Source organism: Gossypium hirsutum, chromosome A04 (assembly GCF_007990345.1).
Source record: "Gossypium hirsutum isolate 1008001.06 chromosome A04, Gossypium_hirsutum_v2.1, whole genome shotgun sequence".
Classification (NCBI taxonomy): domain Eukaryota; kingdom Viridiplantae; phylum Streptophyta; class Magnoliopsida; order Malvales; family Malvaceae; genus Gossypium; species Gossypium hirsutum.
Genome location: NC_053427.1, coordinates 12669715 through 12741803, shown reverse-complemented (window position 1 = coordinate 12741803; position 72089 = coordinate 12669715). Strand labels below are relative to the sequence as shown.

General features: G+C 33.9%; 3 protein-coding genes, 2 long non-coding RNA genes and 1 pseudogene across 5 annotated transcripts; all 6 read right to left on the bottom strand.

Annotated features, from left to right (window-relative positions):
• Positions 1-17266: 17266 nt before the first annotated feature.
• Positions 17267-21998, bottom strand: LOC107947738 (putative disease resistance RPP13-like protein 1). The gene is made up of 5 exons (XM_041110951.1): positions 18225-21998; positions 18003-18130; positions 17745-17887; positions 17593-17663; positions 17267-17515 (listed from the first exon to the last, which is right to left on the bottom strand). The coding sequence occupies exon 1, from the start codon at positions 21996-21998 to the stop codon at positions 20025-20027; it is 1974 nt and encodes a 657-aa protein (XP_040966885.1). The 3' UTR covers positions 17267-17515; positions 17593-17663; positions 17745-17887; positions 18003-18130; positions 18225-20024.
• Positions 18278-19639, bottom strand: LOC121203411 (disease resistance protein RML1A). Its single transcript, XM_041111175.1, has one exon. The coding sequence runs from the start codon at positions 19637-19639 to the stop codon at positions 18278-18280; it is 1362 nt and encodes a 453-aa protein (XP_040967109.1).
• Positions 21999-22099: 101 nt separating the features above from the next.
• On the bottom strand, positions 22100-22531 carry LOC121227964 (putative disease resistance protein RGA4; annotated as a pseudogene).
• A 5665-nt stretch (positions 22532-28196) lies between these two features.
• On the bottom strand, positions 28197-32971 carry LOC107948125 (putative disease resistance RPP13-like protein 1). The gene is made up of 2 exons (XM_016882593.2): positions 28505-32971; positions 28197-28401 (listed from the first exon to the last, which is right to left on the bottom strand). Exon 1 carries the CDS (start codon positions 32797-32799, stop codon positions 28939-28941), a length of 3861 nt encoding a protein of 1286 aa, XP_016738082.2. The 5' UTR covers positions 32800-32971; the 3' UTR covers positions 28197-28401; positions 28505-28938.
• A 13637-nt stretch (positions 32972-46608) lies between these two features.
• On the bottom strand, positions 46609-47791 carry LOC107948126 (uncharacterized). The gene is made up of 2 exons (XR_001697247.2): positions 47370-47791; positions 46609-47021 (listed from the first exon to the last, which is right to left on the bottom strand). It is a non-coding gene; the product is annotated as an uncharacterized lncRNA (long non-coding RNA).
• Positions 47792-61575: 13784 nt separating this feature from the next.
• LOC121227963 (uncharacterized) lies at positions 61576-62460 on the bottom strand. Its single transcript, XR_005925477.1, has 2 exons — positions 62171-62460; positions 61576-61820 (listed from the first exon to the last, which is right to left on the bottom strand). It is a non-coding gene; the product is annotated as an uncharacterized lncRNA (long non-coding RNA).
• Positions 62461-72089: the final 9629 nt, after the last annotated feature.

Here is a 72089-nt window from a genome sequence, read left to right as displayed (position 1 = left end):
ACACAAAGTTCAATTCCCAGGGAAGAGAGGTGGATCACAAGGATCTCTTAAATACCAAGTCTTTCCTTAGTCAGAATATCCCTTCTATAGTAATTTAATAGCACAATTAAATACTACTATTATACCCTCAAATATTGAAAGAAAAATAGGACAAGAAAGAACACAAGAGTTTTAACGAGGTTCGGTAAATTATACCTACGTCCTCGGGCACTAACACCAGATGATAACTTTACTATCTCCAAAATATTACAAACAAATAGAATTCCTTAAGAATTCTCAAATGGGAGAAGAGAGAAAACTAAGAGAGAAAGATTGGTTGGGATGGTTGAAATGAAAAATGATTAGGCCTATTTATAGTTGAGGTTCAGGGACCAACTTGCAAATGGCCTAAAAAATTAAGGACCAAAATTGCAATTATCCCATTCAACTTTAAACAACTTGCCTATCACTTTTTCTTTCGGTGCCAATTGCACCTCCCATTTTTTACTTTTCAACACCCCCTTAATTGAGTTTTCAACAGTTACTTTCACCCTTACTGAAATGTTTTCATCTAATGTCTCAGATAAAAAATTTTGAATTATGGGCACATGTGAACAAGGTATGTAGACACAATTATTTCAACTCTTTGAAATGAATTTTCTTTTACATTTATTTTTCGTACAAGGAAGCAAAAGAAATATGGGATAATATGATTATCAAGTACACTACTAAATATGCTAGTAAGTTGAAATTTTTCATTGAAAAATACTATCAGTGGGAGATGTATGATGACAAGGATATAAAGGTACAAATTAACTTGTACCATAAGCTATTGAAATATCTAAAGTTCGAGAACATCATCTTGCCAAAACAGTTTGTTGTAGATCACTAAGGATTTTTCTCAATATTGGTATGACTACAAACAACTCAAACACAAGCACAAGCATCTTTCTCTCGTAGACCGTAGAGGACATCAACCGAAAAGAAGCTAGTGCCACCAAGAGAAAGGGGATTAATACTCTCACCAACTTGCTTGATGGTAAGCCTATGAGAGGTACAATTAAAATACATAACTATAAGCCCAAAGTACTATCGTAAAGAAAAAAAAGTAAATTCTTTATGGTAAATCGAGCCATTAAGCACATCAATGCGAACATCAAAAAGGGAGAAATGATAATCCTATTAAGAAAAATGTCATTTTGGTTGTATCATATGACATAATTAGAACATTCATTTCTCAAGTCAGCATTGTGATAAATGTAAAATAGTGGATTATAGACTTTGGTATCACTTGAAACATTTGTGGCAACTGAAATGTGTTTGCCTTTTACTCCTAAGTGGAGAAAGGATGAGAAACGTTTTATCTTGAGGACTCATCAACAACAAATGTGTTTGGGAACAACAAGGTCATGCTCAAAATTCTAGAAAAGTCCTTGCCTTAAATGATTTGCACATGTTCGTGATATTCGATCCAATTTGGTTTTTGTTAGGTTGTCAAGAAAGGTTGGGGTAAAAGTTTCGTTTGAGTCTAATATGGTTATAATAACAAAAAGAAATATGTTTGTAGGTAAGGATTATTATAATAATGAACTATTTATACTTAATGTTTGCAAAATAATAAATGAAAATGCTAGTTCTTTTGCTTACTTGGTTGACTTATAGATTTATGTCATGTTAAATTAGGATATGTGAATATTTTTTATGTTAAAAAAATAACTTGAATTAGTTTATAGTAATAATATTTGCATGTAAAAATGTGAAATGTTTGTTTAATCAAAACAAACTAAGAAAAATTGTTCATCAACTTTTAGAGAAATAAAACTTTTAACTTTAATTCATAAAAACTTAGGAGTCTTAAAACAAACCATGACCATAAGAGGTAAAACATATTATATGACCTTTATTGATTATTTTTCTAAATACACTAAGGTGTAATTAGAAATAAAGATGAAGAGTTTGATGGGTTTCTTAAGTATAAAGCCGAAGTAGAAAACTAGTTAAATAAAAAGATTAAAAGAGCTATCATATGGGAACGCTAGCTAATCATAACATTAGGCAGAGATATAGTTAGTATGGTTCAGTAATGATCGGCATTACTCTATTTTTTTCTTTGGCATTCTATTCAATTATGTTTCGGTAGAGTACTCGATGGCAAAATTCATATGTTGTTATTTTTCTACTTCAACTGGTTATTGTTCTGCTTTATGCATATGAAATTTATGTTGTTCATGTCATAGTTGGTTCCAGTGTCTCTGAGTGATATATTCTCTTTCTTTGGCTCACTTCTTCATTTACCATCTTTTCAAATAACTAGCGAGGTTAAGATTCAGATTCGACAATTGAAGGAGTATCACAGATCATTTTAAAAAAAACATGTTTTTAAACTTAATATTTATACTTTTTGTTATTTGGGACTATATAATATTTTATTCAGACTATGGCATGGGGCTTTTTTAGGTTTAATTTGGCATGCATGACATATAAGTTTTAAACTATCTAAACATGAAAATTGAATTAATTATGCAAACAATCTGATTTTTAATTAAAAATCAATCAAATATCACTTTTTCCACTGCAATATAGAAAATGAGTTTTGAAAAGTAAATAAGTCGAAAATCAACTAAGTTTTTATAAGTAATCAACCTTTGCAAAGTATATATATTTAATTAATTGTTTTGTGTTTGAAACTTGTACGTTCTAGCAAAACTAAGAGATTCACACGATTTTATATGAAAAGATAAGCAATGTAACCTTAAAAAACTAGTCAAAATGTTTTGTTCAAGTTTAGGAGATTACATTAGAGATATGCTACTGCAAAATATTCTTAAGTACAGGGCAATCACACCTCAAACGGTAAAATCACCCTTTAACTTTTATTTTCCGTCCAACATTTTACAAAAGATTCCCCGTACTTACCAACTATGACGGTGAAAAATGTCGAACCATTCAAGTTTCAACTTGACGTTAGATCTGCTCAGGCCTACTTGATATGAAAATTAGTTTATTTAGCTTTTATATAGGTCTATCCAATCCTACGGAGGTGACCCAATAAAACCTCTGGTTACTTGATTATTAACTTTTTTTTTTCTTTTTGTCGCTTAATTTTTTAAAATTAAATATTATAGTCACTTTTTTATTAATTGTTATTAGATGAGTGATAGAAAGTTTATACAAATTTTTTTTATTGGCCTAATAATAAATTTGGCCTTTCAGTATTTATATATTTTATCAATTTGATTTTAAATCTAAAAAATATAATAAATTTAGCTCTCAATTTTAACAAAATTTTTTGTTTTAGTTCGAATTGTAAATAATTCAATAAATTTATCCCTCAACATTTACAAAAATTTTAATTTAGTTGTAATTCTCAAATTTTCTAAAATGAAGAAAGTTATTTTAAAAACTTCATTTTTTTTAATATTCCTTTAATGTACCTCCAAAACCCGCTGAACACTAAGAGTATTTAATGTCATTTGTATTGTGTTCATTTTAAACTCATATCACCTTCATGAATATGATAAAAAAATCTTGTTGGCTTAAATCCAACTAAGTGTCACATTTTAGACCAATATCATATTATTTAATTAAATTCCTTTAAAAATTAACAATTTTTAAACTATTACAAAACAATTATTTTCAATTTTTTTATTTTAAAAATATAAAAAACATAATCTTCAAGTAGAGAAAATAATATAATGTGAAATCTATCTGACTTGAATTGAAGCAAGGGAGACAGTTTCATCAATTCCATGTCCATGGGGATGCCCAACTTCATCTCTCTTTAGTACCCATCAATCAATTTCTTGTTTAGTTCTTTTTGAATCCTTTGATATATCAGTTTTTAGTATTTTTTATTTTTAATACATATGTTTTATATATAATTTATTTATACTTTTTATATTTTTTTAATTCATTCTTATAATTCTTTATCCAAAAAATATTTTTTTAACTTTTTTTCCTTTTTTTGAAACTTTTAAAATTAAAACTAAATTGACAAATTTTGTAAAGGTAGAAAGATAAATTTATTGTTTTTTTAGAATTGGAATTAAAAGGATAAATTTTGTAAATATTAGAGGGATAAATTTGTTTAGGTCAATAAAAGAAGCACACATAAGTTTTCCATCACTTATCTAACAACAACTAATGAGAGAGTGACTAAAATATTTAATTTAAAAATTTGAGTGACTAAATTAAAAATTAATATTTTGCGACCAAAATAGAACCAAAGTCATAGGTGGGTTGACTATTCTTGTAGTTTACCCTTTAATTTTATAAATATTTTTATTTTTTAAAATTTATATTTTAAAATTTATAAATATTTATAACATATATTTTATGGGAAAATATTTGGGTACTTTGCTAGTGAAGTTTTTAGACTCCAAACGCAAGGTTAAAGGGGTCGACAAATGTCTTATATGGATATAATAAAATATTAAATAAATAAATATTTATAAAAAAAGGCACATGACGGTTTTTGAAAGTTGCTTGTGAAATAAAAATAATACACTACCTATATATCAAATATTAACCTATATTTTATTATGATAAATATTTTATTACGAGGAAAAAAAAAGCATCTCATCCAGCTTTATAGCCATCTCTATTTAGAAACCTTTATATATAGGAATATAAAGAGCAGATGAGATGAAACCTTCTGGTTAGAGCTGTGGTTGATTTGGATTGAAATTCAGTATGTACCGAACGGTATCCAAGTTAAGCAACTTTGGAAAGCATATTTTGATGCTATTTATAGTTGGAAAAGACAATGAAAGGCTTCGTTGTGGTCTTTTCCTTTTCTTTTCACTTATTTTTAACCAATTTTGGTGCTTTGCTTTCTTTTCATCAATTATGTCTCACTTCCCTCCTATATTAAATGTATATAAATAGTTAATAAAAAATGTATTTAGAAAAATAATATTAAATTTTTAAATCTCATTATTTAAAAAAATTGAAAAAGTATCCATTTTTTTATATATATATAACTGGAGATGGAGATGAGATTGTTTGAGATCAAAGCTAAATTCTCGTGCCTCACAACTTAATGCTCTTGCCACTAAGTTAAAACATTGTTGACAAAAAGTATCTAGATTTTAAGTTATCATCGATTTATTTTCACATTTTATATCGATAGAACTTATTCTCTATGGGTTGAATAAATCTAATTTAAAATATTAGTTAATAAATATATATGGTTACGGGTTAGGTTAGTTGTCCAATCTCAAAGGTCTGTTCGATATTTGAAAGAATTAAAACAAAAATACTAAGCTAGAAAAAATAGTTGAAGTAAAATATTAACTCTATTTAAAATATAGATCGTGTTTAGGTTTTAATATTTAAATCTAAAGCTTAACATGTAATTTTTTTTATATTATTGAATTTATATTATATGAAAATTAAATATGTAACTCCTTAACTTTTTTTTATTTCTATTTCTGTAAATATTTAACATATATGAGTATCTGCTTCAGTGGTTAAATATTTTGGGTGTGTGTAATGGGTTCCAAGTTCAAGTCCTACCTTTAGCAAATTTTGATTATTTTTAGATCCAAGCCTTACCCTTGTTGAGCGGGCTTATATAAAATTTTTTGCTAATCCATATTAGAAAGAGCCTGTTGGTTCAAGTGGTAAGGAGTTGGTGTGTGGGAGGTTTTGTGTTTGAATCCCTATGCGAGCGTGGGTATTACTTTTTGCTCAGTTGACTTATAGAGTCTCGGTTGACCTAAAGTCTAAGGAGGTTATGAGTTAATGGATTAGTGGGAGGAAAATCAAGGGATATGTATCATATCTTTGTTTTTTTTCAAAATTTCCAATTAGTTTCTCTTTCTTCCAAAATCAACTGACGTTAGTTCTCTGCTTTTCTGCCGTTTTCTTTTTTCATATTCTCTCATACGGCTCTGTTCCCTTTTTATTGGCCATCACACCTTTGTTCTCCTTATTTCTGTTTTCGTCACACGATTCTGGTAAGTAAGGCTTTGTTATTTTGTAACTTGTGTTTTTCCAAAACGCTAATTGGTGTTATATTGTTGTTTTGGCAACAACGAATCGAGAAGACCGTGACTCTACTCTTGCAGAATCGTAGTCAATCGTTTGGAGTGTTGGGGTAAGCGATGAATGCTTGATTTGAGCTATTTTTGGTTTCAAGTTTTCAGTTTAATCATGTTTTAAGACTGATTTTGAGCGTTGGTATGTTGACTCTTACGTTCTGGAGGGCTCGTGGTTGTTGTAACATCTTAAACGAACCAGGTGTGTTCTCGAAACGCAAAAAAACGAGTTTTGGCAAAAGTCAAAAATGGTCACTGTCGACGCCACATAGCCGTATGGTAGGCAAAGGCATGCTGCTACGTTCATTTGGTCGAGCAAGGTCTTCCCTTGTCTTCTATGTATGGCTGGCTTTCTTGATCTTGAGGTCATAGGCTAACTCGACCGTAGGGAGAGGGTTTCAAGATGCCCTCGTCTAAGTCTATCTATTTCTTTCTTTGCTTTAGGAGCTCGTAGGTCTCAAGGGTTGTTTTCCAACTCGACCGGGGGACTCTGTTGAGATGTCAACTGCTAAGGGAACGTCTTCCGGATCGATCGAAGAGGGAGGTGAAAAGAAGAAGTTGAGTATATCATAGCTGACCGCAGGTTGGATAATATCCGCTTGCCCTGTTGAAACCTCACCCTATGTCAACAGTGAAGTCTTGCTCGTCGAAGACGTAGAAATGAAACTGGCCACACAGGCATGTTACATGGGCATGTGGATTTTAGATCAGGGCCAAACGAGTAAGGCCAATCTGGGCGTGTAGGCCTACACGAGTAAGCCACATAGGCAAGGCCAATCTGGGCGTGTGGGCCTACATGGGTAAGCCACACGGGCATGTGGGCCCATATTTGAGAAATTTTCCCTAGGGTCGCACAGGTCATTCCGATCAACTGTGGGCCTACCGAAGGGTCGATAAGGGCTAACTAAACCCTAAAACTATGTGATTTGTTAGTTGGACATTCTGTTCTGAGTATGACATTTATATGCATGACTGATTAATCTATTAAGTATATACGTGTATTGGACATCTGTATATGAGCATGTTATGCATATTATTACTCTATTGTTTATTCTGTATCTGCGACTGGATTGGGATATGTATATGTGAAGGAAGTGTTCTGTATGGCATCTTTCACTTATATTCTGGCAGCTTGGCTGCACATTATCTGATATGTGTCGTAGTGACACGATATGGTGTATAGGGATGGGTGGGTGCTTTTAACCCCACATGGTGTGATGGGATGGACAGATTTTGTGTGTAGAGGATAGGGGTAAGATTTTTGCATACATGTTTCTGTAATCTGAATCTGAATCTGAGTCTGAGTCTGTATCTGTTTCTGACTGTGTATATGATTCTGTATGTTTGCATGCTTAATTCTGTTGGGTTACACGCTGATTTTATGTAAACTCACATTCGTTTGTCTGTTCTGTCAGGTAATCCACAGACTTAGACGGATTGGTGTGGCAGAGACTCAGCGGTGACCACTCGACCGTAAACTATTTAAATTTGGCAATTTATGGTTTTATTTATGATTTTGGTTTTCATTTGAGAGTTTGTAATTTCTAAGACTCTTTGGACTTTATGGTTTTAAACTGTTGATTTTTTTTTGTTGATAATTTACACTCTTTGATTAAATTATTTTATGAAATCGATGGTTTTTACGCAAAAAGAGGTTTTTCTAAAAATACGAATTGGATTTCTAAAATGTATTGATTTTGTTAGACTTCTGTTGTAAAATAAGTTTTGGCAAATAAACTAATTAATCAACATTTTCGAAAATGGATATAAAGTGCATGATTTCAATAACTGAAATGATTTTACATGTAACACCCTTTACCTGTATTCAACGCTGGAACAGGGCTCGAGGCATTACCGAACTTTCATCACAATCAATCATACAAATCGAGTCATAAATTTACATCCAAATTAAAACCATTCATATTCAGTAATGAAGTCCCTAATACGAGCCTGCTAGGCCCTAAACATGCTTTAGTATTGGTTCGAGACTAAACCGATAACTTTTAAAACATTTGGAACACTTAGAAAATTTTTCTTAAAACAGGGGACACAAGCCTGTGTGGCCAGGCCGTGTGTCTCACACGGCCACCAGACACGCCCGTGTCATAGGCTGTGTGAACATTCGATATGGAAGCATATGGTCGTATTCCAGCCCGTGTCCTACCCCGTGTCCAAATAAGTGAGTTTACTGACTTAGGTCACACGGTCAACCACATGCCCGTGTGTCTAGCTCGTGTACCCTTTGAAATGGCCACACACGCCCGTGTGTCAGGCCGTGTGCTAGGCCATGCCAAACCTGTAGGGTATACTAACTTATGCAACACGGCCAAGTCACACGCCCGTGTGCTAGGCCGTGTGCAAATTAGGGGGTATATTGAGTTATGCCACATGGCCGATCACACACCCGTGTGTGAGACCGTGTGGAGCATACTGACTTCATTTTAATTTCAACACCAGGGGACACACGGCTGTGTAACATGACTGTGTGTCACACATGGCTGAGACACAAGCTTGTGTGTCTGCCCGTGTGAACAAAAATAAGCTATTTACTAAGCCATTTTGCCACCCAATATTATGCACACCTACACAATTCAAATGGTACTCATTCATAGCATAAATGGACATCCAATTCAACCACAATCAAGACTAAAACATATCATTTCAATTCCAAAAACTAACATGCTTATTATCCCATATTTCACTCATTCAAATAATACCAACTTCACATATTCAAATCAACTAATTAAACCTTTCCAAACATGCATCATCATTCACTTATTCACAAGCACATAACTTCCCAATTATCAACCAATTGGCATTCAAATTACCTATTATCAATAAACATCATGAGTCCAACCTCAATCAACAACATAGATCATTTGTTTACATATAGACATAACCAAAAAAAACCAAAATAATCCAACTCACATGGCCAAATATACAAACCAAACCTTAGACATTTACAAGCCAATTCAAATGGCCAAAATCATAACCAAAACATAACCAACATGACCAAAGTCCCTACATATGCCATATATTCAAAATATAAACTCAAAAATATCAAATTGATAGTTGGATAGTGTGATGATATCACCGACAATCTCCGAATCTGAGCTAGCTTCGTAAGACTATAAAACATGGAAAAGTAAACAAAGTAAGCTATGAAGCTTACTAAGTTCGTAAGTAAAAATGAAATAATCTCATCATTCATTAGCATTTCAAAATAGATAACATAAATTGCATTTAAATCATCAAACAATGTTTTAACATAAAGTTTAATCACATATTAACTCATAAGTTGTCAACTTCTTTAACTTGTTACTCGAACAGTTTTCAGTACATACCTATACCGGTATGTATCTATTTCTCACCAATTCTCTTACCAAACCACTCCATCTTATAAGTGTTTACAATACGAGTACATCGATTTTCTGATGCCATAGTCCAACAATAGTCTTACACTTATATTACCATGGTCCTGCCGTGGTCTTACATTCACATGCCATAACCTAGTTATGGTCTTATTTTCTGATTGTCATAGCCCAGCTATGGTCTTATTTAGCAACTCGCTTTACTTAATTCGTAGATTTAATTCAAAATATTTCAAATTTAACCAATAAGATAAATATAATCACAAAACCATCCATCAATTAAATAAATACACATTTAAATTCAATTATGCGAACTTACCTCGTGTACGGAACGACGAAACGGACTGACTATACAATTACTTTGCTTTTTCCCCGATCTAAGTCTGAATTCCTCGTTTCTTGATCTATAAGTAATAAAAATTAACTTATTTATTCCTCTATTTATTCAATTCAATCCAAAATATGCATTTAGGCTATTTTACACATTAGCCCCTAAACTTTCACATTTTTACAATTTAGTCCTTATTACACAAAATCACAAATTCATGAAATTCAAGAATAACCCATGCTAGCCGAATTACCATTATACCCCTAGCAGTCCATATTTTTCATTTATTCACACATTTTCACATTTTCACACATAAATCCCTATTTTGCATTTTTACTCAAAATCACTTTACAAAACTTGTTTAACTATCAATAAACATTCAAAATCTATCATCAATATTCAAAACTCATACATATTCATCAATGGAAACATTCAAAATCCTTAACAGTTTTGCAAATTAGTCACTGGGCTAGCTAGTACTAGCTGCAACGATCTCAAAAACATAAAAATCATTAAAAACGGGACAAAATACATTCACCAATTGAGCTTTCAAAGTAGCCGAACCCTAGCTCATTCCCATCGCTTTATTTTCTTTCTCTATTTAGTTGAAGATGGTGAAAAGATGATGATAAATTGATTTTGTTTTATTCAATAAGCCTTAATAACCAAATTACAAAATTAACCTTATTATTAAACCATTAAAACACCTTAATAAATGTCCATATATGTCCACTCACATTTCAAATGGTTTAATTACCATTTGAGGACCCCCACTTTAAAAACCATAGCTAATAAACACTTTTAGCTTATAGAACTGTACTTTTACACTTTACGCGATTTAGTCCTTTTTATCAAATTAAGCATCTAAATGATAAAATTTCTTAACGAAAATTTTACACAAACATATTATCATGCCACAGACATTAAAATAATAATAAAATAATTATTTTAACTTCAGATTTGTGGTCCCGAAACTATTATTCCGATTTGACCAAAAACGGGTTGTTACATTACGTAAGTAAACCCATTTTCTGTGGCATCTTCGGATTTGGCCATAATGTCTAGGACGAATTTGGGGTGTTACAAAATATACTATATTTTACTGTAAATGTTAGAAAATATGTTAAGTTGTTTATCTTTTGAAATTTAATAAAATATATATAAACTTAAATAAGTTTAGATTAGATGATTAAAACTCATATTTTGAATTGAGATGAATTTAAACAAATACATATAATATTAATATTATGTATTCATCCAACTCAATTCAAATCATTGTTACTAAGTTCTATATTAGATTAAAAATTCTTAAAATTTTCTAATTATTGAAGTGAATGAAATAATATTAGTTTTCATATCATTAATTGCCAATATCTTGGGGCAAGTAATAACGGCCCAATTTCACAACACCACATAATAATACCACTAATAAGACCTCTTAATTATGTATGAAAGCCTAGAAATAAGTAAATCCAATAGGCCTGGCCCAGAATAAAATCTCATTCAATAATAGCTAAGGTTTTTAGGGTATGGGCGTGGTGAAGTTGTGATATGGACCATTAGACTTGTATATGAGTCGAGCCACCCACTCGAAAAATTAGAGGGTTTGGGTAAAAATATAGGCCTAAAATTGAGTCTGGGCAAAAAATAAGACTCATTTAAAAAATGGGCTAGACCTTGGGTAAAGTTTTTTTTGATCGGGCCCGAGTAGGTTCAAATATGCAAAAAAAAAATGTTGCTTTTTATGTTATTACCATTTCACTATTATGTTACTACTATTCTGTTGTTATTGTATAATTCTTCTTTTTATTGTTAATTTTGTTATTATTTTAGAGGTATTTGCTTGTTAAATTGCACCTATATTAGTGTTATTTAAGTATACATATTTTTTAAATAATTTATTTTCAATTTGTTGGGAAACATTTATTTTAATTTTTTTAGTATTTTTGATGTATTATACTTTTTAAAAAATATAAAAAAAAAATTAATATGGTCGAGCCGGGCCCAAGTTTTAATATTTTTATCCGGGTCAGACTTGGCCAAAACTTTAAGCCCAATTTTTAAGTCAGTCAGACCTGTGCCTAACAAATGGGCCTAAAATTTTGGTTGGGTCCAACCCGAACCCAATCCAGCCCGACTCATGGACACCTTTATGGACCATTAATAGTAATACAAGTCATTAGTTAAAACAATTTAGAATTACTATGATAAATTATGCAAAAAAAATGTAAAACGAAAACATAAAATTTAATCTAAATTAAATCATAATGATAAACTATACGAAATATAATATTAAAAATTATTATATGTTATCCAAATTATGTTATTCAGTCAATTGTTTAATTTTGAGCATAATATTTGTATTAGTTATATCGGTATAACTTATAAGACATCTGTAATAATTCAATTTTTAAGAACATAAATATAAATTAAAATCGAATCCTATGAAAATTTATACAAAATATAAGATGTATTGAACATGATACAAACACAACATGGTAAAAATAATTTGTACATGACATAACAGAAAAAAATTATATGAATATATATAAACGTATTAAAATTTATATAAAACAATTTATTAATTTTAAAATTTTGTAAATTTCTAATACTCAAAACAAGCAAAAAAAATTATCACAAATATAACACGTCACGTCATAAACACAAATATATTTAAATTGAATAACTAAAATAAACTATGAAGAATACGTAATAAATTTCAACACAACAATGCACAAAAGAAATTATAAAATAAATTAAAATTATACACGAAAAAAATATAGAAAATAATTAAATATGCAAGAAAATAATATTAATATAACATGAATATATAAATGATGCGTGGTATAGCTACGGTGGATATCGTTCACATGAAGACTAAAAGTACTAGTAATTACTGTCTTCCTATTATTTAACCGATAAATTCAAGTGATTGATTACAACTAAAATTAACTAAATTAATTAACTATGAATGCGACAAAGAACAAAACACTAAAATAATCGAGTAAAAACCAAGAAGCGAAACAATACCCAAGAAAGAATTTACCTAGATTTCATTTATTACTGTCAATCTAAATTACGCAATTTATTTACTTAGTAACTTGATCCGTAAAAATCCCCAAATTATGCTAATATCTCTTTCGAGAGTAAGAGAAACTGACTCTATGTTGATTAATTAAAATTTATTTCTTATTAAAACCTCTATTATTGCATTAACTCAAGTTATGGATTCCCCTATTAGATTTGACTCTTATACTGTAGATTTATGTCGTCTTATTTCTAGGATTGTATGCAACTCCACTCAATTACGCAATATTTACTTTTAAACAGGGTTTGTTCCTCTAATTTAAGCACACCAAATATGGATCAATAATCTAGAAATATTAAACCAAGAATTAAGCACACATAATTGAGAACAAGATCTAAGGGTTTATTTTGTAAAATAAAAATCAAACGACATAATTCATCATAAGGGTTCATCTCCCTTGGGTATTTAAAAAATTAGGTCATGCTTTCAATAAAAACATCCAAAATATAGTATAACTAAAAGAAATAAAGAAACTCATGATGGCTTCTTAAGAAATCAAATGCAATCTTCAATCTTGACGGAAATCTGCTTCAGAATCGACTTCAATGGTGTTTTTCGAGTTGTTTTCTTAAATATTCTATAATGACCCACTTCTATCTTCTTATTTTTGTCATATATACATATTAGAATGCTCGAAAAACCTAAAAAATGTGATTTCTCACAATTAGGGTGCAAATTCGTGAAATCGACACGGCCTACAACAAGGATGTGTGGAATGGGTCAACCTATGTTGCTCCTATAGCTTGCTTCGATTTTTGCTCATTTTATGCCATGTTTGCTCCCAAATACTCTATTAAGTATAAAAATATCAATTTAAAGGATTAGAAGAAAAAAATCCACTATTGACATCGAATAATCACTCAACAACGCATTAAAAATGAGGTTAAAATGTTACTTTTAATACTTATCAATAAACATGTAAAATTATATACATAAAATAAATTATTAACATATAAATTCACAAAAATAACATAATATATATTTTTTATTTTATAGCGAAATAAATGAACCCAAAACAATATATCATTTTCCCTTCACTATATTTTACCTCAACTTCCTTCAAATTAATTATCAAGCCCCTCAATCTCAAATTAAGCAATCCCTTTGCTTTTATAGTAGGTATAAATATATATTAAAAGTTATTTACCAATAATAGAAGAGTCAAAATAATACATAAATTATACATATTATATATTATATTACAAGGTTTCAAGCTCACAGATGATTGCCACGTGAGTTGTTTAATTTGATGACACATGAATTTCTTCTTCTTATTTAATTAAAATCTATAGCTTTTTGTTCAAAATAAATTTTAAATTCTTAATAAACATGATAAAGATGAAATAAATTAAATTTAAATATTAATAATTTCTAGTTTCTTAAATAGAATAAATAAATTTCAAGTAAAATTAATAAATTAACATATTTAATTTTATAATTAACATGAGATAGAATAACCATATAAATTTAATAAATCAAAATATTTTATCCTTTTATTAACATGATTAATATGAGATAGACTAAGTCTTAGTTAGGTTAGCATTAGCATTGTTGTCAATATAAAAATACGTGAGTTAGAGTGCGTTTATCTTTTTATTTAAGAGTAGAGAGATGTTATGAATAGTTCCAAACTCACTTCTCACCACCATTACCCTTTTATTATAATTAAAAATGATATGAACCCATGTGTTGGCTTGATGGTTAAGGCGCTTATTGCCCCAGGTGTAACCTGAGTTCGAGTCGTGTAAGTTGTATTGTTGTTAGGGCTTTACTCTCCTATTATATTTCACCAAACCAAAAAGAAAAGAAATTAAAGATGATATATTTGTGCCTGATAGAATGAAGATGGCTTATCATCACTCTAAATTAGTCATATATATTAATTTTTAATTTAATATTTCTTTTTTTTTCAGAAATCCATTGAAGGAATCTAAGTTTAACACTAAAGATGCAAATTTGATACAAGAAATATTTTAAGTTGGTCAAATTTTTAAATATTATTTTATTATTCTAATTTGATTTAATTTTTTTAATTAAAACGAGTGAAATAAAATTAGAGTCGATAATAAATATAAACACCATGACTAAGTCGGACCCAACCGATGCTCAACCGAATGTGAATCCTTAAACAGCTCTACGAAACAGTGAACCATGAGTGCAATGATTTAAGGTTCTACAGTTGAGCATCGGTTTAACGGATCAAACCTCATAAGCAAAAACCATAGATAATATTTGCCGCCTTGATTTGAATGCAATGTAAAATTTGGTTTTAACTTTCATTTGCTCCGCATATCATCCCTACCCAAATACAAATAAATATTTTAATATATTGATAGTAAACTAATTTTATGTATTTAATGTATCTAATTTTTCTCAATTTTTTAACAGAATACTACTTGTGATTTCTTACTTAAATTTTATCAAGGATGCAATTAAAGTGTCGAAGTTCAAAAACAAGCGAAATCGGGCTACATTGGAACAAAAAACAAGTTGTAGGGCTGAATTGAAAATTATAGAATTATTTTTGGGATGATAAAAAAATCAGACTTTTGACTTTGACAAATTCTATATTTAGAAAATCTGATATTGTGGTGGGTTGTTATGATTCTAGGAGCAAATCATGTGAAATTGGTTCTTTGAGGGGTGTTTTGGTTCTTTGAAAGATGTATATAAAGGATTGTAACTGTGGCATGAGAACATACACTTGAATTGAAAAGGCAATTTAGCACATTCTTAAGTCTATTGCATTTGAAACATTTTGCCATTTATTTCCCCTTTTTATACTTTGGTGTAGTTGCCCTTTTAGTCCTCTCTCATTCTTCACCTATTAACATGCATTAAAATTCACTCTTATAATCTAATCAGGAATGATTAATTTCAAGCTCAACTAATCTCCATTTATCTTTAGGCCAGTTATCATTCCGATCGAGAATCGTGAGAAATGAACTCGCGTTTAAAACCTTACAACACGATATTTATTATCTTTCAAAATATGGGATAGTCATAATCGTCTCTTAAAGTTAATTCAATTTCAATTCAAAAAGCGTGCGTTGGGTTGGAGTTGTTTAGCATACAGTTGGAAAAAAGAGTTGGTTGTTTGCCACATTCAAATTCCTGCAAACAAATTGCTTTGTTCAAGTGAGAAAGGGCTAGTTGGATTCCGTCAAGGGAGATAGTGATTAGATTTAAACGACTCATGCGGTTGATTACAATGAAACCAGTTAATCCAAATAGTTACTACTAATAATTAATAATAACATGTTATTACCAAATAATTAAATACTTTATATAATCAAAATTTAAATATTTTTCCCATAATAAAATATAAAAAAATAGAATAAAGGATAAAATGGATAAATAAAACAGATGCAATTATATACTCACTTCAAGTATATTATTACGTGGATATAAATAATTTGACCTAAAATATTATTTCAAATTGTAGTACTTCATCCCTATTAATTTTTTATTTAATTAAAAAATTATATATTTTTAATTTAATAGTTTTGTTTTATTACATTTTAAAACAGAGATAACCTATAAACAAGTGTTGGATATACAGTAGTAGAGAGAACATAATTTTGAACATTGAAGACGGTATTCTCAAAAGAATCAATCACGAACCCTAAAACTTGAATTATAAAACAAAAATGAAAAATAAAAAAATAGAGAATTTAAAATTTTTTGCTTTAAAATTTTACTCTATAATTTGATCCATATAAATAATTAATCCAATGTGAAACGTGATGTGGATATCATACTAAGTATATATATATATTACAAGGTCCTTAAATTCCAAATGTATTTACACTATAAAAATTTGGCATGTGGCATGAAAGTAAATAAAGCATTTATGGAGGGAAAAATTGCAACATAAATCCCTCCTCATTTTTTTATATAATTTTCAATAATGTTCTACAAATTATATTTCATAATAAATCTTTCCAATTTGTTTATATTTAATAATTCAAACTACAATTTTTGCTACCTTTTAAAAATTATTTAATAATAAGTCCTCCAATATGTTTTTTATATTTAAATTTTTTTCTTTCAGCTATATCACTTCTTTACAAACATTTAACTAAATATACCATTTAGAAAAAAAACACTTTTTTAATTAAAAATAGTGAACTTTTCACTTTTTTAGCTAAATATATATTTTAAAAATTAAAAATTTTAAAATAGTTTAATAAGAATATTTTAAAACAACTTTATTGTTTTTAAAATTTTATATAATTTTAAATAAAAGTTTAAAATATGTTACAATTTGTTAATTAATATGTATACAAATAAAACATATTTTTATTGTACTTTAATTAAAAGAAAATTCCATTTAAAATTTTATTAAAGTAAAATTTTAAATTTTTTAGTAATTTTTCAAACTTCATTTAAAATTATTAAATATATTTTATTTATACACACAAAACGTAAAAAAAATTTTAGAAAAAATCACGAGCACAAGAAAAAAATTTACTAATATTAAAAACAAATAATACAAAAATAATTTCGACTCTATCTATTTAAAAATTTTAAAAAAAATCCTATTAGTAGTTTTTTAACAAGTAAACAAGATTTGAGTCAGACAATTCTAATACTCTATAAATTATTAAAACACCACCCACCCTTTTACTAGCCCAAGGGACACGCACTGACAAATTCCAACCTTGATTAGCAGAGGACAACCGCTGAATCACAATATGGGAAATACCTGCCAATTACAAGACTGCATGTCATAGCATCTATCAATCATCCGAAGAGACTTCAAACAATACAAAATTAACTTACCACTCCTTTCCTTTAACCCCCCCAGCAATATTTGGCTCCATTTCTTTGTGTGAAGGATCCTTTGAAGTGGCCTATGTAGTTGGTTAATCATTAGAATTGAAGTTTAGAGTGAAGTATCTCAATAACAAGTTCTCCATATAACCTGTACATACCCTATCATAAACAAAGATCTTGCTAACATCACTGTAAATGGTAAAGGAGGGTGAAGCCTTTGAAGCAATTGAAGAAAGCCTTTTGTGACAGATTTAGCTTTGAAGCTTCTCATAGCCTGTCCTCAATTTAGCTTTCATCACCTCTAAAAATAAATAAATATATAAGAAAGATGAGAAATGATGGAAATAAGTAATGTTTCACATGCTTATATCATAAGTTTTAATTATAATTTCAAGCTCATATTATTAAAACTATACCAAATTCATCACATCTAAGATTCCAATATGAATAAATAACTTCTCTTCAATATCTTTTACTTTTCCTTCAAACGATCTTTCTCAAAGCCCACTTCCACACCAACTTAGCTTTCAATGCCTGCAAAAATCTATAAAAAAAATTGCTATTATCATCATGTTCCTAAGGAAAGTTAGATGTATCAAAATGAAAAGCTCTGAAATGTTTGAAATGATTTCTTGTACCTGTCCCATGACTGATGAAATCAATCACAGATTTTGTGACTGATTTTTCAATCTCATACCCTCGGGATGACACTTTTATAATCAATTTGAACGAGGGTTATGTGGGAAATCTTAGACCACTCTCGTCCTTTATCGCTTGAGCACTCTTCTTTCAGCAACGGGCAAAATAAAATATACAAATAACCAAGCGAGAGAAGCAACTCTTTTTCCGGAAGAGATGTTAGCTTGGGACATTTACAGATTTTCAATTCTTGAAGAAAGGCGAGGTCTTGAAAGCCCTCGGAGACCATGAATTCCAGGTTCTCGAAATCTGAAAGGCGGATAGAGGTGAGAGAAGGAGGCAGCATCATTCCAATCCCTTCTTCTGGGAACGACACCACGTTTGAGCATCCTCCACCTCCGATGGTCAATTCTTGAAGAGAGGTGAGTCTATGTAATCCCCGTTCCACAAGCGACCTATAAATTTTGGGTGCATTTGAGATATTAAGTGATGTGAGATTGGCAGGGAAACCCTCCGGTGGAAATGATATGTCAGCCGAACAGTTGCACACACATAATTTTCGAAGGGAGCTGATGCTGACCATGCATTTTGGAAGGGCTCCAAAATTTCCACAACCATCAACTGAGAAAGCTCTGAGGTTGGTGGTAACTGTAAGCAACCCACGTTCTTCAATAGAAACCAAATTTGAACACTCTGTCAATCGAATCTCCTGGATATGGATGAGCTTGTCTAGCCCTCGTGGCAGAGATTTAATTCCAGAATGTCCAATTAGAATAGATTCAAGACAAGCGGTTTCGTCAAACTCTTGGGCTATGCATTCCAACTTTGGACATCTATCAATTTTCAGAGACTTAAGCGTTGTGGGTAACTTGGTGTTTGAAAATAGGCAACTCAGCTTTGAGCAGTGGGTAATTTGGAGAAGTTGAAGCTGATTGCAAATATTTTTGTGCCCCTTCGATGACAAAGACATTAGAGATCGACAGTTATGGATATTCAAGTACTGAAGAAGACAGAGGGTACTATTGATACTCTTATTATCTTCTTTTTCATCAACCAAATACTCCAAATTCTCACAGTTCGTAATTCTCAGCTTTTTCAAATTAGGAGGTAAGTTATTCTCTGCAAAAGAAACCAAGCCTGGACAACCATAAATTTCCATCACTGTAAGGAATGTGAGCTCATGTAAGACTTTTGGCAGTAATAGCCTTTCACAGTCATATATCCAGAGAGATTCAACACGTGAGACCTTGTCAGGTTGCAATTCGGCTTCCTCAGTTTCCAAAGAGTGCAGTTGAGGGCAATGTGAAACTCTAATGAAACGATGTCCAACTAAACTTAACCCATGTTGCGATAAAGATTCCAACTCCTCCCAACCCTCAATTTCAAAATATCCTAAATTTCCAAACCTCAACATTACCCTATCTGCTGGAATATTAAACTTTGAAATGTTAGAAAGAAACAGAGTTTGCAAAGAGGAAACCTCCGTTACAGGAGAAGAGCAATCATCCACCACTTCCGCACACCCTTCTATACTTAACCCACACACTGATGGGAAACTTGATATTGAAACTACCAAACTCGTACATGTACGAATTTTAAGTTTCTGCAAGGAGGAAACATGGGTAGGCAACCTTCCCAACAATGGAGGACAATCAACAATTGAAAGTTCACGGAGGCTGGGGAATTTCAAAACCTTCTCGTCTCCTTCACAAGTGTCCCACTCCTTCCAGTTTAGAAGACTCTCAAAAGACAGAATCTCTAATGATGCAAATGGGTTCAATTCATTTTCTCCAAAGAACTCAAACACTAATCTTTTGTACCTCATCGAAACCAATAATTGAAAGATCTTTCAACAATGGCAACCTTCCAACTGATGGTAGTGATTTGCAATTTTTACAATTACGAAGCTTCAAAGACAACAAATTCTTGAAGGAAGAATCATCTATCCAAGACGAGAATTTTGCACCACCGTAATTCCCAATAATGAGTTGCTCAAGCTTTTTTTGAGGACAAAGAAAGTCCAACACCCGTTCTTCAACTTCTTTTTTCCTTGTATAGTTCTCTAAGTCTCTGCTCCAATGTAGTTCTAACCGATCAATCCCTGGCTTCTCATTTAACTTAACTTCCCTCGCATCTCGACCATTAACATTCTCCAACCCAGAAAGACAAAAATTACCTCTAAGGTTTGACAAATTTTTCAATTCTCTAATAACATGTCCATCACCTTTCCCTATAACAAAATTAGATAATGTTTGAAGCTTGGTTAGCTGATCAAATCCGGAGGGCATCCTTTCTATTGAATTCGCACCTCTAGTATCAAGAAAATGCAAACTGACAAGATTTCCGATCTTCGAGGGTAAATTTTTTAGCTTTGAACAATTTCTTAATATTAGAGGCTCCAAATGATAAAGACTACACAAAGAATCAGGTAAAGAATTGATTTTGGTGCTAGAAAAATTTAAGCAGCGTAGATGTTTTAAATTTTCAAAAAAGTCGGGCAAATCATAGATCTCATACCCACGCAAAGAAAGAACCCTTAAGTAGCTAAGTCTTGGCAACAAATCATCCAAGACAGCATTAGATAAATTGAGATACCAATATTCTGGAACCATTAAGGGTAAGGGTAAGAAAGTACGTAAAGAAGCCATTTGATAAAATGCTTCAAACTTCTTTACATTATGACACCAATCATTGCTAACATAAACCGAGTGACGAGAGCGATGCGAAAACTTTTGTTGCTTTTCACCCTCCAGTCTGCAACACATTTCTCCTGCAACTAATTGAGCTAAATCATTCATAAGATCATGCATCACGAAACGGGATCCATCTTTACTAGATATTTGGAAAAATGACCTTGACACTAGGTCTTGAAAATATTGGTTTCCAAGACCTTTGGCTTGACTTTTAGCTTTTGGTTGCAGGAAACCTTCTGCCCTCCATAACAAGATTATCTCTTCTTCTTTGAATTCATAATCTTTAGGAAATATGGAGCAGTATGCAAAGCATCGTTTCAGATGCGGAGGAAGATAATGATAGCTTAATCGCAAAGCAGGAATTATGCCACATGGATCTTCTGGTAGGTTCCATATCTCGCTCTCATATATTTTTTCCCATGCACTATGATCCTTAACTGAGCGTAATAAGCTTCCAATAGCTTTTGCTGCCAAAGGTAAGCCGTTGCACTTTTTCACCATGTTCTCTCCAACTTCTTTAAATTGGAGATGCCCATCAAAGTTTCTTGCTTTCAATGCATGCTGAACAAATATGAATAAACAATCAGGATGCCAGAGTTTATCCAAGTAAAAAGCTTTCACCGAATTCACATTAGATGAAACCTTTTGGAGTCGAGTTGTTACAATAATCTTGGTTCCTGCTCCAAATGGAGCCCGTAAGATCGTCCAATCAGTGGAACTCTCGTTCCAAATGTCATCTAAAACCAGCAAGAACCTTTTTCCTGACAACTTCTCCTTCAACTTGACTTGAAGTAAATTCAAGTCATTGTCAGCGCATGTCTCAGAAGTGATGGACTGTAAAATAGTCTTAGTTATATTAACTGCATCAAATTCATCAGAAACACATACCCAGGCCTTGTGATCAAAAGAGTCCTTAATGCTGGGATCGTTGTAAACAAGCTGAGCAAGAGTTGTTTTCCCCATCCCCCCCATGCCAACGATGGAAAGAACACAAACTCCATCGGAGTTGTTACTGTTGAGAAACTCAAGCATTTCTTGCTTCTCATTGGCTCTACCAACATATTCCACAGCTCCATCCATCAAGAAAGTTGGTCGCAGCCTGGGTTTCTTTCCCTTGGAAGTTGCGCCTTGAAAAATGATCTCACTCAACCCCAATCTACTTCTTCGAGTGTTCAAACTATTCAGTCTACGGTGATTTCTTTTATCTTTGAAATCATCTCAGTATTGAACTTAAAAGAGGTTGGAGAGAAATTAGCACCAGTACAGCAGGTAGGAATGAGTTTCTGTACCTTACTAGTGCTGGCTTGAGCTTGAGGTTTTTGGAGCTTAAGACGCAACTGTTGGTAAGCGAACTCGTCCAAGATGTCATCCACATCGTAAGCTAAGTCTTAGAGGTTGTCCAACCAATTCTTCACACCCTCGTCCTCGTCTTTGATCTGCTTCTCCTCTGCACGGTTCAACACTGCTTTGATCTCGGGTAATATGGATTGCCACTGCTCGAGTTGCTGGTGGACTTGCCTGTGATCGGCCACAGAGTTGAGTACAGAGTCAACCAACTTGCCAGACAACAGCTCCAAAAACGCAGAAAGGGCAGCCTCTCCAATGACAGACATGGTGGAATTAAGACAAAGAAATGAAAGAGAGAGATGAACAAGCAAAACAGAAATTCAGGGAAAGAAATGGAGATGGATTGTGTATAATTGGAGTTTAACAGGCAATGAGTTGAAGTGATTGAATAATGAGAAATGAGCATTGATGGGAAAACAGGAGGAAAGTGGAAAACAGGTCACGGTCTTTGAAATATACTTTAATCAAAGTAAGAATCTTTTGCTTTATGATTTTTCGCCACCTAAATATGCTTTAATCAAAAGATAATGTTATTAAAAAAAAGCAAATCATTTTTTTTTAAAAAGCAAATCATTTTCTAAAATGAGATAAACATAAATCAATTCAGTAAAGATATACTTGTAATTATTTAAGCCACATTATATTTTATAGGATAATTACAATAAATTCTATATACGTTGCTTTTTGAGTTAAGAAATAAAATTTATTACTTTTTTATTAGAGTTCTATTAATATTTTTAATTTAGAGTTTAAATTTATACTAATCATTCTTTTTTTTTTGATATTATAAATGTAATGATTATTTATTAAAATATGTATCTTCAAATGTTGTTTTAGAGATATCTCGATACTTATTAGTGTCGAGTTCAATGGATCGTCAATGTCGTGAATTTTTTTACACCTTGTTGAAATCAAAGTAATTATTAGACATGATTACAACACTCTGACACTTATAAATGTTAAGTTCATTGTGAAATATTTAAATTTTAATTTAATTTTAAAACGATGGAGTATAAAATTCAACCCTAAATTCAACATCTATTATGATTTTTTTTTAAATATCCTTAAAAACATATAGAGTCGCTGCCGATCTTTTTTATTTAAGTGCGATTGGCCTCAAAAAGTAAAAACATATCCCATTAATAAAATTTTAAATCAAATTAGAACTTATTAAAAAGATAAATTTTTTGTTTACAAAACTAAAATTGAGTTCCGGAGTAAAGTTCTGTGTGCGGAGGATATCTACACCCTCACGATATATGTTAACAAAATAGTACTATTAGTCATATATTATCAAGGGCGAAGTCAGTTTTGTTTTTTTAGGGATAGAATTAAAATATATATATTTATAATAATAAATTCACAATTTTAATAGCTTATATCTTTATAATTTTTAAAGGAGGTAGTAAATAAAAATATTTAAAAAATTCAATTTCACTAAATTTTATTTTGGAAATTTTTATTTTAAGAAATGAAATGAATTCTTTTTTTAAAAAAGAAAATAAATGATATTTATATATTTATTTAAAAAACAAATTAATTCATGGCATCCCAAGAACTTTAGAAAAACATTGAGAAAACGAAATAAAATATATTATATGACATAAATAAGTGTATGTTACGGGATTTTTACTATAATAATACTAAAAAAAGAAAAAAACTAAAATAGGATGCCTTGAAAATTATATACGAAAATAGGCTATTCTAATTGGTGTAGGGTGGTACATAGGTGGCACCACCCTCAAATTTCTGCCATTTCTGACATTTTGCAGGTGAAAAAAAAAACTATAGATAGAAAAAAATAATAAAATATAGGTTGAGGGTACCCCATAGGCCGCACCGATGGAGGGTACCCCATAGGCCGCACCGGTTGAGGGTGCTGCTGGCATGGAAGAAGAAGAAGAAGAAGAAGAGAAGGGTGGCAGGAAAGGAAAGAAAGAAAGAAAAAAAGAAAAAAGCGAGAGGGAAGGAAAGAGAAAAATAAGAAAAAAAAATTAAATGAAAGGAAAGTTTAGGGAATAGGGAAAAATAATTAAAGTTTTTAAAAGGTAATTTTTTTTATAAAATTTAATTTGTATATACAAACAATAAAGAAATATTATTATAGAAATATTATAAATTTATAAACTTAAATATTTACATATACAAATAATATAGAAATATTATTATCTGTAAATATTTAAGTTTATAAATTTGTAATATTTATTTTTATTTTTCTCTTAGTTTATTCAAAAGAAATATTATATGTATAATTGTATATATTTTTATTTTAAAAATAAATTATAAATCAATAAAAATATAAAATAAATGCAAATCTACCTTAATAACTCTTTTTAACTAAATAATACACTATAAAAATAAATTTAAAAATTAAATTTCAATTAAATTCCAATTAAATCAACAATAATAATTAAATTAAATTAAATTTTATAACAAAAAAATTATATTTTTAACACTTTAATTATTCTTGTAAAAAACCAGAAAAGGAAAAGAAATAATAATTACAGCAATTAAAGCATGTTAAATTATTCTTTCCTAAACCCTAAACTTTCCTCTCATTTAATTTTTTTTCCTTATTTTTCTCTTTCCTTCCCTCTCTCTTCTTTCTTTTTTTTTCTTTCTTTCCTTTCCCGCCGCCCTCTTCTTCTTCTTCTTCTTCTTCTTCTTCTCTTCTTCCATGGCAGCAGCACCGGTGCCGCCTATGAGGTACCCTTAACCTATATTTTATTATTTTTTTCGACCTATAGTTTTTTTTACCTGCAAAATGTCAGAAAATGGCAGAAATTTGAGGGTAGTGCCGCCTATGCACCACCCTCCACCACTTTGAATAGCCTATTTTCGTATATAATTTTCAGGGCATTCTATTTTAGTTTTTTTTTTTAGTATTATTATAGTAAAAATCCCGTATGCTACTTATCAAATACAAGTTCCTTACTTACGAGTTCAACCAATACAAAATTTTAGATACGAAAAATAAGTTTAAAATTTTGTTCAAGTTCGATTCAAATAAAAAATATTAAACTTGAGTTCAACCTGAATTATCAGTATTAAAATTTTTTATATTAATATTTATATAAAAACAAATTTTAAAAAAATTAATACGTCACATACATTAAAAACATTAAAATAAATATTTCTCAACAAACTGAAAATATATTAAAAAATATTTATATTTAAATAACACTAAAATAGTTTCAACTTAGTACGCAAATGTCTCTAAAATAATAATAAAAGTAACAATAAAATAAGAGTTATACAATATTCAAATAATAACAACAAAATGATAATAAAATGGCAACAAACAACAACTAGGAAAAAATTTTAAGTAAATTTGGGCCGGGCCAAAAAAACTTACCTTAGGCTTAGCCTGTTTAGAAAACAAGTTTTATTTTTTATCTAAAACTATTTTTCGAGCCTATATTCTTTATCAGACCCACCTATTTTTCAGTCAGACATTCGAGTCTAAGCGGGTGATTCGACCCATGGTCAAGTGTAGGTGAAAGAGAAAGGAAAAGAGAAAATAAAATATTATAAATTGAACAAGTTTAATTTAATCTAAAACCCATCTACCCCAAAAGATAAATTGACACCTTACCACTAAATCAACAAGTTCATCCTTATCACAACCAAACAAAGAAAATAATTTAAGCCCTCTTGCTCAAACTTAGCATAAAGTCAAAATTTAAGAGAAAAATTCAAAACAAAGAAATCAAACTCAAGACCTAAAGCAAACTTTGAAAGGACTTAACCAACACACTAAATAAAATTATTCAACAAGCATACACACTTACAGAACCAGAATTTTGGGGGTTACACTCACAACCTTTCCTACCAATTCTCCAATCTCCCAAAGGATTTTCCTGTTGTACAAATGATCCGACAAATCAGGGAAGCGAACCCAGGTCTTAACTATACTCGGGTAAGGTTTTGCACGATCGAAATTTGTTGACCAAAACTGAACTGTAAGGCACTGTCCAAATACAATCCAAGACCCTTGAGATAACTTTCTATCATAATCCTCTTTGCCCTGGAATTTGATCAAATAGTAGCCATTCTCAATGTCCATTAAATGAAAAGGCATTAAGGGTCTCCAGAGATTAAAAATTTTGTTTTGGAGTGAAATAAAACCAATATTTGGGCAAAGTAATTTGATCACGACCGTCAAAGCCATGTCTTTAACTAACAATTGATTAATCCCTCAAAAAAATCGATTGATTGTATTCCATTAAATATTTGATAGCCTTCTATATTTGTTTAATAATTTTTTTAAATATCAAATTTCAACTATCCACTTTTATCAATTATAAAGTATTTATTCCAATATCCATTCTTTGATTATCAAATATCTTGGACTAACATATATTAATAATTTTACATTTGAAATATTTATACTAATTATAAAATATAAATTATTTACATATATCCATATAATCTTGGATAATCTTATCATACAAAAAGTTTTATACCAACAAATATATACTGAAAACCAATTCCTCTTAAGCCATTTGAAATAAATAGGATTTTCATCTTTTAATTTTATTATTAATTCTCTATTTTTTTATTTTTAATATTCAATATGATATAATAACTTTTTATATAGCTATATATAAACCAATTCCTCTTAAGCCATTTAAATTAAACCCTTAAAGAAAGTATCGATATCTTTTACAGTGTATTCCCAAGGTACCGATACCCTTGCCATCGAAATGTTTACCAAATTGGCATCAGCAAGTTCTCGAACAGCTTCATCCACATTTTCTGCAGTGGCTTTGATCTGATATAAAAAGAGATGTTATTTTCAACGCATCAAATGAACTGATATTCAGTATACCTGAGACTTAGCACTTTGTTGCTGAGCTATCAGAGAGGCGACTTCTTAGAGGCATAATATGATCACTTCCATCAAGTTGGACACCAATGAAATATTGAAGCTCACCCTATAAAATAACAAGGAATTTATGAAAAAGGGTCGTCAAAAGGAGTATGTGCTGCAGGATACTCTCATGAAAATGTTAATTCTAAAGTACCTTTTGGGTTTCGCATAGGTTGCAAGTGAAATAAATTTCAGAATTTCTTGCCTGAAATTCATAATTTTGTAACAATTCAGTGAAAATAATGTTTCTGTCAGCATGCATATTCTTTCTTTTTGTCTTTTATTTCATAATTTACCAACCACTTTCTGCGTAGTGATTTCCCTCTGTTCAGTAATTGCTTCTCTTATCTTCGATACAGTTTCTTGATCAGTTTATGGTCCTTAAAGAAACCTGTCCAAAAAACAAAAAAGTTATGATCATCTGGAAAACCTCATAGAAAGTTGATTGAAGTAGTTAGATATTGAAATCATAAATAGAATCAGCAGATGCATTTTTAACAGTGTTATAATGTAACAGATACCATGATGGTCAATTGTGATGAATATTGATAGCAAAAATAACACAAACTGCAGAATAGCAGCCATAACTTGGAAATATGAAATAGTAAAATTTACATACCTACAGTTCCTTCCCAAGATTTCCTCGCTTGTATATTCAGTCAATTCAAGAAAGCTATCAGATGCAAATATCTTGGGTTTCGATGATGGTTATCCTATACCTTTTTAAAATTTTAGTTCCCTCAATCAATACCTTCGAGTTAACTTTGATAGTAATTGGTTTCGATGATACCAAACATGCTGTTAGTTTGTTTCTCTTCTTCAAGTTTGAAGTATAAGTTCATGGTTGTTATAGCTTGGCTTGTTAAATTTCTTAAGTTCATGTTGAGTCTGTATTCTGCTTAAGAAAAAAGAAAATTGTTGAGGTACTGTTTCAAGAGAGATTATAACTTGGATACAGTTAAGGTTCAGATGCGCAGAGAGAGTAAGATAATACTTGGGTTATGCTAACTATGATCTGAGTTTTGGTGGCCCTTTCGAGCTTGGGATTCTTGCCAGGGAAAAACCAATTAAAATAGATTTCAGCAACATTAAAATGGCATCCAACAAGACAGCAAAGTGGCCATTATGCGGTTGAAATGGCTAGAGCTTATATTAAAACAAATAAAATTTGCATGATTTCAACAATATACAGAGAAATAGCTGTATATTTAATCAAATACGCTAAAGCTGATCTGTTGAATATGTTTACTTTTCCTTCAATGCCTGCAACAATGAATAAAAAAATTGTTATTATTCTCTTGTTCCTAGGGAAAGTTAGATGTATGAAACTGAAAAGCTCTTAAATATTTGAAATGGTTTTTTGTACCTGTCCCATGACTGATGAAACCAATCAGATCTTTCAATTTGATTCCCTCGGGATGACATTTTTATAATCAACTCGAATGCGGGGTATGTGGGAAATCTTAGACCACTCGAGTCCTTTATCGCTTGAGCACTCTTCTTTCAGCAACGGACAATTGGAAATATTTAAAAGACTAAGCGAGAGAAGCATGTCTTTTTCCGGAAGAGATGTTAGCTTGGGACAATTATAAATGATCAAATTTCGAAGAGAGGCGAGGTCTTGAAAGCCCTCGGAGAACATGAATTCCAGGTTCTCGAAATCTGAAAGGCGGATAGAGGTGAGAAAAGGAGGCAGCATCATTCCAATCCCTTCTTCTGGGAACGACACCACGTTTGAGCATCCTCCACCTCCGATGGTCAATTCTTGAAGAGAGGTGAGTCTATGGAATCCCCATTCCACTAGCGACCTATAAATTTTGGGTGCATTTGAGATGTCAAGTGATGTGAGATTGGCAGGGAAACTCTCCGATGGAAATGATATGTCAGCTGAACAGTTGAACACACTAATTTTCTAAGGGAGGTGTTGCTAACCATGCACTTTGGAAGGGCTCCAAAATTTCCACAACCATCAACTGAGAAAGCTCTGAGGTTGGTGGTAACTGTAAGCAACCCACGTTCTTCAATAGAAACCAAATTTGAACACTCTCTCAATCGAATCTCCTGGAGATGGATGAGCTTGTCTAGCCCTCGTGGTAGAGATTTAATTCCAGAACATTCAATTAGCATAGATTCAAGGCAAGCGGTTTCGTCAAACTCTTGGGCTATGCATTCCAACTCTGGACATCTATCAATATTCAGAGACTTAAGCGGTGTGGGTAACTTGGTGTATGAAAATAGGCAACTCAGCTTTAAGCAGTCCCTAATTCGGAGAAGTTGAAGCTGATTGCAAATATTTTTGTGCCCCTTCGATGACAAAGACTTTAGACATGGACACATTTGTATTTCCAAGTCCTGAAGAAGACAGAGGGTACTATTCATACTCTTATTATCTTCTTTTTCATCAACCAAATACTCCAAATTCTTACAGTTTGTAATTTCTAGCTTTTTTAAATTAGGAGGTAAGATATTCTCTGCAAAAGAAACCAAGCCTGGACAGCCAGAAATGTTCATCACTGTAAGGAATGTGAGCTCATGTAAGACTTTTGGCATTCTATTGAGCCTTTCACAGCTATATATCCACAGAGATTCAACACGTGAAACCTTGTCAGGTTGCAATTCGGCTTCCTTAGTGTCCAAAGAGTGCAGTTGAGGACAACACCAAACTGCAATGGAACGATGTCCAATTAAACTTAACCCATGCTGCGATAAAGATTCCAACTCCTCCCAACCCTTAATTTCAAAATATCCTAAATTTCCAAACCTCAACTTTATCCTATCTGCTGGAATATTAAACTTTGAAATGTTAGAAAGAGAAAGAGTTTGCAAAGAGGAAACCTCCTTTGCAGGAGAAGAGCAATCATCCACCACTTCTGCACACCCTTTTATCCTTAATCCACACAGTGATGGGAAACTTGATATCGAAACTACCAAACTCGTACATGTAAGAATTTCAAGTTTCTGCAAGGAGGAAACATGGGTAGGCAACGTTCCCAACAATTGAGGACAATCTACGATTGAAATTTCACGGAGACTGGAGAATTTCAAAACCTTCTCGTCTCCTCCACAAGTGTCCCACTCCTTCCAGTTTGGAAGACTCTCAAAAGACAGAATCTCTAATGATGCAAATGGCTTCAATTCATTTTCTCCAAAGAACTCAACACCAATCTTTTGTACCTCATGGAAACCAATAATTGAAAGATCTTTTAACAATGGCAACCTTCCAACTGATGGTAGTGATTTGCAATTTTTACAATTGTAAAGCTTCAAAGACGACAAATTCTTGAAGGAAGAATCTGCTACCCAAGATGAGAATTTTGCACCACCGTAATTCTCAACAATGAGTTGCTCAAGCTTTTTCTGAGGACAAAGAAAGTCCAACACCCGCTCTTCAACTTCTTTTTTCCTTGTATAATTCTCCAAGTATGTACTCCAATGTAGTTCTAACCCCTCAATCCTTGGCTTCTCATTTAACTTAACTTCCCTCGCATCTCGACCATTAACATTCTCCAACCCAGAAAGACAAAAATTACCTCTAAGGTTTGACAAATTTTTCAATTCTCTAATAAGATGTCCATCACCTTTCCCTATAACAAAATTAGATAATGTTTGAAGCTTGGTTAGCTGATCAAATCCGGAGGGCATCCTTTCTATTGAATCCGCACCTCTAATATCAAGAAAATGCAAACTGACAAGGTTTCCGATCTTCGAGGGTAAATTTTTGAGCTTTGAACAATTTCTTAATATTAGAGTCTCCAAATGATAAAGACTACACAAAGAATCAGGTAAAGAATTGATTTTGGTGCTAGAAAAATTTAAGTAGCGTAGATGTTTTAAATCTTCAAAAAGGTCAGGCAAATCATAGATCTCACACCCATGCAAAGAAAGAACCCTTAAGTAGCTAAGTCTTGGCAACAAATCATCCAAGACAACATTAGATAAATAGATTTCAGGATAGCTTGGATCCATTAAGCGTAAGGGTAAGAAAGTACGTAAAGAAGTCATTTGATAAAATGCTTCAAACTTCTTTACATTGTGACACCAATCATCGCTAACATAAGCCGAGTGACGAGAACGATGCGAAAACTTTTGTTGCTTTTCACCCTCCAGTCTGCAACATATTTCTCGTGCAACTAATTGAGCTAAATCATTCATAAGATCATGCATCACGAAACGGGATTTATCTTTACTAGATATTTGGAAAAATGACCTTGACACTAGGTCTTGAAAATGTTGGTTTCCAAGACCTTTGGCTTGACTTTTAGCTTTTGGTTGCAGGAAACCTTCTGCTCTCCATAACAAGATTATCTCTTCTTCTTCGAATTCATAATCTTTAGGAAATATGGAGCAGTATGCAAAGAATCGTTTCAGATGCGGAGGAAGATAATGATAGCTTAATCGCAAAGCAGGAATTATGCCACATGGATCTTCTGGTAGGTTCCATATCTCGCTCTCATATATTTTTTCCCATTCACTATGATCCTTAACTGAGCGTAATAAGCTTCCAATAGCTTTTGCTGCCAAAGGTAAGCCGTTGCACTTTTTCACTATGTTCTCTCCAACTTCTTTAAATTGGAGATGCCCATCAAAGTTTCTTGCTTTCAATGCATGCTGAGCAAATATGAATAAACAATCAGGATGCCAGAGTTTATCCAAGTAAAAAGCTTTCACCGAATCCACATTAGATGAAACCTTTTCAAGTCGAGTTGTTACAATAATCTTGGTTCCTGCTCCAAAAGGAGCCCGTAAGATCGTCCAATCAGTGGAACTCTCGTTCCAAATGTCATCTAAAACCAGCAAGAACCTTTTTCCTGACAACTTCTCCTTCAACTTGACTTGAAGTAAATTCAGGTCATTGTAAGCGCATGGCTCAGAAGTGATGGACAGTAAAATTGTCTTAGTTATATTAACTGCATAAAATTCATCAGAAACACATACCCAGGCCTTGTGATCAAAAGACTCCTTAATGCTGGCATCATTGTAAACAAGCTGAGCAAGAGTTGTTTTCCCCATCCCTCCCATGCCAACAATGGAAATGACGCAAACTCCATCTGAGTTGTTAATTTTGAGCAACTCAAGCATTTCTTGCTTCTCATTGGCTCTACCAACATACTCTACAGCTCCATCCATCAAGGAAGTTGGTTGCAGCCTGGGTTTCTTTCCCTTGGAAGTTGCGCCTTGAGACATGATCTCACTCAACCCCAAACTACTTCTTCGAGTGTTCAAACTATTCAGTCTACCGGTGATTTCTTTTATCTTTGAAATCATCTTATTATTGAACTTAAAAGAGGTTGGAGAGAAATTAGCACCAGTACAGCAGGTAGGAATGAGTTTCTGTACCTTACTAGTGCTGGCTTGAGCTTGAGGATTTTGGAGCTTGAGACGCAACTGTTGGTAAGCGAACTCATCCAAGATGTCATCCACATCGTAAGCTAAGTCTTGGAGATCGTCCAACCAATTCTTCACACCCTCGTCCTTGTCCTTGATCTGCTTCTCCTCTGCACGGTTCAACACTGCATTGATCTCGGGTAATATGGCTTGCCACTGCTCGAGGTGCTGGTGGACTTGCCTGTGATAGGCCACAAAGTTGAGTACAAAGTCAACCAACTTGCCAGACAACAGCTCCAAAAACACAGAAAGGGCAGCCTCTCCAATGACAGACATGGTGGAATTACGACAAATAAATGAAAGAGAGAGATGAACAAGCAAAACGGAAATTCAGGGAAAGAAATGGAGATGGATTGTGTATAATTGGAGTGAACAGGCAATGAGTTGAAGTGATTGAATAATGAGAAATGAGATGGACCCCAAATGCTTGTTGGAGGGCGAGCATTGATGGGAAAACACGAGGAAAGTGGAAAACAGGTCACGGTCTTTGAAATATGCTTTAATCAAAGTAAGAATCTTTTGCTTTATGATTTTTCGCCACCTAAATATGCTTTAATCAAAAGATAATGTTATTAAAAAAAGCAAATAATTTTTTTTAAAAAAGCAAATCATTTTCTAAAATGAGATAAACATAAATCAATTCAGTAAAGATATAATTGTAATTATTTACGCCACATTATATTTTGTAGGAGAATTACAATAAATTAATTTTATTCAATAATTTTTAGCTATATCCATTACTTTTTGAATTAAGAAATAAAATTTATTACTTATTTTTATTAGAGTTTTATTAATTTTTTAATTTCGAATTTAAACTTATACAAATCATTCTATTTTTTTTATATTACAAATACAATGATTATTTATTAAAATATGCATCGTCAAATGTTGTTTTAGGGATATCTCGACACTTATTAGTGTCGAGTTCAATGATTGTCAATGTCATGGATTTTTCACGCCTCATTGACAGGGGCGAAGTTAGAAAAATCTTATAGGGGGCTGAATGAAATTTAAATTTTTTATAGTATATATCATTATAATTTTTAAAGGATTAAATCGAATTTTTATAATTTTAAGAGAGGTCAAAGTACAATTTTACCTTTACTAATTTAAAATTTTTAAAAAAATTTAAGGATTTAAATAGTAATTTTACATTTTAAGAGGGCCGAGGCTATGCCAGCCCTCCTCTAAATTTGCCACTACTCATTAGAATCAAAGTAATTATTAGATATAATTACAACACATTGACACTTATAAATGTTAAGTTCATTGTGAAATATTTAAAATTTAAACAAGAAATTTTAATTTAATTTTAAAACGATGGAGGATAAAATTCTACCTTAAATTCACATCTATTATGATTTTTTTTAAATATCCTTTAAAATATATAGATTTGTTACCCATCTTTTTTATTTAAGTGCGATTGGCCACCTCAAAGAGTAAAAACATATTGCATTAATAAAATTTTAAATCAAATTAAGACTTATTAAAAAGATAAATTTTTGGTTTACAAAACTAAAATTGAGTTCTGAAGTAAAATTACGTTACAATAGTAAATTCACAATTTTAATATCTTATATTTTTATATTTTTTAAAGGTTATAGTAAATAATAATGTTTAAAAATTCCAATTTCACTAATTTTTATTTTGGGAATTTTTATTTTAAGAAATGAAATGAATTCTTTTTTTTAAAAAAAGATAATAAAAGAGATTTATATATTTATTTTAAAAAAATAATTCGTGGCATCCCAAGAACTTTAGAAAAACATTGAGAAAATGAAATAAAATATATTATATGACATAAATAAGTGTATGCTAATACTCATTCTAAACTCATCAAATGCAAGTTCCTTATGAGTTCAACCAATACAAAATTTTAGATACTAAAATTAAGTCTAAAATTTTGTCTACATCCGATTCAAATAAAAAATATTAAACTTGAGCTCGACTTGATTTATTTATATTAAAATTTTTTACATTAATATTTATATAAAAATAAATTTAAAAAAATATTAATATATTACATACACTAAAAACATTAAAATAAATGTTTCCAACAAATTAAAAATATATTAAAAAATATTTATATTTAAATAACACTAATATAGTTTCAACTTAGCAAGCAAATATCTCTAAAATAATAGCAAAACTATAGTTATATAATATCGAAATAATAGCAACAAAATGGTAGCAAAATAGCGGCAAACAACAACTAGAAAGAAACATTTAAGCCAATTTGGGTCGGGCCAAAAAAACTTATATGAGGCCTAGCTTGTTTAGAAAACGAGTTTTATTTTTTGTCTAAAACCATTTTTCGAACTTATATTTTTTACCAAACCCTCGTACTTTTTAGGCAGACCTTCGAGTCTAAGCAGGTGGTTCGATCCATGGTCAAGTGTAGATGAAAGAGAAAGGAAAAGAAAAAATAGAATATTATCAATTGAACTCAATTGATAATATTATAAATTGATTTCTATTAAATTTTAATGTTTTATCAATAGAATTCTATTTTAACACGCAACATATTCAAAATCAGCGCAAGTCCAAAATACTTTCAATTGAATTTTTTTATGGTAACGTTTGAATTTTAAACTTTAAATTTTAAATTTGAAATTAAAAAGTAAAGGGTCAATTTTTAAAAGTTTAAAAATTACGTAAACAAATAATATAATTAACTAAAAAGAGAGAAAGGAAAAAAAAATAGAAATATTATGTAGACACTCAATTTTGCCCGGCCCATTTCAGTATTTAAAATAATAAACTCAAAAAAAAACGAAATCCAAGTTCAGTCCAGAATTACAAATATAATTTGGCCCGATCGGAATGGCCTATTATTTGAAAAGATTTAAGGTCCATCTACAAGCTTGACTCATATGGAAATATAATCTTCAATGATATGTAATCTTAGATATGATACAATCTTAAATATGATTGCAATCTTAGATATGATACAATCTTAGATATGATTGCAATTTTAGATATGATACAATCTTAAATATGATATACAATCTTAGAAGATATGGTTTTGTAATCTTGGAGATTTAATTTGTAGATATCCTTTAATCTTAACCGTTGATGTAATTGATCTGTACCGTTGGATTTGGGGAGGCTCAACTATAAATAGAGGCCTCTCCCTTCATTGTAAATCACTTGAGTTTTGGGAAGCAATAAGAATTCTTGAAGAGCATTCACTCAAATTTCTCTCCCTCTTACGTTCTTACTCTATGTGGTTTGTTCTTATTTTATTTATTTTATTCTTCGTCTATCTTAGTTTTTCAACTCTTTTTATTTTTAATTTCTTTATTTTCAAATATGTATATTTTTTCCTATCTTTTATATATTTGATTATGTATTTTATATAGCATAATATTTAACTTTTTTATATAGTTTATTTTCAAATATATATTTTCTATGCATGTATATATATTATATAATCATTTAATTATAAATATAAATTATTTTACATATTTGATATTTTATACATTATTTTTCTAAACCAATATATTTTATATATTTTATATAATTATTATTCTTATAAAAATATTTTTTATTATATATTATATTTTAAATTTATTATTAAATATCACATTTTTTATATGCTCATTCTATTTATCAATTGTTTATATTATACATATATTTTTAAAACTTATGTTTTTTATTATTATACAATATTTGTTTTTACTTTAGCATTAATGTATTATTGTTATGTTATGTATTTCATATGTTATGTAATATCTTAGACTTTTATAATTTACTTTCAAATGCATATTTTTATATATGTACATTGATATATTGTATTATATGCATCATTTTATTTATTAATCCATTCATGTGTACATTAAATTATTGAATTTTATATTTTATGTAGATTCTATTTATCCATTTGCTATGCATGTCATCTATTTTTACTCATACATATTTTACACATTAATATTTACCATATTTTTTATATTATTTAATGTTTTATTTATGATATATTGTATATAATTAGTGCATTTATTATGTTTTCTTTTTGGTATATTCCTATTTGCTTAACATGATTATTTTTATTATTCTATTTTACCCTCTATATAGTGATTGCATTTATATAAAGTGTTATAATACTTTATAATAAACGCTATTTGAATATCTATGTTTCATAATATAGAATTGTCACTCTAAAAGGTCATTTAAAACAATATTTAAAAGTTTTATAAAAATAAAAAAGGCAATGCTTAGTATTTGAAAGCTTCGAGAAAAGTAGTGCCCTAACTTATTGGGTTGCAACTTTTCTCGTTGAGTTCGAATAGTCAAGTATCCTTCTAAGTTTTTTAAGATTTTCAAAATACGAGCAACTGTCTTGGAATTTCAAAGCGTTGTGTCCTAACTTATTGGATGTGGCGATTTGTCGTTTCGAGATAGGGATTTCCAAAAGGTTAACTTAGTGTCAATGTTTTGATACGAGTGAACCCAAATTTTCAAAATCAATGTATTTTAAAGAGGATTATATCTTAAAATTTTTTAAATTTCCGACATTAAAGACATTTGATAATCAATTAGGTACCAATTTTTGGGCATTACGAGGGTGCTAATCCTTCCTCGTACGTAACCGACTCCCGAACCCATTCTTTTATTTCGTGGACCAAAATTAATGATTTTAAAACAAAATGTTTTAAAGGTGATCCAATCACACCTAAAACGATTGGTGGCGACTCCCGTTTTCGTTTTTTAAATCGATTCCCATTTTCCAAAACTCGATTTGAAAATGGTTTCGACATATTAAATTTCAAAAGTTGAAAGATTATATAAATTAGGAACATTATTAACTACAAAAAGTTAAAATGGTGATTTTATTTTTTGTTTTAAATATTCTATATTTACTGTTATAAATTTATGAGAAGATAAATTTTATTTTATTATTAAATAATGTACACAAAGTTATTGGTTTGGATATTGACTTATATATTGATTTGAGATTGAAATATGATTAAATATTTACATAAAAAAACTATCTAAAATTTTGTTTTTTATTTTTATTCTTATTTTGAATAAAGCACTTAAATGATTTTATTCATGCATCTACTTTCATATTGATTTAAATCTATAACACTTCTAACTCATATCCGTTGCCGAAACAGGGTTTTGGAGCATTACTAAAATTTATAGATCAAATATAGACATTTCATCGCACTTAACATCCATATCATAAACCAATCAAAATCAATCATAATGTCCCTTATAAGAGCCTTCGAGGCTCAAGATACACATTAGAAACAAGTTGGGACTAAACCGGTTGCTCAGAAATTTTTTTGGAAAACATCAAAATTTTTCCAAGATGCAAGGGACACACACTCGTGTGGCCAGGCCGTGTGGACATTCGAATTAGAGGCACACAGCGGTGTCCCAACCCATGTCTAAATTAGGGAGCTCTCTGACTTGGGTCACACGGCTAAGCCACACACCCGTGTGAGCATACTAACTTGCATTAAATAGGTGCAGGGGTCACACGGCCAAGCCACACACCCATGTGCTAGGCCGTGTGAATATTTTGAGCATTCTGTTTTAAAATTTTAAAAATGCAGGGGACACATAGCCAAACCACACGCCCGTGTGCTAGGCCGTGTGTCATACATGGCTGAGACACATGCCCGTGTCTCTGCTCATGTCGACGAAAATAGGCCATTTCCAAGCCACATTTCTCACCCAAAATTTGACATCAACCTAACCAACATTTTTGGACATTAATCAAGCTATGTCAAGGCACTCAAATTAAACCAAACCAAGTTTTATACTTAACATATTACCACAACCATTCAAGAACCCTTACTTATCAATTTGACTAGATACATACATAATCACATTTGTACCTAATTTACCAATTTAATACAAATATCAACATGTTTATAAATTATCCATCATTCAACCATTCTAGTATACATTAAACATTATAAGGCCACTTATATACACATCAAAACATGTCCATCACAAGTCATTCCAATAGCTAGTTACAACCAAAACATTTATATGCCAACATTGGCTAATCAACCCATACATGCCATTATTGTGACGGCCCTAATTTGACCTTAGTCGAAAAGTGGTTTCGGAACCACAAAACTGAGTCATAAAAATAATTAACCGTTATATTCTATGCTTATTATATGTGTAAATGCATGTGTGAAAGTTTCATGCTTTGATTTTGTCATTTGTGTGTGAAATCTAATAAATAAGACTTATGTGAGACATTTTTGAAATGTGATAGGTTAATTTTAAAATGGTCTTATAATGCATGTTATCAAAAAGGTGGACTTGCATGCCAAATTATCATTTTTGTTAGTGGCCGGCCATGATATTGTTTAATATATTATATATATTTTCTATTAACATTTTTTTTATTTACTAAATGAATTAATGAATAAAAGATAATAGAATAATGGTTAGTGGGAGGAGAAACCAAAGTTGGTTCATCCTTGCTCCTCCATTGCCGTAGCTAGAAGAGAGGAAGAAGAAGAAATTCTTGTTTGAATTTTGGCTTAGGTGATTGCTTGAATGAGGTATGTACAATGCAACTCTTAGAAATTTATGCATAATTGGGATTATTAGTTTGAATTCTACCTATTTCATGGTTTGAATTTAGGATATTTGGAGGTTTGAAATTCGGCCAAGGAGCTTGAAACTCTTAGTAGATACTTTAATGTCGTTAGAATGGATAGTAATGTTGGGTATGATGAGTTGCTAGTTGTTTTTAACTTGAAAGTTGAGGTTAGTATGTGTTTATAGGGAGATGCCGAATGTGGTCTTTGAATATGACTTAAGGAATAATATTTGTGGCTTGAGTTAATAACATTTGGCCAAGGACTATATGTGCTAGCAAATTCGGTATAAATGTATAGGTGTTAATTACCTTGTATTCGATGTTTTGAAGAATAGGTAGTGGTTAATTAAGGTGAGGTAGGGTAAATTTTTAGTTTAGTTAAGTTTGAGCATTCAACATTACTTATAACATTAGATATGAAAGTGCGAAAGGTTAGAATTTTTTTTAAGTGAGTTATGACCTTAATATGAACAAGATAGAATCGACTTTAAACATGATTGAATGGTTCGGTCATCGTTAGGCATAGGTGACACCTATATGAATTTGCTACATTTGGTCATAAAACGAAATTGAATATGAAGGCTAAGTTTGAGTAGTTAGGGTCAAATGGGTTATCTATGATATTAAAGCATGCAATAAATATATATACATGTGTATACGTGGTTGTGCATAAATATGAGTAAACGATTAAATTGTGACAGTCACATAGGTATATATATGCCTTATGTATGTACCTTGTGTTATAGAGACATTCGGATATATATATAGTTAAATTCATGTATAAGAAAGCATGGTAAGTTATGTGAATCTTTGTTTGTGTATACTAATTAGAAATAGATTAAATAAGCATGAAATTGAGTCATGGCATATTTTATAAAATATAATATGTATTGGAGTTTTATATGATTGTCAAATATGACTACTAAGAAGTAAAATTGAGTAAGTAATTAAACAAATTCATTTGTTTAAATTAAGCTCAAGAGCAAAGAGGATCTAAATCAGATAGGGAAAAGGAGAAAGCAATCGAGTAACCTATCCGCAACTGTTCAAATATATCCGAGGTAAGTTTTGAGTAGTCTCCTTTAATATATAATTGATGATGTTTTATATGAGTATATTAGGTGAATTATGATCTTTTGATTTTTCCTTGAATGAAGTTGTGAAATAAATAATTCATGTATATGACTTATAGTCTAATGGTCACTTGGGTTTAAGCTTGAATGGTGAAATGGATATGTGATATTTATGTATGACTTTTGAGCCGAAATGTAAATGATGGTGTGCATATTGAGTATTAGATCCGAATGTAACAATGACTACTAAAGTGATAAGTAGAATGAGATGTGTTAAAGTATGACTAAATATATATGATATTTGGAATTATATCCGGACTTAAGGTCCGCAGGCTATATGCTGGAAATATATCCGGACTTAAGGTCCGCAGGCTATATACTGGAATTATATCCGGACTTAAGGTCCGCAGGCTATATGCTGGAAATATATTCGGACTTAAGGTCCGCAGGCTATATGCTGGAATTATAATCCAGACTTAAGGTTCGCAAGTTACGTGCTGGAAATATATCCGGGCTTAAAGTTCCGAAGGCTTTGTGCTAGTGGCTGGACTCGGGTTTTAAACCTAGCAGGCTTAACGCCGGTGATTCGAGTAAGATTATGAATTCGAATGTTCGAGGTAAACTACTATTGATTATGTATGATACATTATAATAGCCAGGTACGTATTATGTACTCATATGTGAATTGATTTTAAAGTGAATTATTAGTATCAAAGAACAATATATATGTGTGGATGATTATTGTATCTATGAATAAAAGAATGACCTATTTGGTCAATGTCTGTCATTATAGGAAAGTATGTGACTTAAATTAATTATATGAGTCATATAGTAGAGCGAAGTATGTGCTGAAGATTTTCTTTGTGTATATATATATATATTCGGCTAATTGGCTTCATAATTAGTATACTTTAGTATATTCAGCCAAGTGATTTATAATTAGAATATGAGTTTTGTGATACTTAATGTTTGAAGTAAATGATAAGTTTTAAATGTTTGTAATGCTCAAAACTTACTAAGCCTCGAAAGCTTACTCGGTTCCTATTTCTCTGTTTTATAGATTGTTTATTTTGGCCGCCGACTCAGGGATCGTCAGCAGTTCATCATACTATCGTCCTTTTTGGTACATTTATATTTTGGACTCGATATGGCATGTATAGGTTAGGCTAATGATAAAGATGTTTTTAATTTGTAAATATTTTGGCCATACGAAAATGGCGTATAACTTAACTATCAGTATGTATTTCATCTCGATCTCTATTTATATTTATTTGCAATGTGAATGAGATAATTAAATGTTTAGTTCGGTAATACCTCTTAGCCTTAATCCGGCGATCGGATTCGGGTTAGGGGTGTTACAGTTATAACCAAATTTAAGTTACTATTTATACCGAAATGAGCTGATGGATAATGTGAGATATCTTCGTCAAGCTTCCAACCCAACGAGCTTCTGAATTACTATAAAACAGGGAAAATAGAACAGAGTAAGCATTTAATGCTTCTTAAGTTCGTATAACATGGAATTTAACTTACCATTTAATCATATTAAAGTAAACATTCTAGGCATAGCCAAAGCAAATTGGCCAAAAGCCCTAGCACATATCCTCATCAACCATGTTAGATATGTATTTTATATGAATGTCAAGGAACATGTATAAGCTCAACAATAATCAAATTTCCATATACATACACTTTCCTCATCATGTGTCCATCTAATATGTACAAATCATATCCATGTATTTCAAATTTGTTTCCATGATAATTCATCTCGAATTCATATTGTCTCTTATCAGAACTTTGCCCGTTGAACCATTTAAATATCGTTGGATACACGGGTAGTACACACAAAGTGTACAATTCTGTATTCCGTCAATTCATATATAGGTATGCCCAAGCAAGCATATAATCAGGAAACTCTTTCGAACCATATAACAGGAAGCTCAAGTGAGCCATGTAACTAGAAGCTCATAAAAGTCATAAACGGGAAGCTCATGCGAGCCAATATCGAGGAGCTCCGGAGAGCCATTAATCAAGAAGCTCATGAGAGCCAATTATCGGAAAGCTCTGGAGAGCCAATTATTGGAAAGCTCTGGAGAGCCAATTATCGAGAAGCTCATACGAGCCATAAACGGAAATCTCAAGAAGCCATTAATCAGGAAGCTCGTGAGAGCCATATAACGGGAAGCTCATGAGAGCCAATTATCGGGACACTCGGAAGAGTTGTGGTGTGTCCGCAACACATGCAGGATCACAACCAATCCGGAACCCTTAATGACAATGTCATTTGTATCCATCAAATTTCTTAGATTCAAACCGGACTTATACTTGTCAGATATATTCGGATATGTGATCAATAAATATACATGACAATTTATACAAATTTCATACAACAATAGTCAATCAAAAACATATGAATATACAATTTAATTACACGAACTTACCTCGGTAAGTTTACGTAGATTTTCAAGTTACTAATCTGTTACTTTCTCCTTTCCTCGATCTAACTCCGTATTGTGTCTATCCGGATCTATATGAATGAATTTAACTCAATTTAATACAATTCATACTCAATTCAATCCAATACATACCTTTAGAAAAATTACTATTTTGCCCCTATACTTTTGATTAGTTTTGATTTTGTCCCTAGGCTTGGAAAATAAAATTCATACAATTTAATCCTTATTCCAAGCCTAACCGATTTTCATATATAAAAATAGCAGCCCATGTATTTCATAAAATTCAAAAATTTTCCATGAATTTTCCATCTTTTCAATTTAGTCCCTAAATCATAATTTCATCAAAATTCTCTTTACAAAAGTTGTTTATCTATCAACAACCTTTCAATTTCTACCATAAAACTTCATAATTCATTCATACTCATCCACGGAAAAACCCTAACACTTTAACGATTTTACAAATTAATCCCCGAGATAGCTAGATTAAGCAATTACGATCTCGGAAGCATTAAAATTATTAAAAATGAGACAAGAATACGTACCTAATTAAGCCAAATAAGTTTGCTAGAACTCAAGCTCTCATGGATAGGGTTTCCATGTTTTAATTTTAGGAAAGGTGATGAAAATGATGATATTTTGTTATTTAATTAATTTATCATCTTTATTTTATCATATTTCCAATTTAATCCTTTTCTTTTCTTAAATATCCAATGATGAATAATCATCCTTATCTACTAACTCCTCTAAATGGTCTGTTTGCCATATAAGGACCTCCAGTTTTGAATTCCATAGCTATTTGGTATCTTTAGCTACTAGAATTCAACTTTTGCATGTTATGCAATTTGGTCCTTTTTATCAAATTAAACATGTAATCGATAAAATTTTCTTAACGAAATTTTCATACGATATTTCTATCATAATGCAGACCATGAAATCATATAAAAATAATTTTTCTTCCGGACTCGGATTTGTGGTCCCGAAGCCACTATTCTGATTTCACTGAAAACGGGCTGTTACAAAATCCATATTCGATTTGTTTGTAAATGATTTTTGTCACATCCTAAAATTAGGCCTACAATAAATGGGAATAAAATTTAGATTTTTATTTCTTTAAAACATAAGATAAAAGAATTTAGAATGCCTCAAAAATTATTTTGATAAGAAAATTAACAAGAATGAGTCTGTTGGTTTAGTGGTAAAACCTTAATTTTCCCTTAGCCTTATGTTTGAAACCTCTTGTGCATTTTTCAGCCAAAATATTTTATTTTCTTATTTTTACCCATAAAAGTGTTGAATTTTCAAACTGGCCCAGCCCAAAAACTATTTTTTTTAATTTGGTCTTTAATTTAAAATAGTTATAATTTTACATGAATTTCTAAAACTTATTTCAATTAGGGAAAAAGAGTTTTATAAATAGCCAATCTTTTCAAACCCTAGAATTTTTACCTAGAGAATTTTTCAAGAAAAACTCTCAAAGATCTTCCTTTTCTCCTCCATTGTCGAATTAATTTTCAACCGAGCATTTCAAAGATTTTCAAAATTGTCCCTCTCCTCCTAGTAGATCATCGATCTCATCATCCAAATTAAGGTTTTTGTGTTTTCAAATTAGGTGTGTGATTTAAACTTAAATCATTGTGTATAATTAATTAAAGTATTAGAAAGTAAGTTGTATACGAACTCCCTATAGGCAAAGCCCCTATACGCGAGCCCATGAATGCAAAACCCCATATGCGCGAACCCTTATATAGATTGTTATACGAACCCATATGCAAATCCTCATATGATTTGGTATGCGATCTCTTAGTATATTTATGCGAACCCTAGGAGGAATATACATGCGAACCTTACATGCTATAATATTAAACACTATTTATGCGAACCCTATCCGTTTATTTATGTAAACCCTAGGAGGAATACACATGTGAACCTTACATGCTGTAACATGCGAACCCTATTTGTATGAACTTTATATGTTAATTTATGCAAACCCTACATGTTGTAACATGTTAGCCTTATCTGTTTATTTATGCAAACCCTAGGAGGAATATACATACAAACATTATATGCTGTAATATGCGAACCCTATTTAGAAAAACTCAATATGTTTACTTATGTGAACCCTAACATGAATTAGCATGCGAACCCTATACATGTGAACCCTGTATGTGTGAACCCTACTTGTGAACCTATATGTATGTGTTGGCCGAACTAGGCTTGTTAATTCGCATGAAGATATTGTATATGTGAAATTGTTTTTAGTTCACATAAATTAATTATGTATGTGAAATTTATGTGAATGAATGCATGAATACATGTTATTAAATGATAGTGTGAAATATTGATGTAGCTTCGATTGATGATAGATAGCATAATATACTAAGTACATGTGCATAATTACATGAAATTGCGTATGGAGGATAGAGGAGTTCCATAAGAGAAAGTAGCAAATTAAGTCCACACTGAAAGTCAGTACTGCACGAAGTAGGCAGTAATGTCATCAAAATCGGATAAATTGGGATGATAGTTTAAAAGCCTTCAAAATTAAGCAACCGAGATGGAAAGTTGTTGTAGTAAAAGTTATCATCATAGAAGACAAGTGAACAACCATCATCACTGGAGAAACAAATTTGGGATGGTCAGTTATTGATATGTGTTTTAAAGTGTCAAGCGATGCTCGAGGGCAGATAGGTTGGACGGATGGGAATTTAAAATCATAATTGCATTGCATCATGAATTTATTTTATACATGTATTGGTTTACTAAATGATCCCTACATTTTGCTTAATTTGTTATGTTGCTATAAACTGAATGCTTCATTGCTTGTACGATTATATATAATAGTTTAAAAATTAGACTCACACTGAACGTTATAAGCTCACTTCCCTTTTCTTTACCTCTCAAGTAACACAAAAAACTAGGACTTGAAATAGTTGGAGAAATCTTGGATTAGCAGCTCGTTTTTCTTATTACTATATTAAAGTTTCTGTCACATCCCGAAAATGAGGTGAGAAGAATCAAGGGTTGCTGGTTGAGTCAGTGGGTGTGATTAGACTTTTAAGATTATTTTTGTGTTTTAGGGACAAAATGAGCCTATTGGTTCAGTGCACCTTACCACTGGGTCCTGTGTTTGAATCTCTGCGTGCCCAATTAGGGATTATTCTTTTTTATTATTTTTCTGCTATGTAGCTAAGTGGTTGAATTTAATTAAAATTAAGTTTAGATGTGTCTGATAGGGGGTTAGTTTTGGTTTATTGGGAATTCTAATTTTAGAAAAAAAAATGCCCAAATCCTATCATGTTTGCTTCCCATTCCTTCTCACATCTCTCTCTTTCATATTTTTGTTTTTCCCAATTTCAAATTTTTTTACCCTTTTTGCTACTATACTCCCTTTGCCACCAATTTTCTTCTTCAATTGTTCTTTGATTCTTTAGTTTTCTTTTGTTTCACTTTTAGAATATTTAAAATTTAGTAATCATGTGTCCTCCCTCTAGTCTAGATCGTTTTTCAGTATTTTCATTCAACAAGGTGTTGAAACAGGTGGAGTGTAAGTGTTGTCTCTTTGAGTTTTAAATCAGATTCTTTGATTCTTGCGTATGGTTAGACCGCAATTCTTAAAGTTTTAGTATGTTTGTGGAAGTGAGTTTTTAGATTGGTAGAGTAGAGGCGAATCGGTCAATCTTTGGTGCCTTGAATGTTTGCTTAAAAATATGTAATTGGCACATCAAGAAATTATATCAACCAACTATAACAAACCATAACCAAACTCTATTTTATTCATTAATTCTGTCAACCAAACTGTGCTATATAATTTTGAACAAATCAATTGAAAGAGAAGATTAAAAATTAAAAAAAAAACCTTAAACATTTTAGAATTTCTAGTGGAGGGCGAAAGCCCTCTACTTGAATGCATCGTCATTGTTATCAATTAGGGGCTCAAATACCTATCGTTTGTGGATTCAATTACTATGAAAAAATAACACGAGAGTCAAAATCAAACGCCTAACATTTTAATTCAATAGAAAATTTGGGATAAATAATTAGGAATATGATGAAGTAGATGGTCATCGTCATTGTCAATTAGGGGCTTGAATACCCTGTAGAACCCATATTTTGCCCGGGTCTTTAAATAAATAAACCAAATTTTGAAAAAAATCAAAATGTCCATTTATACAGTCCTTTTACAAATCAAAATACAAACCAGATCAGCCCATTAACCCAATACCCAAGCCCAAGTCAAAATCCTAGCCGAACTATCTTAAAACTTTTCAACAATTCAAACCCTAGCTCCACAAGCCTTGCGCCGCTGCCTCTATGTGCTGGCCTCAGGGTGCACAACACCCAAAACAGGCGTCCCATACCATCGCCCATACCTTTTGCCCTCCACGCCTCTGACCACACCTGCAAAAGAAAAGACAAACAAGGAGCAGAAAACCGAAACAAGACACGAACAGTGGTAGAGACAAAGAAAAACAATATTTTTCTACTATTGTAATCGGCTATAAAGCCAAGAAGAAGTCAAAATGAAACGGGGGGACGGATTGTAAAAAAGATTTTTTTCTTACAAAAAGAAGGAATGTAACACAGATGTTAGGAATCAAAACGCATACAAGCAAATCAAAAAAGTTTGGAAACTAAAAGGTGTTCTTGGTTCTTTTGATTTTTTATTTATTTTTTTTCTTTTGTATTTTCTTTTTTTTCTCTTCTCGAAGTTGTTTAAGAAAAAACTAAAAGGAAGGAATGGCTCACCTGAATCCCTTCGAGCTCGCCATCGGAGTGATTTCTCCGTCGTAGTAATCGAGTTCGACAAAGGGACAAAGAACTCCTTTTTTCCTTCGTTCTTGGGTGGCTGAAGGTTTAGTCTTCAAAAGAGGCTTTGAAGACAGAGCTCAAAAGCTCGTCCTCCGCAACGCCGGTCACCGGCCATGGCAGTGTGTAGGTGAGCATGAAATGGCCTTGTCGGCTGAAAAGAAGGAGAAGAGATAGAGGAGTCTGAAAGTGTTAGGTTTAGAAAAAAAATAAAAAAGGAAATAAAGGCATAGATGGTTTCAAAATAAAAGTATGATTTAAATAATAAAAAACAATGCCGTTTGGGTAAAGGAAAAGAGCCTATGCACCTAAAATGGGTTATTTATGTGGCCAATCCTTCTCTTTTGCGCTACTATTGGATTAGTCCCCTGTTCTTCTTTTTATTATTTTTAATCTGGTCACATAATTTTCTCCTAATTACATTTGAGTCCCTGCAGAAATAATGAGCATAAAGGCTGGGATTATTTCCCTTTTAGTCCCTCCATGTTATTCGCGTGTTCTAATAGGTCCTCCCCTCTCCTTTTTTGTTTCGAATCTATCCCCTAACTCTTGTTTTAAATTCAATTTGGTCCCATTTCCTTTTTTATTCTATTATTTTCGCCCCGAATTTCTGTTTAAAGTTCAAATTAGCCCTTTTGGCTACCTTTGTTATCTTATAAATTGATATTATTGTTACTCTATAATCATATTTTGTATGCTTATTTTCGCTATTATTATTATATTTGCTTTCATTCTTTATTATTATGGTTGTTGCTATTTCTCTTGATTGTTTTGTTATATTTATGTTATTATTAATATTCCTTGGTTTATCGTAATCATTATCCTATCACTTTATTATTGTCATTATCAATATGCTATCATTATTCTCATTAATGTATTGTCATCATTAGTTTCTACTTTATTATTATTATATTATTACTATTGCTATCATCATATTATTGAACTAGGTAACTTTATATTGGTTTTGTTATATTGTATATTTTTTTGTATTTATTTATATTATTATTACCATTATTATTATCATATATTTTATATTATTTTATTTTACATATGTTATTTCTTTTAAACTATTATACATATTGTTTATTTTGAAACTTTTATATACATTTTTGTATTTTAAATTATTATGTATATTATTCACTTTAATATTATATATATATTATTTATTTTAGACTTTTTTCTATTATTTTAAATTGTCATATGTTATTCATTTCAAATCGCTTTATTTTACCTTAAATTGTTTTGTATGTTAATAATTTTAAATTATTTTATACTACTTACTTAAAATTATGTCTTTATAATATCTATTTTAAACTCATTTTTATATATTACTTAGTCAAAATTGTTTAATTATTTATTTCAAATTGTTTATATTATTTCATTCTTTTGATTATTAGTGTTGTCTTTTAAATGATGTATGTCGAGAAATTATTGCCATTACGTGTTCTTTAATTTGTTTATTCATGTTCACATTATTGTCATTCCCTAGTAATATTCCTATTCATATATTATCATTCTATGCCCATTATTATATTTTTATTTCATAGCATCGTATCGTATATTAAGCCCCAATACATTCTTTCAATTTAGATCACTTTATTTTACTTCAAACAAAAAAACCCATTTTAATTTTCACTTTCAAAACCAAAGTCGATCCCGTTTTCAAAAAATGGTTACGACACTATCTTGTATGTTATGTTTTATCATGTTAACGCGCTCCTTCATGCACCGGTTTTAAAAATGAGACTTCAAGGATTTCAAAAAGGATAAAGGCAATGCTTGGTGTTTGAAAATTTCGAGAAAGTAGTGCCCTAACTTATTCGGTTACCACTTTTCTCGTTGAATTCAAATAATTAAGTACCCTTCTGAGTTTTTTTAGAGGTTTTATAAATGCAAGCCACTATCTTGGAATCTCAAAGCAATATGTCCTAACTTATTGGATATAGCGTTTTGCTGTTCCGAAATTGGAATTTCAAAAAAGGTTAACTTAATGTCAATACTTTGACGCGAGCGAATCCCAATTTTCAAATTTAGAATATTTTAAAGAGTACTACATCTTAATTTTTTTTTAATTTCCGACATTCAAGACATTTGATAATCAATTAGGTACCAATTTTTGGGCGTTACGAGGGTGCTAATCCTTCCTCGTACGTAACCGACTCCCGAACCCATTCTTTTTTATTTCGTGGACCAAAACTAATAATTTTAAAATAAAATGTTTTAAAGGTGATCCGATCACACCTAAAAAGATTGGTGGCGACTCCCGTTTTCATTTTTTAAAATCGATTCCCATTTTCCAAAACTCGGATTGATAAAGGTTTCGACAGATTGGTGACTCCACTGGGGAGTAATAAGAGAGTCAGGCCATGTAATTGATTATCTCTTGTCTTAATGTCGGAAATTAAAAATTTTAAAATTTAATTCTCTTTGCATTACATGTGTTTGTATTATTGCATGTGTTGCTATATCCTAATACGCATTGCATTTGCATGACCGTTATGGTCACACCCTTAAGTGAGAGTGAGAAGCTATGCCTTCATGAGGTTTTCGCCTCCGTGCAGGATAGTGGATCACTTTCGGGATACGTCCGTACCTATGGTTTCGTGAGATTTTCATCTCCGTGTAGCCATAGGAAAATGTATTCCCCTGAACCGAACTCGATTCAAATGAGCCTATAATGGGTGAGAATCGAGGAATCTGCTGATTCAGGTACCTCAAACTTTAGAACCAACCTCATATAGAAAAACCGTAAGAACACAACTTAGTTAGGATTAAACCTTAGATATTACCCTTATAAACTATCATTGAGATTTATTGATATCATGCAATACTGACTATTTCTTTTCTTTTGTTTGCATGTCATTTTGCATTTATAAAGGTATCGATTCACGGTCAGTTTCTAAGTTAGGAAGTTTTATTATGGAGAACGGACTTCTTGATAGAGTGGAAGGCAACGTTAACGTCCATAGATGGTCCGAGCAAACTCAACTAGAAAAGGGATATAGTATAGCTGAGGGATACATATCAGAGTTGTCAGATTACACTCGTATTAGCGTCACGCAGAATAATCTCCAAGAGCTTAAGGAAATTTGGGATCAGTGGGGCAGTGGGACCAAGCAGTTATTCTACGGTAACTATGGAGACTTACCTTACTTGCTTGATGTTCAGATAGACGAGCACTTATTCCGAGCCCTTGCTCAGCTTTGGAACCCGGCGTACAGTTGCTTCACTTTTGGGGAAGTAGACATGGTACCTACTGTGGAAGAGTACACTGCTTTACTTCGTTGTCCCCGGTTTCAGAATGATAGGATCTATTCCCGAGCTCCCTGTGTTCCTACCTTTTGGAAAAAATTGATGATTATTACGGGGATGAGCGAGCAGTGGGCCACAGCCCGAATTAAAGAAAAGGGTGAGTGCAAGTGCATTTCGTGGGACGCTTTGAAAGATTTGATTCTAACACACCCTGATGAGACAAAGAAGGTAGATGTTTTCGCCTTAAGTTTATATGGATTGATGGTTTTCCATAGGGCTTTGGGATATGTGGATGAGGCAACCACGGATCTTTTTCATCGACTCAGTAAAAAGGTCACTTCTGTCCCTGCAATTTTGGCGGAAACATTTAGGTCTTTAGGTGCATATAGGAGGGCTGGTGCTGGCAGGTTCATAGGGTGTGCTCAGTTGCTTTTGGCTTGGTTCTACAGTCATTTCTGGTTGATAGATAGGGTGGTTTGTCGAGTTTTCTTTGAGGATTACTCACCGTTGAAAGATATAGTAGCTTCAACCAGGAGAGTTGATGTTCCAGAAGAGAATTGGACAGCGCTACTTTAGAACCTTCAGTTTAAAGATGTCGAATGGAGGGCTCCGTGGATTACGCCTGGTGAGGTTCTTTACCGATGCGGTAGTTTTGATTGGGTAACCCTATTGGGAATTTGGGGTGCCATTGGCTATGCCCCTTTGCTCATACTGAGGCAGCATGGATTGAGACAGTTCATACCAGCGACTCAGGGGTTGGCTGAAAGTGAGTTTGTATATAGAGGAGCCGATTACAAGAGGAGGGTTAGTGAAGTTTCTAGTGCTTGGAAGAAGACTTGTCGATTGAGAGGAGCAGCTATTAGCCCCGCTACGACACCGGAATACATAAAATAGAGAGGTAGAAGGGTTAATGATAATATCCCTAAGCCAAGTATGGAAGGAGCTCAACCAATAGAGGAATATTTGCAAGTAAGGCCCTCAGAGTTAGAAATTATAAAGCAGGAGTTCGAGAGACAAAGCTTGGAATTCGAGAGGAGGGTAGCAAAGCTCGAGGAAGAAAAGATGTACTTGAGTTTAGAAGTTGATGTTCAAAAGATGAAAGTCAAGAAAGAGAGGAAAGAAAAAAGAAAGATTGAGGAAGATCGAGATGATCTAAAGGAGCATTACAAAAGGGCACAAGTAGCCTTGAGGAGGGCGAAAGTAGGAGGATCTTCATATCAGTTGCAGAAGGAGGTCCAAGAGGAAAAGGCTAGAGCTGAGTACTGGGAGGGGAAATTCCAAGAGATGTAGGTGCAGAATTTGGTATTAGAGGAAGAGAATAAAGGATTGAAGACCAAGGTAATGGAACTTGGAAAATCCCTGCGTTGGCACCAAAACCATAATTCTACGGTCGAGTTAAAGGAGCTAAGAAGCAAGGTTGAAGATTTGGAGGAGGCGTGGCATGACGGTGAACTCTGGGTTGAGCAGCTCAAGGTGCAAGAGGATTATCTGAGAGGAGAGCTACACCAGGCTAAAGAACAGGTTAGAAAAAGGGATCATGTCATTGGTGAAGCCATAGCCTAGATTCGAGAGGTTGCTGAGTATGTGCAAGACTTGGCAATTCAAGCTGGCGTTTTGAGTCTGATGTATTCATCATCGTCAGATGTAGGACTAGAGTTAGCCCTTTTATTAGATAGATTTAAGCTTTGGGCCTTAGGGCGAAAGCGTATTTGTAATCCTCTTATATGTAAATATATTCTTTTTCTAAATAAAATTTTCTAAATGAAGTTGAACCAGAATCGATATTCTTTTTGCATTCATGCATTTGCATCTCATAACATTTCATCACAGCATTTGCATTCAAAGTTATAGAAAGACCTTGATTAGTTAAAGTTTACTTTCCAAAGGTAGAAAAGAAAACCTAAAAATCACACATCCTTACGGCACTCATACTAAAATTAAGAACATGGATCAAAGGTTCGAGCAATTACAAAAAGATATGCAAGATCAAATGCAAGAGCAGTTGGCCAAAATGCAGAATGAAATGAGGGAGCAGATGCAAGAGGCTCAGAGAAACATGATGGGTGAAATGGCTCAGCTGCTGAGAGCCATTGATAATGGAAAAGCTCCCATAGTGATCACTGAAGAAGAGAATGAAGGTCCTCCTCCGGGTTTTACCCCGCTTCATGTGCCCCTGCAGACCGAGGCACCTCCTAGAAGGCCATCTGTCACAGTGAGGCCTCAACATGGGCCAGTCGATGCTGGAATCCTCATAAATTTCCCATCTGGGTTGGGAAATAATTTGGGTGATAGCTCGATCAACCCTATTACTCTTGATCTGGATTTAATGGAGAAGGAAAGAATGGCCACTGAATCCTCAAAACAATTGGAAGATGGTTGCAAGTGGCTAGAGGAGAAGTTTAGGGTTTTAGAAGGCGCTGGCAATCATCATAGGATTGATGCCAAAGACTTAAGTTTGGTTCCAGATTTGGTGCTTCCTCATAAATTTAAGATGCCAGAGTTTGAAAAGTACAACGGGATTACTTGCCCAGAGGCACACATAACAATGTTTTGTAGAAGAATAACTGGTTATGTGAACAACGATCAACTAATTGTCCATTATTTTTAGGACGGAGTGGGAGCGGCGACTAGGTGGTACAATCAGTTGAGCCGTGCAAGAATCAGTTCATGGAGAGATCTTGCACAGGCTTTCGTGCAACAGTATAACCATGTGACTGATATAACGCAAGATAGGATCACACTTCAAAACATGGAGAAAAAACCTAATGAGAGTTTTAGGCAATATGCACAACGATGGAGGGAGGTGGCAATGCAAGTACAACCACCATTGTTGGAAAAGGAAACCACCATGTTATTTATTAATACTTTGAAGGCGCCATTCATCACACATATGATTGGAAGTACCACAAAATCTTTCACGGATATAGTTATGGCGGGTGAGATGATTGAGAATACCGTGAGAGGCGGTAAAATCAAGGGGGAAGTGGTTAAAAGATCGACCCCAATGAGAAAAGACAATGAGGTAAACAACATGAATAGCTTCAATTCCAGGGCAATCACAGTTAGACAACCTAAAGCAGCTACAGGTGAGCAACAAAATACTCAAAGACAGGCATCGGGTACGAGACAGAATTCGGAGAGGATGCAATTCACTCCTATCCCTGTGACATATCATGAGCTTTATCAAAGCTTATACGATGCACATGCCGTTGCTCTATTTCACTTGAAACCGCTGCAGCCACCTTACCCCAAATGGTATAATGCAAATGCTAAATGTAAATATCACGCGGGAATATCGGGGCATTCAATTGAAAAATACACTGGGTTCAAGAAGGTCGTGGAGAGGCTCATCAAAATTAGGGTTGTGAAATTTGATAGTACCCCTAATACTGAAAGCCCATTACCGGATCATGGCAATCAAGGAGTGAATGCCATTGATGAAACAAAGAAAAGAAAAATCAAGGAAGACATTGCTGAGGTGAAGACACCTTTGAAGGTAATATCGGAGGAGATGGTAAAGAGAGGTATACTGACCTCTAGAAAAGGAAGAGAAGTAATAGAGAACCATTGTGAGTTCCATAGGGAGGTGGGTCATATGATCAAAAATTGTGAAGAGTTTAAGGTCATGGTACAAGGCCTTATAGTTAACAATGAGTTGCAGGTTTCTGAGGGTAGTTCTTATGAAGGACAAATATGTGTGCTGGAGAATAAATGACAAAGAACCAACCAACCGAGAATTATTATTTCCTTGCCAGGGAATAATGAGGAGGGGTCGCAAACTAGGCCCAAAATAGTCATTCATAAACCCAATCATTTCCCTTATAAGGATGACAGGAGGGTGCCATGGAGCTATGACTGCAATATAACAATACTTGAGGGGAGAGTATAGCTAGCGTGTCCAGGGGCACGCAAAATGAAGGTTCTCATACACGAAGTGGGAAACGTTATGACGGGGGGAATATCAGACTAGAGCCCGCAAAGACAAAAGATGTCAAGGCTGAAAGGGAAAAGGAAACTGAAGTACTCATCAATGAGCCGGTAAAGGAGGAAGAGGCTAAGGAGTTTCTAAAATTCCTGAAACATAGCGAGTATAGCGTGGTCGAGCAGTTGCGCAAGCAGTCAACGCGTATATCAGTGTTAGCCCTACTCTTGAGTTCTGAGGTGCATCGAGATGCGTTCTTAAAGGTGCTTAACGAAGCATATGTTACCCATGACATATCCGTTAACAAGCTAGACTGGTTAGTAAACAACATTAGTGCTGACAATTTCATTTATTTTAATGATGATGAAATTCCACCTTGGGGCATAGGGTCAACCAAGGCCCTACACATCACTACTCGGTGCAAAGGATACACACTTCCAAGTGTACTCGTGGATAATGGGTCTGCTCTGAACGTCCTGCCGCTATCCACCCTGAACAGATTGCCCATTGACAATTCACGTATGAAAACGTGTTATAATGTGGTAAGAGCCTTTGATGGAACTGAAAGAAAAGTAATGGGACGAATTGATATCCCTCTGGAGATTGGGCCGAATACGTATGAAGTTGATTTCCTAGTAATGGATATCAAGCCCTCCTACAATTGTTTATTGGGGAGACCATGGATACACTCAGTAGGAGCGGTGCCCTCTTCATTACACCAAAAATTAAAGTTAGTGACAGATGGTCGCTTAATAACCATCAATGCGGAAGACGACATTATAGCGGTAGTTACCAGTAAGGCCCCCTATGTTGAGGCAAATGAAGAGGTTATTAAATGTTCTTTCCGCTCTTTAGAGATCACTAATGTCACCTTCATTTTGGAAGGAAGCGAAGTGCCGGTACCCAAAATGTCTGGAGCCACAATGATGGCCCTACAAATGATGATGGGGAAAGGATCATTGCCAGGAAAAGGGCTAGGAAGACAGTTGCAAGGAGGGGTTCAAATCCCAAAACTGATTGAAAAGAATGACCGTTTTGGCTTGGGCTTCAGGCCAGACCACAAGCACAAAAGGCAGGAAATAGAGAAGCGCCAAGCGAGAAAAAATGCGCGTTTAAATGGAAGAGAAGTGGAGTGGGAACCAATGATATTCCCGCCTATATCCAAATCCTTCAAATCAGGAGGACTACTGATAAAGGAAAGTAATCAAGTTAATGCTGTGCACAATGAAGGATCGGAGCAAGGAAGCCTCGAGGGCATTCGCCCTTATGAACCGGGGAGCTCTCTGAATAATTGGATTGCGGAAGACCTTCCTGTAGTCTTTAGGAATTTTTTCAAAGTAATTCTCAAAACTTGTCTATTACTCTAGGGCCTAGGAGTAGTAAGATTATATTCGTGAAATAGGCTTATGTTCATCTATAATTATTTAAATAAAACATAACTTTTTATCAATTTAAACGAGTATTGTTCTATTTTTATCGACCAATATTCCTTCAAGTTCTAGCAATTCTTATTCTCTAATTCATAGCACATAAACAATCATTCTTCGATTCATTCATTCTTTGTATATTCTTTCATACCCCCACAGGTCCCTAGATATCAATGATATGAGCGCTGATACTACAGCTCCTAATTTTTCTAGCGAGCAAGACATGGGTTTAGAGGAACATCAGGATTTTGAAGAAGTTCAAGATTGTGACGTATCTCTCGATCTGTTAAGAATGGTTAAGCAGGAGGAGAAGCAAATCGTGCCACATGAGAAAGAGGCAATAGAGAATATAGTCCTAGAGGAAGGGAAGGAGTTGAAAATCGAAACCCTAATTGGCGTGGACACAAGGCATGGTCTGGTTGAGTTGCTTCGAGAGTTTAAAGATATCTTCGCCTGGTAATATCAGGATATGCATGGATTGAGTACTGACATTGTGGTACATCGTCTTCCGATAGGACAGGATTGTAAGCCAGTCCAACAGAAGTTGCGAAGAATGAGGCCAAATATCGTTTTAAAAATAAAAGATGAAGTCAAGAAGCAGTTTGATGCGGGATTCTTGCAAGAAGTGAAGTACTCCGAATGGGTAGCTAACATTGTGTCTATTCCCAAGAAGGATAGGAAAGTACGAATGTGTGTTGATTACATAGACTTGAATAAAGCAAGCCCAAAGGATAATTTTCCATTACCCCACATTGACACTTTAGTAGATAACACAGCGGGATATTCATTGTTCTCCTTTATGGATGGTTTCTCAGGATACAACCAGATAAAGATGCATCCAGAGGACATGGATAAAACCACCTTTATAACCTTTTGGGCACCTTTTGCTATAAAGTAATGTCATTTGGACTAAAAAACGCAGGGGCAACGTACCAAAGGGCCATGATGAACTTGTTCCACGACATGATGCATAAGGATATTGAGGTATAAATTGATGATATGATTGCCAAGTCGGGTACGGAAAAAGAGCATATTGAGGTCTTGAGAAGATTGTTTGTAAGGTTGAGAAAATTTCAGTTGAAGCTTAATCCAGCAAAGTGTACCTTTGGAGCCAGATCCGGAAAGTTGTTAGGCTTTGTAGTCAGTGAAAAAGGAATTGAAGTTGACTCAGACAAGGCCAGAGCCATACGAGAATTACCTCCACCACGTACTCAAAAAGAAGTTCGAGGATTCCTAGGAAGGTTGAATTACATTGCTCGGTTCATTTCACAACTAACCGAGAAATGTGATCGTATCTTTCGCCTCCTCAGAAAGCACAATCAAGGTATTTGGGATGGGGAATGTTAGAAAGCTTTTGAAAAGGTCAAGCCGTATTTGTTGAATGCTCCGGTATTGTCTCCACCCAGCCCAGATAAACCATTAATACTGTACTTATCAGTGTTTAGTAATTCTATGGGATGTGTGCTTGGTCAGCATGATGAGTCAGGAAAAAAGGAGAAGGCAATCTATTATCTCAGTAAGAAGTTCACTGACTGTGAGATGAGATATTCACCGATTGAAAAGTTATGTTGTGCTCTGATTTGGACAACTCGGAGAAAAAGGCAGTACATGCTATACCATACCACTTGGCCCATCTTAAAGCTTGATCCATTGAAATACATGATGGAGTCAACGGCTCTGAATGGAAGAATAGCGAGATGGAAAATTTTGCTTTCAGAATTTGATATAATCTACATAAGTCAGAAGGCTATAAAAGGAAGTGTGGTAGCGGATTTCTTGGCCAATAGGGGTCTAGAGGATTATGAGCCATTAAACTTCGATTTTCCAAATAAGGAGTTGATGTGTATAGCAATGACTGAAAATTCTTCTTGGAGGCTCAATTTTGATGGGGCTTCTAATGCAGTCAGAAATAGAATTAAAGCAGTCTTGGAATCTCCGAATGGCGATCATTATCCTTTTATGTGCAAGTTAGACTTTGATTGCACAAACAATATGGCTGAATATGAAGCATGCATCATGGGACTTCAAGCAGCTATAGAGCGAGGTGTAAAAACCCTAGAAGTATATGGGGATTCGACGTTGGTTGTTTATTAGCTTAGAGGTGAATGGGAAACAAGGGACCCTAAATTGATCAATTATTGAAAGGTAGTTTTAGGGTTACTTGAGGAGTTTGATGACATCACCTTCAATTATCTCCCACGAGATGAAAATCAGATGGCAGATGCTTTAGCAACCTTGGCCTCAATGATTAAGGCGAATCAAGAAGAAGAGATAAGACTAATTCAAATGAGTGTCTACGAGGCTCTAGCACATTGTTGCAACATTGAGAAGGAAGAAGAGGATGATAACCCTTGGTATCAGGATATATTATGGTATGTGAGGGATCATAAATACCCTGAACAAGCCAGTGAAAATGACAAACGAACATTGAGAAGGTTAGCTTGCGACTATGTCTTGGACGGGGATATCCTGTACAAGAGAAGGAAAGACCAAGTACTTTTGAGATGTGTTGATCCCGTGGAAGTTAAGCTAATTTTAGAAGAAGTTCATGAAGGCATATGCGGGACACATGCAAATGGGTTCACGATGGCTAGACAAATCATGATATTTGGATATTATTGGTCTACCATGGAAGGGGATTGTATCAACTACGCCAAGAAATGTCATAAATGTCAGATTTATGGAGACAAGATACATGTACCACTTTCACCTCTACATGTTATAACTTCTCCATGGCCTTTTTACATGTGGGGCATGGATGTCATTGGACCAATATCACCGAAGGCTTCAAATGGACATCGGTTTATCTTTGTAGTAGTTGACTACTTTACAAAATGGGTAGAGGCTGCTTTTTATGCGAATGTTACTAAGTCAGCTGTGAGTCGATTCTTGAAGAAGGAGATCATTTGTCGGTATGGAATGCTTGAGAAGATCATATCCGACAATGTATTGAACCTAAACAACAAAACGATAGCAGAGGTTTGCGACCAGTTCAAGATCAAGCATCACAATTCTTCCCCTTATCGTCCAAAAATGAATGGGGCAGTGGAGGCCGCTAACAAGAATATTAAGAAAATAGCGGGGAAGATGACTGAGACGTATAGAAATTGGCATGAGAAGTTGCCATTTGTACTCCTAGACTACCGAACATCTGTCAGAACCTCTACTGGGGCAACTTCATTCTCGTTAGTCTTTGGGATGGAAGCAGTATTACCTATTGAAGTAGAAATACCTTCTCTTCGAATTTTGACAGAAGTAAAGTTAGATGAAGCTGAATGGGTTCAATCCCGGTATGACCAGTTGAACTTGATTGAAGAAAAGAGGCTAAAAGCCACTCGACATGGTCTGATGTATTAGAAGCGAATGATGCGAGCTTATGACAAGAAAGTTTGACCAAGAGAATTCCATGAGGGAGACCTTGTACTGAAAATGATCCTTCCTATTCAAAAGGATTTTAGAGGAAAATGGATGCCGAATTGGGAAGGGCCGTATGTCATGAAGAAAGCTTTCTCTGGTAGTGCATTGATCTTAGCAGAAATGGATGGGAAAAGTTTACCTAATCCAGTGAACTCGGACTCAGTTAAAAAATACTTTGTCTAAAGAAGAAGAGAATCTAAGGTGAAAACCCGCAAAGGGCTCCTTGTGACCAAAAGGGTTTTGAGTTGAAAACCTGAAAGGGCAACTCAAATTTTGAAGAGTACACAGTGATCTTGTTACAAAGAGCGAAGAATGCTACAAACTGGGGCATCAACAGAGTACTTGGGATCTTTTAAACACATTTTGAACTCAAGAAAGACTTCATGGAGCTGGTGTATAGGCACTTAAGCGGTGATATCTAGAGGATCTAACTTCTATCTTGTTTTCCATCTTTAAATTCTATTTCTTCCTAAAGATAGGCCTTCAAATTAATTTCCTTTGTATTCTTTCTTCTTAATTCATTCAAATCCAATTATTCTTAAAAATTTATTCGTCTTTCATGTTGCATTGAAATAATGATAGATGAATATGTTTACAAACGAAGTTTTGCGCATTACTCTGAAATTTCTAGACAATACAAGAAACTAAAACAGGACAATTGTTCGAGAAATTCACATAAGTAAAGGATGAAGGAACTCGAGGAATTTCTTTCGTCCAGTCTAAAAGGAAAATGAACAAAATCAATGATTCAATTTTAATAAAAGATTATTTTACAAACATCCTCAGTGGATCGTAGCATTAGAGGAAGGGTACAGGCCTACAGGTTGAGCAAGAATAATGCTTTGAAAAGACAAATGAATGAATGAGTGGTCGCGTCTAGGATTGGGGTCATATTTGTAAAATTTTGCATCATAACATGTTTAATTAGGAACATCCGACTCATTTCGATCATGGCATCCTAATTATCAGGCAGGATGACGCGCCTTAATCCCTTAAGCAGTAGGGTAATAGGCTGCAGCATAACAAATCTGGCCTTCAGATGTTATACTGAAACAGATCCAAGATGGTTTGGCATCCTTGTGTTTACAATGAGCAAATCGAAGACATAGCTGATTTGGCTTTCACATGATTACGATGAAGCAAATCTAAGATGATTTGTCGTCTCTGTATTGTCAGAGAACGAATCGAAGTTTGGCATCTTCACTTTGATGGAGAGCAGACACATAGCAGATCTTACCTTCAGATGATTTCACTGAAGCAGATCCAAGATGGTTTGGCATCCTTGTGTTTGCAAGGAACAAATTGAAGACATAGCTGATTTGGCTTTCACGTGATTACGATGAAGCAAATCTAAGATGATTTGCCGTCTCTGTATTGTCAGAGAACGAATCAAAGTTTGGCATCTTCACTTTGATGAAGAGCAGACACATAGCAGATCTCTCCTTCGGATGTTTATGCTGAAACGGATCCAAGATGGTTTGGAATCCTTGTGTTTACAAGGAACAAATCGAAGACATAGCTGATTTGGTTTTCACGTGTTTACGTTGAAACAAATCTAAGATGATTTGTCGTCTCTGTATTGTCAGAGAACAAATCGAAGTCTGGCATCTCCATTTCAATGGAGAGCAGATACATAGCAGACCTGATCTTCAGATGTTTATACTGAAACAAGATCCAAGATGATTTGGCATCCTTGTGCTTACAAGGAACAAATCAAAGACATAGCAGATTTGACTTTCGGATGTTCCTACACCAAAACAGATCCAAGATAACAGATCTGGCATCTCCATTTAGACGGATAGCAGATCGAAGAGATCAGCATGGCATCCCTGAGCTTATAGGGAACAAGTTGGAAATAGCAGATTTGGCATCCTTGTGTTTATGGGGAACAAATCGAAGATAGCAGATCTGACATTCCTGTGCTTACAGTGAAGCAGATCGAAGATTTCAGCATGGCATCTCTGTGAACAGATCGAAGAAGCAGATCGAAGAACTCAAAACTCGGCAAGCCCAAGCAAAATTGGGTCTTTTTAGTCTTTGCTCTATTCTTGTTAACACAGCAATGAGCAAGGGGCAGCTGTAGAACCCATATTTTGCCCGAGCCTTAAAATAAATAAACCAAATTTTGAAAAAAATCAAAATGTCCATTTATATAGTCCTTTTACAAATCAAAATACAAACCAGATCAGCCTATTAACCCAATACCCAAGCCCAAGTCAAAATCCTAGCCCAACTATCTTAAAACTTTTCAACAATTCAAACCCTAGCTCCACAAGCCTTGCGCCGCTGCCTCCATGTGCTGGCCTCAGGGTGCACAAACAGGCGTCCCATACCATCGTCCATACCTTCTGCCCTCCACGCCTCTGACCACACCTGCAAAAGAAAAGACAAACAAGGAGCAGAAAACTGAAACAAGACACGAACAGTGGTAGAGACAAAGAAAAACAATATTTTTCTACTATTGTAATCAGCTATAAAGCCAAGAAGAATTCAAAACGAAACGGGGGGGACGGATTGTAAAAAAGATTTTTTTCTTACAAAAAGAAGGAATGTAACATAGATGTTAGGAATCAAAATGCATACAAGCAAATCAAAAAAGTTTGGAAACTAAAAGGTGTTCTTGGTTCTTTTGATTTTTTATTTATTTTTTTTCTTTTGTATTTTCTTTTTTTTTCTCTTCTCGAATCTGTTTAAGAAAAAACTAAAAGGAAGGAATGGCTCACCTGAATCCCTTCGAGCTCGCCATCGGAGTGATTTCTCCGTCGTAGTAATCGAGTTCGAAAAAGGGACAAAGAACTCCGTTTTTCCTTCGTTCTTGGGTGGCTGAAGGTTTAGTCTTCAAAAGAGGCTTTGAAGACAGAGCTCAAAAGCTCGTCCTCCGCAACGCCGGTCACCGGCCATGGCAGCGTGTAGGTGAGCATGAAATGGCCTTGTCGGCTGAAAAGAAGGAGAAGAGATAGAGGAGTCTGAAGTGTTAGGTTTAGAAAAAAAATAAAAAAGGAAATAAAGGCATAGATGGTTTCAAAATAAAAGTATGATTTAAATAATAAAAAAACAATGCCGTTTGGGTAAAGGAAAAGAGCCTATGCGCCTAAAATGGGTTATTTATGTGGCCAATCCTTCTCTTCTGCGCTACTATTGGATTAGGCCCCTGTTATTCTTTTTATTATTTTTAATCTGGCCGCATAATTTTCTCCTAATTACATTTGAGTCCCTGCTGAAATAATGAGCATAAAGGCTGGGATTATTTCCCTTTTAGTCCCTCCATGTTATTCGCGTGTTCTAATAGGTCCTCCCCTCTCCTTTTTTGTTTCGAATCTATCCCTTAACTCTTGTTTTAAATTCAATTTGGTCCCATTTCCTTTTTTATTCTATTACTTTCGCCCCGAATTTCTGTTTAAAGTTCAAATTAGCCCTTTTGGCTACCTTTGTTATCTTATAAATTGATATTATTGTTACTCTATAATCATATTTTGTATGCTTATTTTCGCTATTATTATTATATTTTCTTTCATTCTTTATTATTATGATTGTTGCTATTTCTCTTGATTGTTTTGTCATCATTTATGTTATTATTAATATTCATTAGTTTATCGTCATCATTATCCTATCACTTTATTATTGTCATTATCAATATGCTATCATTATTCTCATTAATGTATTGTCATCATTAGTTTCTACTTTATTATTATTATATTATTACTATTGCTATCATCATATTATTGAACTAGGTAACTTTATATTGGTTTTGCTATATTGTATATTTTTTGTATTTATTTATATTATTATTACCATTATTATTATCATATATTTTATATTATTTTATTTTACATATGTTATTTCTTTTAAACTATTATACATATTGTTTATTTTGAAACTTTTATATACATTTTTGTATTTTAAATTATTATGTATATTATTCACTTTAATATTATATATATATTATTTATTTTAGACCTTTTTATATTATTTTAAACTGTCATATGTTATTCATTTCAAATCGCTTTATTTTACCTTAAATTGTTTTGTATGTTAATAATTTTAAATTATTTTATACTACTTACTTAAAATTATGTCTTTATAATATCTATTTTAAACTCATTTTTATATATTACTTAGTCAAAATTGTTTAATTATTTATTTCAAATTGTTTTATATTATTTCATTCTTTTGATTATTAGTGTTGTCTTTTAAATGATGTATGTCGAGAAATTATTGCCATTACGTGTTCTTTAATTTGTTTATTCATGTTCACATTATTGTCATTCCCTAGTAATATTCTTATTCATATATTATCATTCTATGCCCATTATTATATTTTTATTTCATAGCATCGTATCGTATATTAAGCCCCAATACATTCTTTCAATTTAGATCACTTTATTTTACTTCAAACAAAAAAACCCATTTTAATTTTCACTTTCAAAACCAAAGTCGATCCCGTTTTCAAAAAATGGTTACGACACTATCTTGTATGTTATGTTTTATCATGTTAACGCGCTCCTTCATGCACCGGTTTTAAAAATGAGACTTCAAGGATTTCAAAAAGGATAAAGGCAATGCTTGGTGTTTGAAAATTTCGAGAAAGTAGTGCCCTAACTTATTCGGTTACCACTTTTCTCGTTGAATTCAAATAATTAAGTACCCTTTTGAGTTTTTTTAGAGGTTTTATAAATGCAAGCCACTATCTTGGAATCTCAAAGCAATATGTCCTAACTTATTGGATATAGCGTTTTGCTGTTCCGAAATAGGAATTTCAAAAAAGGTTAACTTAATGTCAATACTTTGACGCGATCGAATCCCAATTTTCAAATTTAAAATATTTTAAAGAGTACTACATCTTAATTTTTTTTTAATTTCCGACATTCAAGACATTTGATAATCAATTAGGTACCAATTTTTGGGCGTTACGAGGGTGCTAATCCTTCCTCGTACGTAATCGACTCCCGAACCCATTCTTTTTTATTTCGTGGACCAAAACTAATAATTTTAAAATAAAATGTTTTAAAGGTGATCCGATCACACCTAAAAAGATTGGTGACGACTCCCGTTTTCATTTTTTAAAATTGATTCCCATTTTCCAAAACTCGGATTGAAAAAGGTTTCGACAGATTAGTGGCTCCATAGATGGTCCGAGCAAACTCAACTAGAAAAGGGAGATAGTATAGCTGAGGGATACATATCAGAGTTGTCAGATTACACTCGTATTAGCGTCACGCAGAATAATCTCCAAGAGCTTAAGGAAATTTGGGATCAATGGGGCAATGGGACCAAGCAGTTATTCTACGGTAACTATGGAGACTTACCTTACTTGCTTGATGTTCAGATAGACGAGCACTTATTCCGAGCCCTTGCTCAGTTTTAGAACCCGGCGTACAGTTGCTTCACTTTTGGGGAAGTAGACATGGTACCTACTGTGAAAGAGTAGACTGCTTTACTTCGTTGTCCCCGGTTTCAGAATGATGGGATCTATTCCCGAGCTCTCTGTGTCCCTACCTTTTGGAAGAAATTGATGATTATTACAGGGATGAGCGAGCAGTGGGCCACAGCCCGAATTAAAAAAAGGGTGAGTGCAAGTGCATTTCGTGAGACGCTTTGAAAGATTTGATTCTGACACACCCTGATGAGACAAAGAAGGTAGACGTTTTTGCCTTAAGTTTATATGGATTGATGGTTTTCCCTAGGGCTTTGGGATATGTGGATGAGGCAACCACGGATCTTTTTCATCGACTCAGTAAAAAGGTCACTTCTGTTCCTGCAATTTTGGCGGAAACATTTAGGTCTTTAGGTTCATGTAGGAGGGCTGGTGCTGGTAAGTTCATAAGGTGTGCTCAGTTGCTTTTGGCTTGGTTCTACGGTCATTTCTGGTTGATAGATAGGGTGGTTTGTCGAGTTTTCTTTGAGGATTACTCACCGTTGAAAGATATAGTAGCTTCAACCAGGAGAGTTGATGTTCCAGAAGAGAATTAGACAGCGCTACTTCAGAACCTTCAGTCGAAAGATGTCGAGTGGAGGGCTCCGTGGATTACGCCTGGTGAGGTTCTTTATCGATGTGGTAGTTTTGATTGGGTACCCCTATTGGGAATTTGTGGTGCCATTGGCTATGTCCCTTTGCTCATACTGAGGCAGCATGGATTGAGACAGTTCATACCAGCGACTCAGGGGTTAGCTCAAAGTGAGTTTGTATATAGAGGAGCCGATTACAAGAGGAGGGTTAGTGAAGTTTCTCGTGCTTGGAAGAAGACTTGTCGATTGAGAGGAGTAGCTATTAGCCCCGCTACGACACTGAAATGCGTAAAATGGAGAGGTAGAAGGGTTAATGATAATATCCCTAAGCCAAGTATGGAAGGAGCTCGACCAATAGAGGAATATTTGCAAGTAAGGCCCTCAGAGTTAGAAATTATAAAGCAGGAGTTCGAGAGACAAAGCTTGGAATTCGAGAGGAGGGTAGCAAAGCTCGAGGAAGAAAAGATGTACTTGAGTTTAGAAGTTGATGTTCAAAATATGAAAGTCGAGAAAGAGAGGAAAGAAAAAAGATAGATTGAGGAAGATCGAGATGATCTAAAGGAGCATTACAAAAGGGCACAAGTAGCCTTGAGGAGGGCGAAAGTAGGAGGATCTTCAGATCAGTTGCAGAAGGTGGTCCAAGAGGAAAAGGCTAGAGCTGAGTACCTGGAGAGGAAATTCCAAGAGATACAAGTGCAGAATTTGGCATTAGAGGAAGAGAATAAAGGATTGAAGACCAAGGTAATGGAACTTGGAAAATCTCTGCGTTGGCACCAAAACCATAATTCTACGGTCGAGTTAAAGGAGATAAGAAGCAAGGTTGAAGATTTGGAGGAAGCGTGGCATGACGGTGAACTCCGGGTTGAGCAGCTCAATGCGCAAGAAGATTATCTGAGGGGAGAGCTACACCAGGCTAAAGAACAGGTTAGAAAAATGGATCATGTCATTGGTGAAGCCATAGCCCAGATTCGAGAGGTTGCTGAGTATGTGCAAGACTTGGCAATTCAAGCTGGCGTTTTGAGTCTGATGTATTCATCATCGTCAGATGTAGGACGAGAGTTAGCCCTTTTATTAGATAGAGTTAAAGCTTTGGGCCTTAGGGCGAAAGCGTATTTGTAATCCTCTTATATGTAAAGATATTCTTTTTCTAAATAAAATTTTCTAAATGAAGTTGAACCAGAATCGATATTCTTTTTGCATTCATGCATTTGCATCTCATAACATTTCATCACATCATTTGCATTCAAAGTTATAGAAAGACCCTGATTAGTTAAAGTTTACTTTCCAAAGGTAGAAAAGAAAACCTGGAAATCACACATCCTTACGGTACTCGTACTAAAACTAAGAACATGGATCAAAGGTTCGAGCAATTACAAAAAGATATGCAAGATCAAATGCAAGAGCAATTGGCCAAAATGTAGAATGAAATGAGGGAGCAGATGCAAGTGGCTCAGAGAAAATGATGGGTGAAATGGCTCAGCTGCTGAGAGCCATTGATAAAGGAAAAACTCCCACGGCGATCACTGAAGAAGAGAATGAAGGTTCTCCTCCGGGTTTTACCCCGCTTCATGTGCCCCTGCAGACCGAGGCACCTCCTAGAAGGCCATCTGCCACATTGAGGCCTCAACATGGGCCAGTGGATGTTGGAATCCCCATAAATCTCCCATCTGGGTTGGGAAATAATTTGGGTGATAACTCGATCAACCCTATTACTCCTGATCTGGATTTAATAGAGAAGGAAAGAATGGCCAATAAATCCTCAAAACAATTGGAAGATTGTTGCAAGTGGCTAGAGGAGAAGTTTAGGGTTTTAGAAGGTGCTGGCAGTCATCATGGGATTGATGCCAAAGACTTAAGTTTGGTTCTAGATTTGGTGCTTCCTCATAAATTTAAGATGCCAGAGTTTGAAAAGTACAACGGGACTACTTGCCCAGAGGCACATATAACAATGTTTTGTAGAAGAATGACTGGTTATGTGAACAACGATCACCTATTGGTCCATTGCTTTCAGGACAGCCTAGTGGGAGCGGCGGCTAGGTGGTACAATCAGTTGAGCCGTGCAAGAATCAGTTCATGGAGAGATCTTGCATAGGCTTTCATGCAACAGTAAAACCATGTGACTGATATGACGCCAGATAGGATCACACTTCAAAACATGGAGAAAAAACCTAATGAGAGTTTTAGGCAATATTCACAACGATGGAGGGAGGTGGCAATGTAAGTACAACCACCATTGTTGGAAAAGAAAACCACCATGTTATTTATTAATACTTTGAAGGCGCCATTCATCACACAAGTGATTGGAAGTACCACAAAAAGTTTCGCGGATATAATTATGGCGGGTGAGATGATTGAGAATGCCGTGAGAGGCGGTAAAATCAAGGGGGAAGTGGCTAAAAGATCGGCCCCAAGGAGAAAAGACAATGAGGTAAACAACATGAGTAGCTTCAATTCCAGGGCAATCACAGTTGGACAACCTAAAGCAGCTACGGGTAAGCAATAAAATACTCAAAGACAAGAATCGAATACGAGACAGAATTCGGAGAGTATGCAACTCAATCCTATCCCTGTGACATATCGTGAACTTTATGAAAGCTTATACGATGCACATGCCGTTGCTCCATTTCACTTGAAACCGCTGCAGCCACCTTACCCCAAATGGTATAATGCAAATGCTAAATGTGAATATCACGCGGGAATATCGGGGCATTCAATTGAAAACTGCACTGGGTTCAAGAAGGTCGTGGAGAGGCTCATCAAAATTGGGGTTGTAAAATTTGATAGTACCCTTAATACTGAAAGCCCGTTACCGGATCATAGCAATCAATGAGTGAATGCCATTGATGAAACAAAGAAAAAAAATCAATGAAGACATTGAGGTGAAGACACCTAAGAAGGTAATATGGGAGGAGATGGTAAAGAGAGGTATACTGACCTCTAGAAAAGGAAGAGAAGTAATAGAGAACCATTGTGAGTTCCATGGTGAGGTGGGTCATATGATCAAAAATTGTGAAGAATTTAAGGTCATGGTACAAGGCCTTATAGTTAACAATGAGTTGCAGGTTTCTGAGGGTAGTTCTTATGAAGGACAAATATGTGTGCTGGAGAATAAATGACAAAGAACCAACCAACCGAGAATTATTATTTCCTTGCCAGGGAATAATGAGGAGGGGTCGCAAACTAGGCCCAAAATAGTCATCCATAAACCCAATCATTTCCCTTATAAGGATGACAGGAGGGTGCCATGGAGCTATGACTGCAATATAACAATACTTGAGGGGGAGAGTATAGCTAGCGCGTCCAGGGGCACGCAAAATGAAGGTTCTCATACACGAAGTGGGAAACGTTATGACGGGGGGAATATCAGACTAGAGCCCGCAAAGACAAAAGATGTCAAGGCTGAAAGGGAAAAGGAAACTGAAGTACTCATCAATGAGCCGGTAAAGGAGGAAGAGGCTAAGGAGTTTCTAAAATTCCTGAAACATAGCGAGTATAGCGTGGTCGAGCAGTTGCGCAAGCAGTCAACGCGTATATCAGTGTTAGCCCTACTCTTGAGTTCTGAGGTGCATCGAGATGCGTTCTTAAAGGTGCTTAACGAAGCATATGTTACCCATGACATATCCGTTAACAAGCTAGACTGGTTAGTAAACAACATTAGTGCTGACAATTTCATTTATTTTAATGATGATGAAATTCCACCTTGGGGCATAGGGTCAACCAAGGCCCTACACATCACTACTCGGTGCAAAGGATACACACTTCCAAGTGTACTCGTGGATAATGGGTCTGCTCTGAACGTCCTGCCACTATCCACCCTGAACAGATTGCCCATTGACAATTCACGTATGAAAACGTGTCATAATGTGGTAAGAGCCTTTGATGGAACTGAAAGAAAAGTAATGGGACGAATTGATATCCCTCTGGAGATTGGGCCGAATACCTATGAAGTTGATTTCCTAGTAATGGATATCAAGCCCTCCTACAATTTTTTATTGGGGAGACCATGGATACACTCAGTAGGAGCGGTGCCCTCTTCATTACACCAAAAATTAAAGTTAGTGACAGATGGTCGCTTAATAACCATCAATGCGGAAGACGACATTATAGCGGTAGTTACCAGTAAGGCCCCCTATGTTGAGGCAAATGTAGAGGTTATTAAATGTTCTTTCCACTCTTTAGAGATCACTAATGTCACCTTCATTTTGGAAGGAAGCGAAGTGTCGGTACCCAAAATGTCTGGAGCCACAAGGATGGCCCTACAAATGATGATGGGGAAAGGATCATTGCCAGGAAAAGGGCTAGGAAGACAGTTGCAAGGAGGGGTTCAAATCCCAAAACTGATTGAAAAGAATGACCGTTTTGGCTTGGGCTTCAGGCCAGACCACAAGCACAAAAGGCAGGAAATAGAGAAGCGCCAAGCGAGAAGAAATGCGCGTTTAAATGGAAGAGAAGTGGAGTGGGAACCAATGATATTCCTGCCTATATCCAAATCCTTCAAATCAGGAGGACTACTGATAAAGGAAAGTAATCAAGTTAATGCTGTGCACAATGAAGGATCGGAGCAAGGAAGCCTCGAGGGCATTCGCCCTTATGAACCGGGGAGCTCTCTGAATAATTGGATTGCGGAAGACCTTCCTGTAGTCTTTAGGAATTTTTTCAGATTAATTCTCAAAACATGTCTATTACTCTAGGGCCTAGGAGTAGTAAGATTATATTCGTGAAATAGGCTTATGTTCATCTATAATTATTTAAATAAAACATAACTTTTTATCAATTTAAACGAGTATTGTTCTATTTTTATCGACCAATATTCCTTCAAATTTTAGCAATTCTTATTCTTTTATTCATAGCACATAAACAATCATTCTTCGTTTCATTCATTCTTTGTATATTCTTTCATACCCCCACAGGTTATTAGATATCAATGATATGAGCGCTGATACTACAGCTCCTAATTTTTCTAGCGAGTAAGACATAGGTTTAGAGGAACCTCAGGATTTTGAAGATGTTCAAGATTGTGACGTATCTCTCGATCTATTAAGAATGGTTAAGCAGGAGGAGAAGCAAATCATGCTACATGAGAAAGAGGCAATAGAGAATATAGCCCTAGAGGAAGGGAAGGAGTTGAAAATCGGAACCCTAATTGGCGTGGACACAAGGCATGGTCTAGTTGAGTTGCTTCGAGAGTTTAAAGATATCTTCGCCTGGTCATATCAGGATATGCCTGGATTAAGTACTGACATTGTGGTACACCGTCTTCCGATAGGACAGGATTGTAAGCCAGTCCAACAGAAGTTGCGAAGAATAAGGCCAAATATCATTTTGAAAATAAAAGACGAAGTCAAGAAGCAGTTTGATGCGGGATTCTTGCAAGAAGTGAAGTACTCCGAATGGGTAGCTAACATTGTGCCTGTTCCCAAGAAGGATGGGAAAGTACGAACGTGTGTTGATTACAGAGACTTGAATAAAGCAAGCCCAAAGGATAATTTTCCTTTACCCCACATTGACACTTTAGTAGATAACACAGCGAGATATTCATTGTTCTCCTTTATGAATGGTTTCTCAAGATACAACCAGATAAATATGCATCCAGAGGACATGGATAAAACCACCTTTATAACCTTGTGGGGCACCTTTTGCTATAAAGTAATGCCATTTGGACTAAAAAACGCAGGGGCAACGTGCCAAAGGGCCATGGTGAACTTGTTCCATGACATGATGCATAAGGATATTGAGGTATAAATTGATGATATGATTGCCAAGTCGCGTACGGAAAAAGAGCATATTAAGGTCTTGAGAAGATTGTTTGTAAGGTTGAGAAAATTTCAGTTGAAGCTTAATCCAGCAAAGTGTACCTTTGGAGCCAGATCCGGAAAGTTGTTAGGCTTTGTAGTCAGTGAAAAAAGAATTGAAGTCGACTCAGACAAGGCTAGAGCCATACGAGAATTACCTCCACCACGTACTAAAAAAGAAGTTTGAGGATTCCTAGGAAGGTTGAATTACATTGCTCGGTTCATTTCACAACTAACCGAGAAATGTGATCCTATCTTTCGCCTCCCCAGAAAGCACAATCAAGGTATTTGGGATAGGGAATGCCAGAATGCCAGAATGCTTTTGAAAAGGTCAAGCAGTATTTGTTGAATGCTCCGGTATTGTTCACGATGGCTAGACAAATCATGAGATTTGGATATTATTGGTCTACCATGGAAGGGGATTGTATCAACTACGCCAAGAAATGTCATAAATATCAGATTTATGGAGACAAGATACATGTACCACCTTCACCTCTACATGTTATGACTTCTCCATGGCTTTTTTCCATGTGGGGCATGGATGTCATTGGACCAATATCACTGAAGGCTTCAAATGGACATCGGTTTATCTTTGTAGTAGTTGACTACTTTACAAAATAGGTAGAGGCTGTTTTTTATGCGAATGTTACTAAGTCAGCTGTGAGTCGATTCTTGAAGAAGGAGATCATTTGTCGGTATGGAATGCCTGAGAAGATCATATCCGAAAATGCATTAAACCTAAACAATAAAACGATAGCAGAGGTTTGCGACCAGTTCAAGATCAAGCATCACAATTCTTCCCCTTATCGTCCAAAATTGAATGGGACAGTGGAGGCCGCTAACA

What these genes read in the sequence shown, in the direction of transcription:
- LOC121203411 (XM_041111175.1), bottom strand. Translation starts at nt 19,639, where the DNA reads ATGTTGAGGTTTGGAAATTTAGGATATTTTGAAATTGAGGGTTGGGAG.
- LOC107947738 (XM_041110951.1), bottom strand. Translation starts at nt 21,998, where the DNA reads ATGGATGGAGCTGTGGAATATGTTGGTAGAGCCAATGAGAAGCAAGAA.
- LOC107948125 (XM_016882593.2), bottom strand. Translation starts at nt 32,799, where the DNA reads ATGTCTGTCATTGGAGAGGCTGCCCTTTCTGTGTTTTTGGAGCTGTTG.